This window comes from Spinacia oleracea, chromosome 6 (assembly GCF_020520425.1).
Source record: "Spinacia oleracea cultivar Varoflay chromosome 6, BTI_SOV_V1, whole genome shotgun sequence".
NCBI classification, from domain to species: domain Eukaryota; kingdom Viridiplantae; phylum Streptophyta; class Magnoliopsida; order Caryophyllales; family Amaranthaceae; genus Spinacia; species Spinacia oleracea.
This window is the reverse complement of record NC_079492.1, coordinates 40,465,957-40,538,045: the sequence shown is the minus strand read 5'-3', so window position 1 is coordinate 40,538,045 and position 72,089 is coordinate 40,465,957. Positions and strand designations below refer to the sequence as shown.

Genomic DNA, 72,089 nt, shown 5'->3' with positions numbered 1-72,089 from the left:
TTTTGATTTACCTCGGGTGCGATAGGGTAGAACAGGAGTTCATCCTTGATGCTTAGGGAAAATGCCCGCACGTCGAGAGATAGTTGGAGCTATTTGTGAATTCAACGCATATTCATGTAGTGCTTGTGAATCTTTCCCATTTTCAATTATCTTATGTCCATTCAATTATTTGTTGTTGTTTGACCCTATTCCCTATTCCCTAATCTCGTTTACTTTTTATTTTTTAGTTTAATTTAATTAGTTTTATTCGATTAGTGATTTTCCAAAACTCCGTTCCGACCTAGCTTATCGATTAATTAGCATAAATTAGCGCACCTTAGTCCTTGTGGATTCCGACCCTTGCTACCGCTTTACTTGTATTTAGTGGTTAGTTTAGGTAATTTGTTTGATTAGGAGAGACTAGTAACGACCTAGTTTTTCCTCGATCAAAATGGCGATGTTGCTGGGGACTACGATTTGCATTAGCTTGTGTTAGTTAGATGAGTCTAGGTCATTGTGCATAGTTCTTTTTGTTTTTCTTATTTATTTGTTTTATTTTGAAAAATTAAAAAAATGGCAAGTTTCTCGTTTCCCCAATTTGAGCATGAACCGTTTTGGAGGTATTTTGAAAGAATTGAGGAATCTCTTGGAAGTGATCATAGGTTTTATTTATGGGAGTTATATTAAATGATTTATGATGGTCTTAATGGGCTTACTAGGGGAATGGTTGAGAATATGTTTCATGGTGAGTTTCGGGCTAAATCATTGGATGAAGCTTGGAATTTTTATAATTGGTTAGCTAGAGCCTATGATTGGGAAATGACCAATCATGGAACATGTGTTAAGGATTTTCATGTTTCTAATGTTGATTCTAATTTTTGCATGAATTCTCTTGAAATATCGCATGCTTTCAATAGTGAGCCAAATATGCATGATTCTAATCCCGTTTCCCTTTATTCTCATGTTGAGATAAGTTGCATTCTAATGTAAATATTTTTTATGCTTCTTATCAAAGTCCTTAAATTATTTGCAAGAATTTGCATGATCTCCCTCATATGCTTGATTGTGATTCTTCTTCCCTTGTTGATTTTCAAAATTCTATGCATTCGGAATCATCGAAACCTAACTTAGAGCTTCTCCTTGAGAATTGCATCAAAGAGTTTAATTTTAGGGCCAACCAAATAGCCGATCACATGACCTTTCTTGATGCTAGAATCAATGATATTCGGAAACTCATAGATCATTTTGCTATTATTGATGATGATTTAATGAATGTTGAAAATGAAAACCCATCGGGAAAGAGTAGTCTAAATCTTGTTGATTATTGTTTGCATAATGAAGATGAGGAGTATGACATTGAGGAAAGTGAGGAAGCCTCTTTTGGTGATTGGTTAGTTGATGGTGTGGAGAATAATGAGCCTTTGTTGATCGATTATCCAATTTTTTAATCTATCTCTTATTCCTAACTCAAGTAATCTTAATTTCACTCCCTTTACGCTATCTTTAGAGCACTCATCCTCTCGTATCCCCTCTTACTTGAGTGAATTATTTGGTCAATTTGAAATTAAGACATCTCATTTGGTGGTTGAGGATGTTTTTGAGGTGAATGATGGTGATTTGGAGGAAAATTCCTTGATTGAGGACCCTTTGGTCGAAAAAGGTTATGTTTTGAAGTCTTGTGATGCGGGAGAAGTTGTTTGTGGAGCCCTTGTTTCCACCCCTTCCCCTTATTTCCCATTTTCAAGAAAGCTTAGTCTAATTCCCTCATTTCCCAACTCATACCCTTTTTCTTTTCTCAAACCATCTCCATTAGATGATCATCTTGCCTCCATTGTTCTAAAAGTTCCCAATTCGATCATATTTAAGGAGATGAGTGAGATTGCCCCCCAAAAAGAGTTTGTTGTGGAGAATTTGCCGATTATTTCTTCTTTTTCTAATTCTTTTGGTTTTTCTTCTTCTTATTTTCTTATTTTCTCATTTTCCCTTTTGATCTCACTTCTTTTCGACATCCCTCTCCTTGTTGGAATAGAATGACACTAATCTTTGTGCATGTTTTTCTTTTAAGCATTGCATGTGCTTTATTCCTTGAAATATGTGCCGATGCATTTGACAAACTCTTGCGATCTTTGTCGGGTTATTTACTAGAAAGGTCATGCTTAAGACCTTAAATAAGCCTTTCTCGGGAAGTAACCCGTGTTTAATTTCTTTCACTTTATTTTTACTTAATTTTCATTTTTCTTAATCTTGATTTAGGTACCTAATTGGAATAAAGATACATTTGCGATATCATATGGAAAGCAAAACACGATGTTGGAGAAAGTTGACTACAAATGGAGAAATTGGATCATTTGCGGGTACATATACCCACCTACTACCCGGTAGTGCCCTTCCTCTCCCTCTTTTTATTACTCCATGGGTTGATTAAGCATATGAATTGATGGGGTGTGGAGTTGGATGGTTGAAATTGTTGATTTGGTTGCCTCCTTTTCTCTTTCTCTAACGTATTGTGATTTGCGGAAATATGCATATTGGTTGAATGTGTTTTTCTCCCCCCTTCCCTTCCCTTGAGTCTTTGCTTCAAGCATTGAGGACAATGCTTAATTCTAACTTGGGGGGATAGCTTTCACTAGCTTAGGGGAGTTTCTTTGTGTTTCTTTGTTTTCACATTTTTCAAAAAAAAAAAAAAATTAAAATCAAAAAATATTTTCTTTATTGTTTTATTTTTATATATCTTTTCTTTCAATTTTTTGATTAAATAATAACAAAAAAAATCGAAAAAAGCTTAGAAAATCCAAAACAAGTCTTCGCTTATTGAATAAAAGCACTAAAAATGATTTGCTCGTCCAAGGGAAGACTCTTGATGATGATTTGTGTGGATTCCTTGCTTTGGTCGTTTGGGTAGATGAATAGGAGTGTTTTCGTTGGATTTGTGCATGTGTGAGATATGGGGATTAGGGATATATTGATTAATCTTTGTTGCTTGATTTTCCACTTGAAAAGGCTTTTGAGAATTCTACTTGATAAATTTTGTGTTGAAAAGAGTCAACTTATTTCTCATTTCGAAGTTTTTGGGACCCTGTTTGAACCTTAAACCCCCTTTAGTGCACGATTTTCTCCCTTAATCGAGTTATCCTTAGAGTTAAATGGTTGTGAAATAAAAAGATTGTGATTTATGTTTTGAGTCCAATAAGGGGTGCCTTTGTGCCCACACGGCGAAAGCCTAAGTGTCAAGTTCGAGTCAATAAGTGGCGCCAATGAGCCCGCAAGGCATAATAAGCCATTAAAGTCAATGAAAAAGAAAAAAAAGTTCCAAAAAAAGAGTCAATAAGTGGTAAATACCACAAGTCTCTTGAGAAAGTGGGTTAGTCGAGATACACATAACTAATTGAATAACAAAAAAGTTAAGGTATAGAGACAAAAGTTAAATTTATGAGTCGAATAGTTATTATTTATTAACAAACTTATTATTAACTAAAACTCATAAAATCTTAACTTATTTATCTCATTGCTTAACTAATCAGTTTCATTGTTTAACTAATTTGTTCGGTGCTTAACTAATTGGTCCAGTTGCATAACTAATTGGTTTCAATGGTTAACAAATTAGTTAAAGTGTATAACTAATTGGTTCTAATGCATAAAAGTAGTCTAACTGTTAGACCGTCTTTCCTAAAAGTTTGTATTTATATTAAATGTATATAGGTAGTTATTTTTTATTTTTTCGGGGAGTTACTTAATATAGTATTTAAGGTTGCTATTTATAATTTTAAGGGTTTTTTGTTTAACGTTCTTTAAACAAAGGTCATTATTACGTACATTTGGGTTACTTTCCTATTATTCAGGAGTTACTTAACATGATATTTAGGGTTACTTAATATTAATTTTTTGAAAAATGTCATTATCATATAAATTTGGGTTACTTTCGTATTATTTAAATGTTACTCCCTCCGTCTCTTTTTTTCCTCTACGCTTGGTATTTTTCACGCGTTTTAACGAATAATTAATGTGCATTGAGATTCCTCTATTTTTTAATTTAAACAAGACAAATTACGTTTATTTATAATATTTTCACTTGTATCAAAAATATGATATTGGGAAAATGAGAAAGATTTAATGTCTCAGTGAAAAAGTGTGAGAAATTAAATGACCCAATGAATTTAATTGGTTTAAATAATCATTGGACACAAATTTTGATAGAATATTAAGACATTTATGCGATAATATAAAAGAAAATGTAAAGAACATTTTGAAACACCCAAAAAAGAAAACGTAAAGAACAAAAAGAGACGGAGTGAGTACTTAACATAACATTTAGGGTTACTAGCTATAATCTGAACGATTATTAAAATATATATGTATACAGGGTATATTTTTTTTCTTTAGAACTATTATCGTAAATTTGTGTTACTTTCACGTTATTCCGGAGTTACTTAATATTATATTTTAGGATACTAACTACTTGATTTCACAAAAAAAAGGTTACTAACTATTTCGTATCTTACAATTTTTTACTTTTTCTTGTTCTGCAAAATTAAAAGCATATAAGAAACAATAAGGTTACCAATAATTATGTTACTAATCTTAGTAACAAGGGTCACTGATCATAAATTTTTGAGTAATAAGGGTTATTATATGAAATATATAGGATTTACAGTTACTTAACAAAAATATTAGGGGTACTAAGTACTAACTAGAGTATCAAGAGTTACTACGTAGTACTTCTTTCGTTTTGAAATACTCTCTCCGTCCTGGAATACCCGAAACTCTTTTCTTATAAGGTCGTCCCGGATTACTTGCAACGTTTCAAAAAATGGAAACTTTTATTAATAATATATCAATTTCTCACTTATCCAAGGACCCACCTACATCCTTACTCCCTAAAAAAAATCAAAAAATTCCACTACCCCCACCCCTTACCCTTTTAAAAGTTTGACACATATCCCACTACCTATATGATGAGTCATATTTGTATAGGGTATTTTAGGCACATTTAGGTTGCATTATTAGGCATTTATATCATTTTAACTGCATTTATGATCACATTTGCATAAGTTATCATTGTCGTACTCTATTACGCCCCGTTTGTGTTTTCTTTGATGTTTCAGGAGATTTTACGGTTATTTGGATGCTTTCGTAGTGTTGATTTGCATGATGAAAGGATGAGATGTTGACTCGAGGATCATTACATGTCTCTAGGAATAATTTTGAGTCAACAACGAAGCTAAACACTATTTTTCTAAGCATCAAAATGGACAAACATTCACTCTTTTGATGATATCTCAAGTTCTACATGTCGGAATGAGACGATATTGATTGGGCTAGAATATAGGCTTCAAGAGCTTTCCAACGACAGGTCACACGTCCCTATAGGCATTGTAAAACAAGAGTTGTGATATAAACAAGGTGGCTCGACAATCCGATTCGCCCACGGCCCTCAACGTTGGCCCGACTCTTACCCTTGGGCGCGAAAACTAGCGACCCACCAGCGGGCCCGCTGGTTTCTGCGCCTATCTGATTTCCGCGTGGATTCGTTGCATTCGTTCTCGTGATCGTTCAATTAAATGATAATTTATGTAATTATTATTATTTCCTATTTTGTTTAGAATTTAGGAAGCATATAAATACTTCAAGGGAATTAATTTATTTCCCTTATGCATTTTTTTCCGAATTTTTTTATTCCCTTAGAACTCTTCTTTTTCATGTCATCTAGTTTTCTTTCTTTTCCATGGTTGAACCCTAGCTTTTTCAGTTTTCAATTCATCAATCTAGAGGTAATTCAAGAATTGTTTTTGCTTTAATTTATTATTATTGTTTTCGTTCCTTTATTTAATTTTTCCTTTGATTATGAAATTCATGCGTATTATTTCTATCATGTTTGTTAATTCAATTATGAGCGAGTAGTCATTTTCTAGGGCTAAGTAAGGGAAGCCATGTTTATACCATGATTGTTATGCATTAAAGTTTGCAAGTTTCTAGATTATGCTGGAGTAATTCCAATTGATTTGTTTTATTTGTTGATTCATGTTATTGGCCATTTTCATGGATTGAATATCTAGCTAATAGGAATTAGAATCGAAAGATCGTATTTTTAGAGGCTTAGTACTATTGGCAATTCTGATTATGTTAGCGATCGTACTGCATATGTTGAATTGAAAGTGTTGAGACCCGACCGTAGGATTAGCATGTACTTTAATTACTTGGCTTAGTTTATTCATTTTCGAATTTATTTGTGTTCTTGGATTGGTATAAGCATGGTGAACCGAATAGACGCCCTAGACCTTTTAATTCATTGATAAATTCACATTTACATTATTGCTTTCGCTTCATTAGTTAATAATATTCAAAATCAACTTTTGTTTACTAAAATAGTTTATTTAATTGGGCAAAAACTAATAGAACTTGTCTCCCTGTGGGATCGACCCGTATTTGCTAAGTATCTGCTAACAACAGACACCGTGCACTTGCGGTATCACTTTTTAACTCATCAAGTTTTTGGCGCTGTTGCCGGGGAGACGGTTTTATTTTTCTTTTTAGCTTTTATTTTTGGTGAGGCTACATTGTATATATTTTTTTCGTTCGTGTATATAATTTCCCTTTTTTCTTTAATATAAAATGGCTTCTATTTGTTTTCCTCAATTTGAGAATGAAGTGTTTTGGAGATATTATTATAGGCATGGAGTGTTTCTTGGTCCAAATCATATTTTTGAACAATTGGAACTATGTGTGGTGATTTATGAGGGATTGAATGAAGATAAAAGATTGGTGTTGGATTCCATGAGTAGTTATATATTTGTGGAGAAGACTCCAGAAGAGTGTTGGGATTTGATCGAGCAATTAGCTAGAGATACATATGAGTGGGAGATGACAATGCTTGTTGAACCTACTCTGCAAAAATTTCTCTTTTCCTATTCCTCAAACTCACACCCCTCCCCCGTATTATTGTTCTTGTTGTCATTGTCATGACCATGATACTTCTCTTTGTCCCTATAACGAGTCTGTTAGTACTGTCAACCCTTTCCTTCGATTTGATATGCAAAATTTCCAACTCGAACCATCTTATTGTGACATGAAAATCCTTTATAATGATGATGATGATGATGGTGGATTTGTTGAGAATGTTAGTTCGTTAGAGGAAGGTTATCATTTGACTTTTGGTACTGATGAGGAAAAGTTTGACATAACGGAGACTTTGGAGGATGAAGAATCGCTAATGGTTGTAGAATCGTTGGTCGAGAAACCATTGGCTGCGAAACTTTTGGTTAAAGATTTTAGTGACAAGTTTATTCACGAGGGTGGAATTGTAGGTAAAAACATTAATGTTGAGCCTATATCTCCTCCCGCCTATGTCCCGTTCTCGAGGAAGCTTGATCTTGTTCCTTCATCCCACATGTTAAGTCTTTCGTACTTTATCAATAGGTCTCCATTCCATGATACATTTGACCTTGCCGACCTTGAAGCTCATTCTAAAACGTTTACATTGCCCGAGGAGCAATTAGAGGAAAGTTGTAAATATTCTCCTTTTTGTTTTTCTTTTGATTTTTCTTCTACTTCTGATTCCTTTTCTTTTGATTTTATTTTTTTTTGCTTATTTATCTAATACCCTATTTGCGAGGATGAATGTGGTTTTACTCAAGCCATACGTAGTGCTCAATGACATGTTTGCAGGTAAGGTTGTCAGGATCGGGATCCTACTTTGGATCGATGAAGGGGGGTAGGATCGGACCGGTAGAATCGGATCGTAGGATCGTAAGATCCTACTAAATAGTAAAAATAATGGTTATATTATTAAAATGAAATGTACAATCATGTATTCATGTAATCTTAATACTTAAATATCAATTTTTGCTCACATAAGATTAATACTTGTGTAGATACAAGAGCAATTAATAAGATATGCGCAAGGTTGTTGAAATTATATGAATTTCTGTACTTTTAAGTGAATAAGATACTTTTTTATAACCAATTTATTGATAGAAAAGTATGATATTTCTAATGATATGTGATTATGAACTATTTAGTAATAAATTTTTTGTTACGGAGTATCTTGAAATATTGTATGTTGGATCGGATCGTTGGATCGGATCGTAGAATCGTAGGATCGTATTAAGATCCCACCACTCAAATTTCTTATCGAGGTAGGATCGTAAGATCCTACACACATTAAGATCCTACCTAAGATCCGGATCGGTGGCTTGTTTTTGGATCGTAGAATCGTAGGATGGTAAGATCCGAATCGGGAGTTTAACAACCATGTTTGCAGGGGCATTTGATAAATTACTCAAGGCGTTGGATTCTTCTGATTAACAATTTGAGTGGAGTCAAGCTAATGACTTAAAACGAGCGCTTATCGGGAGGCAACCCGATTCCTAACTTTCCCTCATTTCAATTTTCTTCATTTATTTCCATTTTAATTTAGTATTTTATTTCTATTTGCTGAATTTATTGAAAAAAAAAATTTAAAAACAACAAAAGCACAAAAATATTTTCCTTTGAGTTCACTTGAATTCATAATTTTATTTTATTTTTAGATTAGTTTTCGTTAATCGTATTTATTTATTTATTTATTTTGCGTTTAATTTTACTAATGAATTTTTTTCCCTTTGAGTTCGCTTGGATTCATTTTTTATTTCATTTTTAGATTAATTTTTCTTTAATCGTATTTAATTATCTATTTATTTATTTATTTATTTTGTGTGTTTAGTTTCACTAACAATTCTAACTTTTGAGTTTAGTGGTGTTTGAATTATTATTTTTTCAGAATTGTAGGTGCAAGATCAAGTTAATTCCGGAAATCCGATGCATCGACAAGTTTTTCCAAGCCACATAATGCAGCGACGAGTTGCACTCGCGCATTCCAGCGCTAGCCCAGCGAGCTAGCTTGCCGCATCTCTTTCTCGCGCTTTCCAGCGCTCTCCCAGCAAGCCCGCTGGCCCTTTTGTCCTCCACAAATGTTGTTTCTGCCTTGCCCGCTGGCGAACCTGAAGGAAATAATGCCCTTGGTCCAAGTATGCATTCAATGTTAAGTCTAATAAATGCGGTTCAGTATTAATTAACAAGTTAATAATTCAGTGAGATCAAGTGAGCTGAATGCCTAGCTAGAGGCCGTTTCAGTTCAAGTGGAATTAATGATATTAATCCACAGCTTACTCTTGACTGAACCCGTAGGGTCACACAAATAGTACGTAAACGGATCAAGTATTTAATGGCATTAAATACTCCATCTATGGATATTCGGAATCGACGGATCTTGGTTTCAGTGGGAGCTGAGATCGTCACAGGCAAGAAATGAATACTCCGGAAACGATGATATTGCCGGAAACGGAAATATGGATCGTATCGGAAATATAAATATTATCCAAGTCGTAGATGTTGCCGGAAACGGAAACATGGTACGTATCGGAAAATATTATCGGAAATGGAAATATTGCCGGAATCGGAAATATTGCCGGAAACGGAAATATTGTCAGAATCGGAAATATTATCGGAATCGGAAAATAATTCCGGAAACGGAAATATTAAATATTTGTTCGAAACGGAAATTGATTCCGGAATCGGAAATGTTGAATATTGTTCGTATCGGAAATGAATTCCGGAATCGGGAAATTAATCGGAAGCGTATCGTATGAATTAGCATCGGACGAGGCCTGCGAGACGAAGGCCCAGCACGAAGCCGGGCCATCGCCCAGCAAGCCAGCGCGCCACAAACGCACCAGCCAAGGCTGCGCCAGGCCCACCGCAAGGCAGGCCCAGCGCGCGCCAAGGCTACGGCAGCGTGTGGGCTTGCGGCAGTGGGCTGCGAGCTCGCGGGCTGCGCGCGCGCGCATAGCGCCCCTCGTGGGCTGCTGTGAGTGCGTGTGTGTTTGTGTGCTACTCGAATCCTAAAGCTACCGGGATTTGTCATATGATTAAATCTAATCCTAAAAGATTTAGTTTATTTAATTAGAGTCCTAGTAGGATTATAATTAAATAAATTAGTATCCTAATAGGATTCCAAATCCTTTTCCATAACTCTATAAATAGGTGCCTAGGGTCACATATTCACATCGAGCATTCAAGTATTCAAAGTGAGTTTTTGAGAGCAAAATTCAGTCATACAATTGCCTATAAAGTGCCGAAAATTTAGAGTACCTTAAGGGCGATTCTAGTTGGTCAATCTTAAGGCGGATCCGGACGTGCTGTGGACTATCTACGGAGGGACAACACTTGGAGTCCTAAAGACTTGTTCTTGTTCGGTTCGGGCGCAGCTAGGGAAGGCACGCAACAAAGAGTATGCATCTAAACTATGCTAAATGATTATGTGTAAATAATATGTATTCCTGGCTTAATGGTTTTTTCCGCATGATTTATGAATTGTCATATGTATCATAACCTAACAGTGGTATCAAGAGCCTCTTATTATTTTCATAATCTAAATTGCATGAACATGGTTAAATATTACAAATTTGCAAGAATTAAAAGGGGTGATTAATTTTCGTAATTGTTAATTAATTGCAAATTGCGTTTATTTAATTATACGTACGCAGGTTTTCGGCAGTTTCTTCGTTACTCATCCAAATCGAGTGATTTTTGTGTCAATTCCGCACGTAAAAGGCATTCTAAAATTTTGACAAAAATAATTTTTTTCTGCCGAACCCAGAATTCTCAAATTCGAAGCCTAACTATGACTTTTCGGAGGTTTTAGTTTTTCGAATGCAAAATTTCGTAAATTTAAGATGTTAAATTAAATATTTGCAATTCTTGTTGATAAATCTTGAATTTTTGATTGACCTACTGTATATGTTTGACAAGTTTGAATGCCTAGCCTTGTTAATTATGCAATCTAATTTGTAATTATGATTAATTTGTTGAAAATTAGAATAATTTAGAATTAATTTGATTTTCATAATTAATTATAATTTAATTAGATACCTATGATTAAAAACCACCATAAAAATTGTAAATTTATGTTAAATTTTAAATTTTTATGACCTAGACTTGAATCCATGTTAATCGGAAATCAATTGAATAATAAATTTTCGATTTTTTCGCCCTAAAATTATGAAATTAATATTATTTATTAATTTGTCATTAATTTTAAATATAAATTTTTAAATTTTATGCGATTCGCTCATATAACTTACACGCACAAAGCAATGGACGCTACGTGTTATCCTTAAGGGGTGTTGTATAGTGCGGGCATGTGACGACGAGCAAGGGAGCTCGTCGCCCATGCGGCACGAATGCAATGAGCAAGGCCATGGTGCACGAGCACAAGGCAGCATCCCTGCCTTGTGTCGTGGGCTGTGTGCAATGAACGAATGGGCGAGGGCGAAAGCAAGGCACAGCAGTCGCGTGTGGGCAGCAAGCGAGCTGCGCCACAGCGCACACTGCCTCGCGCAAGCGTGCGGAGCCTCGCGCGCAGCGAGCGCAAGCTCGCGTGCCACGAGTGCTACGCCCAGCGTCGATGCCTCGCGCAGCGAGCGATGGCTCGCAGGATCGAGCGCTGGCAAGCGCGCGCAGCGAGCGCTGGCTCGCATGAAGCGAGCGTTGGCGAGCGAGCGCAGCGAGCGATGGCTCGCGTGCATCGAATGCTGGCGCGCGCAGCGAGCACCAGCTCGCGTGATGCCTTGCGAAGGAAAGCAGCAGCAGCGATGCGACGCAGCGCATGGGCTGCGCGCACATGGCCATCATGAATTAATTTGATCGTTTTGAAATTTTAATTTGAAATTTTCAGTTTACGTAATTTTAATTAATTTTAAAATTAATAATTTAAATTATTTTCTTGGATTTTAATTTTGAATATTGTAATTATAATAAATTTTATTTATTCTAATTATTTTATTAAAATTAAAATCATGAATTAATTTAAATACGACTGAAATTAAATTAAACTTTTTGGATTCAATTATAAATTTATATGAGCTTTAGATTTTAATTAAATTTGTATGTTTCCGGTTAGACTAGAAATACATTTTTATGTTTAAAATTAGTAAAGCATATGAATTTATTGGTTTAAGTGGGAGCCCTTTTAGTCATAAACTCTTGATTAGGTCTACAAATCCTTAAGGTTAAAACAACTTGATTAGAATTAATAAGGAATGAATAATTGGTAGATTATTGGTGCCCTTGATTAATTGCTGCAAATGTTTACGTGTTGCATAATGTGTTTGACTAACCAGCTATGTGGGCCATTCATGATAATGAATGGGTGAATGGTATATATTGTATATGTACTGTTTTGCAGGTTATGAAGTGACTAGTATGGCCCAAATAGGATAGAAAATATGGTCTGCGTACCATTAATTTGAATGTAATTGGTCTAAAGTACCAAAGTTGTTTTTCAATTCAAATATGGTCTGCGTACCATCAAATAGTTGTAATTAGTTTTAATTATAGCTTATCCTATTTGAAGAAAATGGTGCCTCCCACAGAGATTTTCAAGACGGACTTTGAAGTTAAAGCTTCAAGATGAAGTCGGGCCATACTAGATCACATTTATCTTATGCATGTTTTAAGTTATTTATTGCTTTTAAATATGTCTTAAAATGCATGAGATCAAAAGCTTGATTATGTTGCATGATTAAGGATTTTAGTTCACTTAAAATCTAACCAACATAGTAAGAGCCTTAAGTTCCAAACTTAAAAAATTGAGTTAAAAGGTGCCATGCCAAAATATACACTTGCTTGGATATCCTTTACATCAATCTAGTAATAGTTTTCGCTCAGCGAGGTGTTACTTATTGGTCCTAAAGGGGCAAGGTACACAAATAATTGTGAGTACATGTTAGTTTTGGTGAAACTCAACGATATAAGTAAGGAGTCCTTTTATGTCGTGGCAAAATCGATAGGTTTACCTAATAAGTTCTTAGACGTACCTATCAACCAAGAATAGTTTCTAGACTATTAGCAAAAGGCTTTTGCTTACCTAAGATTTTTTAGGATTAAGTCGACAAACTGTGCTTAGTTCTTCAATGATTTTAGGATCTTGGAATCATTTTATTCACACCTGCCGGAACACATAACTTGAATAAAATGCTTAATAAACATTGAATTATGCATGTATGCTAGAATTTAAGTTTATTAAGAGAAACTGTGAATGGTTATTTATTTGTTTATTCTTTTCAATTGTAGTTTTAAATATGGCAAACAACAATTCATTCAACATTCGATCAATTCTCGAAAAGGAGAAGTTGAACGGGAAGAACTTCCTTGACTGGCAAAGGAACTTGCAAATAGTTCTTATGCAGGAAGAAAAGGAGTATGTCCTAGAAGAGGCGATGCCCGAAGCCGCAGGCGACGGGGTCACTCAGGCAGCCCTCAATCGTTGGATTGATGCCAACAAGGATGTGAAATGTCTAATGCTCGCCACCATGAGTGCGGATCTGCAGAAAACGTTCATCAACTCAGATGCTTTCACAATCATCAGTGAGTTGAAGAACATGTTCCAAGATCTGGCTCGAGTCGAAAGATTCGAGACTCATAGGCAAATTCTTGAGACCAAGCTTAAGAAAGGCGAGCCCGTAAGTCCACATGTTCTCAAAATTATTGGACTCATTGAGAATATGAGTCGGCTGGATCAGCAATTTTCTCAGGAAATGGCTATAGACACCATCCTCCATTCTCTTCATAGCGGGTATGATCAGTTCAAACTGAACTACAGTATGAATAGTCTGGACAAAACGCTCACTGAGCTTCACGGTATGCTGAAGACCGCTGAGAAGACGCTCAAAAGTGATAAGCAGGATGTGCTTATGGTGCGTGGGGGCAAGTTCAAGAAATCTGGAAAGAAGAGGAATGCTAAGAAAGGTGGGAACAAGGCCAGCCCAACTAAGCAAACTGGCGCCAAATCTGTAAAGAGGAAGGTCAGTCAACCCACTTCTGAATCCGAATGCTTCTACTGCAAGAAGAAGGGGCATTGGAAGAGAGATTGCTTGAAGCTAAAGGAAGATCAGAAGAACGGAACAGTCGTTCCATCTTCAGGTATTTTCGTTATAGACTGTATACTTGCTAATTCAACTTCTTGGGTATTAGATACAGGTTGTGGCTCACACTTATGTTCCAATCCACAGGGACTAAGAAGAAGTAGAAAGTTAAGCAAGGGTGAAGTCGACCTACGAGTGGGAAATGGAGCACGGATTGCTGCATTAGCTGTAGGAACTTATTATTTGTCGATGCCCTCCGGGCTAGTTTTGGAACTGGAAGAATGTTTCCATGTTCCAAGTCTTACTAAAAACATCATTTCAGTTTCTTGCTTAGATGCTAAGGGATTTTCCTTTTTAATAAAAGACAATAGTTGTTCGTTTTATTTTAAAGAGATGTTTTATGGATCTGCTAGATTAGTCAATGGACTTTATTTAGATCACGACAAACAAGTATATAACATAAATACCAAAAAGGCCAAAAAGGATGATTCAGATCTCACCTATCTGTGGCATTGTCGATTAGGCCATATAAACTTGAAACGCTTAGAAAGACTTCAAAAGGAAGGAATTCTAGAACCATTTGACTTAGAGGATTATGGTAAATGCGAATCATGTTTACTTGGCAAAATGACAAAGCAACCTTTCTCTAAAGTTGGAGAAAGAGCAAATGAACTATTGGGTTTAATCCATACAGATGTATGTGGACCAATGGGTACAAATGCTAGAGGTGGTTTCAGCTACTTTATCACTTTCACTGATGACTTCAGTAGATATGGTTATGTCTACCTAATGAAGCATAAGTCTGAATCCTTTGACAAATTCAAGGAATTTCAGAGTGAAGTAGAGAATCAATTAGGCAAGAAGATTAAGGCACTGCGGTCTGATAGAGGCGGTGAATATCTGAGCTATGAATTTGATGACCATCTGAAAGAATGTGGAATTCTATCAGAATTGACTCCTCCTGGAACACCACAATGGAACGGTGTGTCGGAACGGAGGAACAGAACCTTGCTAGACATGGTCAGGTCAATGATGGGTCAGGCCAAACTTCCATTAGAATTTTGGGGACATGCACTAAATACAGCTGCACTCACTATAAATAGAGCTCCGTCTAAAGATGTCAAAAAGACTCCATATGAATTATGGTTTGGAAAGCCTCCAAATTTGTCTTTTCTGAAGATTTGGGGATGTGAAGTATACGTCAAACGATTGATTTCAGACAAACTTCATCCAAAATCTGACAAATGTATCCTTGTGGGCTATCCAAAGGAAACAAAGGGGTATTACTTCTACAATACATCTGAGAACAAGGTGTTTGTTGCTCGAGATGGTGTCTTTTTGGAGAAAGATCACATTTCCAAAATGACAAGTGGGAGAAAAGTAGACCTCGAAGAAATTCGAGTCGAACAACAAACTCTAGAGAATGCTCAAGATGACATTCAGGATGAAACTCAGAGATCATTAGAAGAATCTGGTGAGAATCATGGTCAAACTAGAAATGTTACCCCACGTAGATCGCAAAGATATAGATCTCAACCGGAAAGGTACTTAGGTATTTTGACGAACGAGAGCTATGACGTTCTATTACTTGAAAGTGATGAACCTGCGACTTACAAACAAGCTATGACGAGCCCTAGCTCCAAGCAATGGCAAGAAGCCATGCAATCTGAATTAGACTCCATGTCTTAAAACCAAGTATGGGATTTGGTCGATTTGCCAGATGGCTACCAAGCCATTGGAAGCAAATAGGTTTTCAAACTGAAAAAGGACAAGGATGGGAAACTTGAAGTTTTCAAAGCTAGATTGGTTGCAAAAGGTTACAGGCAAGTCCACGGTGTGGATTACGATGAAACCTTTTCACCAGTTGCAATGCTAAAGTCTATTCGGATAATGTTAGCAATCACTGCATATTACGATTACGAAATATGGCAGATGGATGTCAAAACTGCTTTCTTAAACGGCGTTTTAACAGAAACTGTGTTTATGACACAGCCTGAAGGTTTTGAGGATCCAAAGAATGCTAAAAAGGTATGCAAGCTAAAGAAGTCAATCTACGGATTGAAGCAGGCATCCAGGAGCTGGAATATACGTTTTGATGAAGCAGTCAGTGACTTTGGTTTCATCAAGAACGCAGACGAATCTTGTGTATACAAGAAGGTCAGTGGGAGCAAAATTGCTTTCCTAGTATTATATGTCGACGACATATTACTTATCGGAAATGACATTCCTATGTTGAACTCTGTCAAGATTTGGCTTGGGAAATGTTTTTCGATGAAAGATCTAGGAGAAGCACAGTACATATTGGGCATCAAGATTTACTGAGATAGATCTAAAAGGATGATTGGACTTAGTCAAAGCACTTATATCAATAAGGTGCTTGATAGGTTCAAGATGGCGGACTCCAAGCGAGGCTACCTACCCATGTCTCATGGAATGACTCTAAGCAAGAATCAGTGCCCAAAAACACTTGATGAGCGTAGACGAATGAATGGGATTCCATATGCATCATTGATTGGTTCAATAATGTATGCTATGATATGTACACGCCCGGATGTTGCGTACGCACTCAGTGCTACGAGCAGATACCAGTCAGACCCAGGAGAGGCGCATTGGACTGCTGCCAAGAATATTCTGAAGTACCTGAAAAGGCACAAAGATGACTTCCTGGTCTATGGTGGAGATGATGAATTAATTGTTAAAGGCTATACAGACGCAAGTTTCCAAACCGACAAAGATGATTTCAGATCACAGTCTGGGTTTGTCTTCTGCCTCAACGGAGGAGCAGTAAGCTGGAAAAGTGCTAAGCAAAGCACCATTGCGGATTCTACAACTGAAGCGGAGTACATTGCTGCACATGAAGCAACAAAGGAAGCTATATGGCTAAGGAAGTTCATAGGTGAACTTGGTGTAGTCCCCTCCATTAAAGGACCAATAGCCCTGTATTGTGATAATAACGGAGCTATTGCACAGGCAAAGGAGCCTAGACACCACCAGAGAGTCAAGCATGTACTTCGTAGATTTCACCTTCTACGAGAGTTCGTTGAAAGAAAAGAAGTCGAGATAAACAAGATTGGAACTGATGACAACATATCAGATCCATTGACTAAACCTCTGCCGCAGGCAAAGCACAACTCGCACACTGCAGCTATGGGAATCAAGCATATTGGAGAATGGCTTTGATGACCCTGTTTAATGTTTTAAAGTTTTAGAGTTTAAATCTTTGTAAAACATTATTGGTTAATCATTCACAATAAATGAAAAGAATTCATTTTTCCATTTAATTTGTGGTTTATTAAATGTTGAGTCCCTTCAATTTGACGATATATTCAAGATAGACTGTCAGGACCAGTCCTGTGACTAAGAAATGTCTATCAAGTGAACTTGAATGTCAAAGGTTGAAAATGGTCCCTAGTCGGAGTTTTCTATAAAATTGGACGCATAGAAAACGTTAGACAACTAGAATGCAAGATGACTAGTAGTTCTGTTTCTTGAACTATGTGGACATGGCAATGTCATAATCATTTGCATAGATACTTACTTTGAGAAGACTAGTATCGGACAAGACCTATGAAACTTTACTGTAAGAGATGAAAATCTGTCATAAGTAAATTTCATTAAAATTATTAGACACTAAATCCTCAATACCTAATGATTTGAGATTACTTGTTTGAGAACTGGTTGCTTTGACGTTGACCAACCGTCGCACCGTAAAAGGAGGCTATAAAGGCAACGCTCAGGTAATCACCTATCAAACGAAGTCTAATCTCAAGATCGCAAGATTGGGATTGTCCTCCCATAAATCGGGATGAGATGCTTAAAAGTTGTACAAGGCCACTCGGAGAGCTAGAAACTGTGAAATGCATGGCCGTGCTCGGATGAATTATAGGCTATGATTATCTGTTTATTTGATCAGTTGAACTCTGAAACCGAGGAACACCTCTGGACATAATAAGGATGACAACTCTTACCTTATGTTCAAGAGCAAGCATCGAGCGACAAAGGAATTAGGAAATGCACACTTGTCCCTAAGGACAAGTGGGAGACTGAAGGAAATAATGCCCTTGGTCCAAGTATGCATTCAATGTTAAGTCTAATAAATGCGGTTCAGTATTAATTAACAAGTTAATAATTCAGTGAGATCAAGTGAGCTGAATGCCTAGCTAGAGGCCGCTTCAGTTCAAGTGGAATTAATGATATTAATCCACAGCTTACTCTTGACTGAACCCGTAGGGTCACACAAATAGTACGTAAACGGATCAAGTATTTAATGGCATTAAATACTCCATCTATGGATATTCGGAATCGACGGATCTTGGTTTCAGTGGGAGCTGAGATCGTCACAGGCAAGAAATGAATACTCCGGAAACGATGATATTGCCGGAAACGGAAATATGGATCGTATCGGAAATATAAATATTATCCAAGTCGTAGATGTTGCCGGAAACGGAAACATGGTACGTATCGGAAAATATTATCGGAAATGGAAATATTGCCGGAATCGGAAATATTGCCGGAAACGGAAATATTGTCAGAATCGGAAATATTATCGGAATCGGAAAATAATTCCGGAAACGGAAATATTAAATATTTGTTCGAAACGGAAATTGATTCCGGAATCGGAAATGTTGAATATTGTTCGTATCGGAAATGAATTCCGGAATCGGGAAGTTAATCGGAAGCGTATCGTATGAATTAGCATCGGACGAGGCCTGCCAGACGAAGGCCCAGCACGAAGCCGGGCCATCGTCCAGCAAGCCAGCGCGCCACAAACGCACCAGCCAAGGCTGCGCCAGGCCCACCGCAAGGCAGGCCCAGCGCGCGCCAAGGCTACGGCAGCGTGTGGGCTTGCGGCAGTGGGCTGCGAGCTCGCGGGCTGCGCGCGCGCGTATAGCGCCCCTCGTGGGCTGCTGTGAGTGCGTGTGTGTTTGTGTGCTACTCGAATCCTAAAGCTACCTGGATTTGTCATATGATTAAATCTAATCCTAAAAGATTTAGTTTATTTAATTAGAGTCCTAGTAGGATTATAATTAAATAAATTAGTATCCTAATAGGATTCCAAATCCTTTTCCATAACTCTATAAATAGGTGCCTAGGGTCACATATTTACATCGAGCATTCAAGTATTCAAAGTGAGTTTTTGGGAGCAAAATTCAGTCATACAATTGCCTATAAAGTGCCGAAAATTTAGAGTACCTTAAGGGCGATTCTAGTTAGTCAATCTTAAGGCGGATCCGGACGTGCTGTGGATTATCTACGGAGGGACGACACTTGGAGTCCTAAAGACTTTTTCTTGTTCGGTTCGGGCGCAGCTAGGGAAGGCACGCAACAAAGAGTATGCATCTAAACTATGCTAACTGATTATGTGTAAATAATATGTATTCCTGACTTAATGGTTTTTTCCGCATGATTTATGAATTGTCATATGTATCATAACCTAACAGAACCAGCATTCCCGCTGGTTTTTCCCATCTCCACATATTTAAAAAAAATAAAAAAAATAATTCTTTCAACCCACCCCTTCACCCACGACCCAGCCTTCTCCCTCCTTCGACTTCCCTCTCTCTCTCCACCGTCAACTCTTGCCGTCCACCAGAAACAACCGCCAGCACCACCTTCAAACCGGCGTTACGCCGGCGAACCACCTACCAGCCTCCCTTCTTTCACACACGACACTGCACCCCACGACGCCTGTCATCATACCTCCTGCCACCATCCCGCCACTTTCTTTCGCCCATCCAACCACCATCACCCGATCGGCATTTATGCCGGCGCCGCACGACACACCACCTCTCTCCTCTCGTTCACCTCGGCCATCACCTCACCAGCGCTACGCTGGCGTCGAACCGCTGCCTGAGACACGCCCAGCCAACACCAGCCCGCCAGCCTTCCCTCTCCCTCTCCCTCCTTCGAATTCTTTCCCTACAGCAACTCCTTGTTCGTCCTCCATCACAGTCGCCGGCCGCCTGTGCTACGGTGGTCGGCGCACCCTTGCACCCTCGCACCACCTTTCCCTTCTCTCCACCTCTCAAATCTCCCATATTCACCATTATTTTGTTTTTGAATTTAAAACCCTAACTTTTGAAATCAATTTGGGGATTTTTGGTTCTTTGTGGGCATTGACAAATTGTGTAGTATCAGTGCTCGTTTGCGGAATTCATGTGAGTTTGCAACCAAATTATGGTCTTTGTGGTGCGCAAAATATATTAAATTTTCAATTTTTCTAAAGTTTATTCACTTGACTCATATTTTGAAAAAAAATTGGAATTTTGATGTCAATATTGGTTGATGAATTTGATTGGTTGTCGTTGTTGGCGAATATTATCTGAATTGCTTGTTGAGATTGGTTAACGTTTGTTGATTGTTGAGTTCAAATTGTTAGCATTGGAAGATTATTGATTATTGCTTGAACTATTCGTTGGGATTGATCGTTGAATCTTGAAGTATGCACCGTCTTGGTTGATTGGAGTATTTTAAATCGTGGTCGTTGCATCATAAAAGCAACTAAACCAACTATATTTCACCCAAATCCACCACATCCATAGAGATTGGCTTCATGCGTGGTCAGTTTGAAGCTTCTGGCCACACCGCTTCTACTGTCAACAGTCCTACCGAGTCATACTCGGCAGACGGAGCTCATCACGAGTGAGCACTTTCCATCTCTCTTCCTTGTTTGACTTATTTTGTTGCTATTTGCACAATGAGGGCACTGTGTTTTGTTTAGCTTGGGGGAGGGATATCTATCTTTATTGCTTTCTAGTATAATTTTATCGCTTTTTTTAGGTGTTGTACGCTTTGTACCATCCATTAGGGGTGGGAGTTTACGTGCAACGAAAAAAAATGCATTGCTTTCATAGTGTTATTGTTCAAATTAGTTGCATTCTCTCTTGCATTCATATGTCTTTATACCCTGCATTGTGAAATTGACTTTCAAACTATGTTCGGGCTTTATTTGACTCTCTTGAGCTTCTTTTGAACTTAGTTATTATTCTGAAATTCAGTCGGTCATGCTATACATTGATAACTGCTTGGCATTGTGTGAACCAATTGAATGGTATGCGGTAAGATGTTGGTCTCGTGTCAAGAATAACTAGCCAATTATCTTGTAGGTCACCTTACTATGTGTTTATGTGATTGATGTGACTTGTTATCGTATGATTTTGGCTTGAGATTCATTAGTAGCTTAGTTGCAACTCACGCATGCCGCGTATGACAGAGGTCATTCTCTTAGGAAGCCTTCAGACGAATTTAGAAACATCAGTTCCTGCCTTTCATACCCATGTTGTAGCCTTGTCCGTTTATTCTTTTAACTCCACAAAATTAAGCCCTATTAGCCCCGTTGGTTACTTGTCCCGAGTCTAGCTTGGGGGAGCTTCGGTGTTCGTAATAGTTTCATTGATGTTTATTGATTGGCACACTAAGCCAATAGTTCGTGGTTCAAGGCTATGTTTGGATTTGTGGTTCGGAAATGGTGTATATTATTGTTGGCACCCAAGCTTGTAATAGTTAGCATTAGTATTTATTTTCGGTTTTTTCATGAAATGCCCCCGAGGTTTGCAAAAATGCACCAAATACCCTCGCGTCTTTTGAATCACATAATATACCCCTATTTTTCCCTAAGTTTGCACCAAATGCCCCTAAACCGACCTTCCGTTAGTCCTCCGTTAAGTCATGTTTATAATTCACAAAATGCCCCTATTTTTAAACTTATTGCACAACATACACCTATTTGTAAACAAAGTTGCACCAAATACCCAAATTGCTTTAAACGGAAGAATTTGAATCTAACGGCTACTTTTATTAAGCCTAGGGATCAAAATATAGCCGATATGTTCTTGCTGCTTATAGAAAATCTAGAACAACTTTGATTCTTATAGGAAATCCATATAATCCAAAATTCAAGAAACAAGTGACAAAAAACTTAAGCTCAACATAATCCCTAACTCAACGATTGGCCTTGGCAACTCTTTCAATCTCAGCTTTCTTCTTGATAGCATAACTGCAAATCATAAATAAAAATTAAAAAAATACTCAGCAACATACGCATTTGGTGACCACAGTGTGGCTCTGGACATCTTTCAAACAATGAAGGCAATATGTACATTTTAAGAATCATACTCCGTAGTTATCTCTGTGACAATTAAAGTTCTTCAAACCATGACCAAAATATGTACCACCCGTGTACATTTTAAGTTTTTAACAATCAAATCATGAGCATATCAAAAATTAAATAGCCAGCCTACACATCATCAAATGTATATTGTTGGTTCTTAAAAGTATTATTAAATCAAGCAGATAAGCTACACATGAAATCATGTAACAACTCATAAATGGTGGTTACAAGAAGAGTGAATTGTTGGATGAACCCTTGGCAGCATTAATGAGTTCATCAGCAAGCTAGGCACTCGACAATGGTCTTAATGTTCCTGAAATCACTCTCACGAGCTCCAGTTGTCAGAAGATAGATTGCCTGATTAACACGCCTAAATGGTGAGATATCAACAGCTTGACGCCTCACAGCACCAACAGAACCAATTCTGGTAGCATCTTCTCTTGGTCCACTGCATCACACAATATGGTTCAAGAAAACATTAGTGTTGCAAAAATGCATTTGTATTGCGAACTTGTGAACCAATACCTATCATTTCTTTCCTCGTTCTATACATGATAATTAGGTGCAAAGCCTCAACGGAAAGAACATAAAGAAGACACCAAAGGGGAAGGGTTTTGGGTACCTGTTGATGATGGCATCAACAACAACTTGGATGGGGTTCAAGTTAGTCAAAAGGTGGATAATTTCCATGGCATGCTTCACAATGCGAACAGCCATAAGCTTCTTTCCATTGTTGCGTCCGTGCATCATAAGAGAGTTGGTCAACCTCTCAACAATAGGGCACCGAGCCTTCCTAAAACGCTTCATTTGATAACTTCCAGCATTGTGAGGCACATATGTGGCGTGCTTAACATCAGTCACTCCAATGTAATCAGCCAAAGCCAAAGCCATGTCATGAACCTACATATCAAATGCCTATAAATCTATAATAAGACAACTGTATATGACTGGACTTTTCTTTTTCTTTTTTTGGAAGGGCAGTTTTTATCTTGCTGTTGTGAAGACAATCATACATGTATAAGTTCCATCCATCCACATTCAGCTATAAAATTGCACAAATTGGAGTCTCAAACAATACCAAAAACAAGTCCAAAATGTTGCAGCAGCATACATACACATACACAATAACACTCTACCAGAGAACACCACCACAAAATCTATGAAATTATGAAAAACTATACATAGATAGACAAGAGATATTACCAATCTAGACTTGAATTTTCCGACGAGCTCATTGTTCCTTCATGCGCTAAAAATCTCATAAGGCGATTTCTTCCCCTCAAAATCTTTTATTTTAGTCTTCTTCTCCCTCTGCCTTCCGATCCCACCTAAAACATGTAAACCTTATACTGTCATGGATATGGTCATATGGCTGATTCAAGGGATTAGATGGTAAACTTAACCAAATTCAAACAAACAATTATATTTTTTCAAAATTCAATTACGATTTTATTTGTTTTCATTATTTACAGTTCAATTTCTCGTGATTCATAAACTATTCAATTCCGGTGCGATCCGGGTTTTTTTGTCTTTACAATTCAATAAATAAATAAAACGAATTTATTTGAAACCACAATTCTCTATACAGTTATGCTAATTCATGCTATAAAAAACAAATTAGTTTGATTTTCATCCCAAGAAAACATAAAATTATACCTGGGATTGAAGATAACGTCCTCTGCCTCAAACAGTTCCGAGGTAAATTGCCGAATGAGGAATGGGATGTCTTGCTCCAAACAACAAACCCAAGAATCGCAACCAAACCACCGACTACCCTCCGATCAAAATCTGATCAATCCTTCGATCAAAACGCCGAAGAACGCACAAAAAAATCCGGCGACCTTTTGCAATTTGATGGCCATCGAACCGTAATACTTCAAAATCGTGAGTTAGGATCGCCGGCGACCAGTGATCGAAGATCGACCTCCGTCGACGACCAGAGAGTTATCGACCGCCGCCGGCGACTAGAGAGCAGGAGGAAGAACAAGGGAGAGGAGAGAGAAAGAGAATAAGTTTGAGATTTTTTTTTTGAATTTACGTCGAATAACATGTATTAAGGGTAAAATGGTAAAATGCAGCTAACGGAGGACTAACGTCTGTTAACTCCAAGTGCATTTCATGAACAGTATGGAAAAATAGGGGTATATTATGTGATTCAAAAGACGCGAGGGTATTTGGTGCATTTTTGCAAACCTCGGGGGCATTTCATGAAAAAACCGATTTATTTTTGTACTTTCGTTTACATCAATTTATTTCATCTCAAATTAGAAAAAAAGTAGAAAAAAATAGAAAAAAAAAATAGAAAAAAAGAGAAAAAAAAAAGAGAAAAATCAAGTAAAAATCAAAAATACGTTTTCGGTTTTGTATATAGTTTGAAGGCAAGGAAAGGGGATTGAAGAAAGATCATTGACATTATATTATGTTTTTCCCCTTGGTTATAACTTGGTTGATTGTTCGGGTTTCATGGTTCGATGGAGTTGGATTTTCGGCATTATCACGCAGACGCATATAGTTCACCTTTGCTCCCCAAGTTGGACCTTACTCACACTTTTTCCCAAATTATACCCTACCTTTTCTTTTTACCTAGCCCCATTACAAGCTTATTATAAAGACCTCTTGATCGGCATGTTTGTTTTGTGATTAAGTGAAAATTGTTTCTTGCTATTGTCATCTTACCCCATGTTGCATCATATATTTATATTCTACAAAGTATGCGGCGACGACTAGCTTGATTGAGAATAGTTTATGGCTAAGCTTGGTTGTTTCGATTGTGGATCATGATGCTTTGTGGTTCTATTTGTATCCGAGCTCAATTTCTGTCTCAATAACTTCGTTTTATTGTTTGCTCGAGAGTTGGTTTATTCTTACCATGGTTTTATGAAAGTCATGTGCGTCTTGTTTCTCTATCTTTGGTTTAGTGTTTCTTGGGGACAAGCAACAGTCTAGCTTGGGGGAATTTGATGAGTCATATTTGTATAGGGTATTTTAGGCACATTTAGGTTGCATTATTAGGCATTTATATCATTTTAGTTGCATTTATGATCACATTTGCATAAGTTATCATTGTCGTACTCTATTACGCACCGTTTGTGTTTTCTTTGATGTTTCAGGCGATTTTACGGTTATTTGGATGCTTTCGGAGTGTTATGAGTTGATTTGGATGATGAACGGATGGGATGTTGACTCGAGGATCATTACATGTCTCTAGGAATAATTTTGAGTCAACAACGAAGCTAAACACTATTTTTCTAAGCATCAAAACGGACAAGCTTTCACTCTTTTGATGATATCTCAAGTTCAACATGTCGAAATGAGACGATATTGATTGGGCTAGAAAACAGGCTTCAAGAGCTTTCCAACGACAGGTCACACGTCCCTATAGGCATTGTAAAACAAGAGTTATGATATAAATAAGGTGGCTCGACAATCCGATTCGCCCACGGCCCACAACGCTGGCATGGCTCTTCCCCTTGGGCGCGAAAACCAACGACCCACCAGCGGGCCCGCTGGTTTCTGCGCCTATCTGATTTCCGCGTGGATTCGTTGCATTCGTTCTCGTGATCGTTCAATTAAATGATAATTTATGTAATTATTATTATTTCCTATTTTGTTTAGAATTTAGGAAGCATATAAATACTTCAAGGGAATTAATTTATTTCCCTCATGCATTTTTTTCCGAATGTTTTTATTCCCTTAGAACTCTTCTTTTTCACGTCATCTAGTTTTCTTTCTTTTCCATTGTTGAAGCCTAGATTTTTTCAATTTTCAATTAATCAATCTAGAGGTAATTCAAGAATTGTTTTTGCTTTAATTTATTATTATTGTTTTCGTTCCTTAGTTTAATTTTTCCTTTGATTATGAAATTCATGCGTATTATTTCTGTCATGTTTGTTAATTCAATTATGAGCGAGTAGTCATTTTCTAGGGCTAAGTAAGGGAAACCATGTTTATACTATGATTGTTATGCATTAAAGTTTGCAAATTTCTAGATTATGCTTGAGTAATTCCAATTGATTTGTTTGAATTGTTGATTCATGTTATTGGCCATTTTCATGGATTGAATATCTAGCTAATAGGAATAGAATCGAAAGATCGTATTTTTAGAGGCTTAGTACTATTGGCAATTCTGATTATGTTAGCGATCGTACTGCATATGTTGAATTGAAAGTGTTAAGACCGACCGTAGGATTAGCATGTACTTTAATTACTCGGCTTAGTTTATTCATTTCCGAATTGATTGGTGTTCTTGGATTGGTATAAGCATGGTGAACCAAACAGACGCTCTAGACCTTTTAATTCATTGATAAATTCACATTTACATTATTGCTTTAGCTTCATTAGTTAATAATATTCAAAATCAACTTTCGTTTACTGAAATAGTTTATTTAACTAGGCAAAAACTAATAGAACTTGTCTCCCTGTGTGACCGACCCGTATTTTCTATGTATCTGCTAACAACAGAAACCGTGCACTTGCGGTATCACTTTTTAACTCATCACTATATTAAAAAAAATTCCTTACTACCAACTACCATCTAATTAAATACTAAACAATACATTAAACTCTAAGCCGGTCAAACTGTTTCGAGTATTCGGAGACGGAGGGGGTAATAGGAACACTTTGACCTTTGACAATATTCACAAATGTCAATTTGACTATCATTTGTGATTTATGGGTAAGAAAAAATATAGTCGTGTGAGATTTTGTTTGATTCGTCTCAATACGTACTTTCGGAATATCAACTTTTTAGAGCATCAATTATAGTAGACTCTTAGCCCACTCTTAAAGAGAGAGAAATTTTAAGAGTTAGCTCTTAATAAAAAAGAGCTAACTCTTAGCTACCTCTTATTTAGAGGTTGATTAAGACATCCTCTAAATAAGAGGTAACTCTTAGAAATAAGAGTGGGGTGAGGTGGGTGATTGTGGGAATATTATACAATTTTTTGACATTTTTGTTACAAAAAATAAAAATAAATACATGTAAAAGGTGTTTAAGAGAGAGTAACTAAGAGATAGTTATTTCTTGGATTTTTTGATAGGTAACTCTTATTAAGAGAGGGTGATGAGGTGGATGAAGAGAGAGATTAAGAGTGGGTAAATAAAAGTGACCCTTATAATTGATGCTCTTATAATTTTAAAGAATATAAAATTAGAAATATTAATGTCCTAACATTCACATTGACAAGCGTGAAAAGGTATTATCCTCATTATTTCGAAATAGATGGAGTACATACTAAAGAGTTATTTTTCATAAGGGATTATTTATCACATACATTTGACTATTTGAGGTTACTAATTTTTTTTTTAAATGAGTTACTTATCATACGAAATCAAATTAAGCAAATACATAGTCATATTTTTTCCGAAAAGTTAAATAACTCAGAAAAAGTATATCATAAAAAAGAGATACTAATTTATTCTACTATGGGTTACTATTCTTTTAGGTTAGAATTACTTTTTTTTATACAAGTATATCCCTTTTCCTCTGTTGTACGGTGCTTGTACCAACCGACGCCTAAGTGTTATAAATTCTTGAAGACCGAAACCGATCTTTAATCATATTTTTTTGGATTAACAAGCATAATATTAAATAACCATATTGTTCCATAATAGGAGTTGCCTATCACTCTATTAAAGGGTACTAATTTATTTTATTAAAGAACTTAAGTTGAGGCGAGGTACAGAGGTTACGCAAAGTGGAAAAACGCAAGGGAAGGAATTGGAATACGGAGTAAACGAGCATGAAGCCTTGATCAGCCTTATGACATCCCATGAATGAGCTTTGTTGGGTTCAAATTAAGGGAAGAATGAGAAATTAGTCCATGTAATGGGTATGCGTAAGATTATCAAATGATGGTGTGCCCAGTCACATACAAGACTTCAGGCAATAAATATTGTAAGGCGGAGATAAAGTTAACTTAAAATGCTAAGTTAGCCGATATAATGTAAAAGTTATGTAGTTCGTACTTTTTAGTGATATATTTTTTTCTTTTTCATAAAAAATATCCCTTTAAAATCACCAATAATGTTTAAATATAATTCCGTAACTCTTTGAAATGCTATCCATCAAATTCTTTTCAATAATATACTACGTAAAAGTTAATAAAAACATGTTAAAGTTACCATAGGGTAAAAGTTATACCGATATGATGTACAATAAATTTATTGTACATCGGGTGCGTGCAAGACCTTTTGTTGAGTTGGTTTAACTTCCTTTTCTTCACGGAGTACGTATTAACGTGTTAACACCCGTTCGCTTGCGGTAGCGACTAGAGGATACTCCTTTCTTCCCTTTTTATTTTGTACATATTCCGTTTTGGGTGTCACGTGGTTATTTCAATCAATCAAATTTATTAAAGCATTAAATATCTCACACTTTTCTATTTCACATTAAATCTCTCTTACATTTTCAATGTTAAAATTTAGATAAAATTAATTTTTTTTTATTAATAAACGTAATTAATTTGCATTGTTTAAATAATTTCACATTAATCTATACTATATATTAAAAGGCGTTTAAAAGAAAGTTTATGTGATACATGACGCTCTTTTTATGGGTGGTTTGCTCCATATAATCTTCATATATATTAAAAAAATGATCAAACATGGTTTGGATAAAGTTTGAACTCTTGACCTTTCGTTTAAACAATAAAACCTTTACCATTAAGCTATTACATATGTTCATGTTATCATTGCAAAAAAAAATATATAAGTAAATGTGAATGTCATTAATGTAGTAACCCGGGGCATCACCCGAACCCAAAAATTAGTTATTTATTAAAATGCGTGCATGATACTAAACATTTTAAAATAAAAAGGACAGAGGGAGTAACTTTTATTGGTTGAGCAGCCAGCTGATACAACTTAGCCGTACACTACCATGTAAGAGCTCTTTGGAAAATCGGTTGTTGGATATTATTAACGACTATTGTAACCAAAGCTCTAAAAGTTACTCCAAACACTCTTTTTATTTATTTATTTTTTTTTTTTTGAGGGAAAACACTCTTTTTATTTAATTTGTCTTAAAAGAGGGGATTTTTTTTTTTTTTTTAAATGAGCCATAAGCGCCTTACTAATTACAAAAGGGGGCGGAGAATTCGAAACTGATACCTATTGTACATAAATTCTCAATTTCAACTATTAGGCCAAGACCTTATAACCTAATCGATTAAACCACTTGCCAAACTTAACTTTATAGTCAGGACAATTCCGAGATAATTAATAAAAAATTGTGACCTTTAAAAGTAAATGGCCATAATTGGGACCGATAATATCAATTTTTCCAAAGAAAAATCAAGTTAATTAGCCACTTATCAAACAAGGCCTACTACAACTAGTTACCGGTCCTCCAACCCCCTCTCAAAACTCTAAACTTATTTCCAATTCTCATTAATTAGAAAATCAAAAAGAATAAATGATATACCACATAGATGAGATTCAATAATAGATCATGATCTCATTAAAGGACATTATCCTCGACCCACATCGCATATTCAAATTGCTTCAATCGTCATGGCAATTTAGGGTTGAAAGTGGCTCCATCTCGCAGCGTATTCCATCAGCAGGCTCCTCCGGCTTATTCGTTATGCTTCTTCTATCTATACGTTTTCAGTTTCCTTGATTTCCTCAGTCACTTCCTTTTTCCAAAGGGAGACCGCATTTGCTGGTTGGTGTTGTCAACGTTGTTGTTGATACTCCCTCCGTCCCGGAATACTCGACCCGGTTTGACCGGCACAGAGTTTAAGAGACTTGAATTGACTTATTTAATTTAATAGGTAGTAGTTGATAGTTGGGTATTATTTTAATGTAGTTAGTGGGAGGTGGGTTAAGAGGTGGGGTTGGGGGAGAGTAGGGGTTGAATTTTTAATTATTTTTTGTATGGAGTAGGGGGTAGGTGGGTTAATAGGGGTGGAGTAAGAAATAATATAATATTGTTAGAATATTTCCATTTTAAAAAACAGGTCAAGTATTAAGGGACGTCCCGATAAGGAAAACAGGTCAAGTATTCCAGGACGAAGGGAGTAACAAGCAGGTAAGTTCTAACAGGGATTGTCTCGAAAGCTTGAAGATAAGTTTTGTACCTATTAATTTCTTAGTCACGTTGTTCAAATAATGCGAGATGGTGGTGGCATGCCCTCCGTAGTTTTATAATGAATCTTTTGACAAAAAAAAAAAAATTGCATCTAAAGTTTTTAAAGATCAATCAATGCTTCTAGCCCTTAATTATTCATTAATTTAGTAGTCAACCATGCATATTGACTATTGAGTGCGACATAATTGCAATAACGGATGAGCTAAGTAAGTGAACATGATAGGAGCAACATCAATAACTTAGCAAACAGGCCACAACTCACATGCATCGAGTAATGCGGTCTGTTGTTTCATGTGCACGAACCTATGTTGTTGAGTTCTACTTCGTATTTAGTATTTACATACGACTATGTTACGTACTTTGTTTATCTTATCGACTTATCATTATCACAACAGACACCGACAACGAATAGTAATCATTTTTTTAAAACGGAGTATAAATTATTAAGTCAAGTACATGCATGGTACGTATAGCTATCTGAACTCTGAAGCATTGGTAAAGCATTATTAAATCCATTCCAATTAGCGGATTAAATTTTTAAGGGGCGTATTCTTTTTAATTTAGGAAAATTTGTAATTATTAATCCAATTTTTATCCGATTTTCTTTAATTAAGCAGTTATAATTTTTTTATTTTCCCCCCTCCTTTTCTTTATTTGCTGTTTTAATTTTCGTTCCTCTCTCCTCTGCGATTTTCTGCTTCATCTCTGCACTCCTTTCTATTATTTCTCTTCTCCACCATTGTTGATCTCTCATACCTCTCCATTCAAAGTTCATAAAAAATAATCAACAATTGTTATGGCTGGGGTAAAGCAATTGCCTGTTGGATCTGGATCTTCTTCAAATTCAAGGTTTTTTTCCCTAAATTTTCAACAATACCACAATAACCAACATCCTACAACATAAAAAAAAACTATATTATTGCAACATCTAGGGTTTTTACGAACTGACCATCAAGGAAGCCCAAAATTCAAAATTTACCAAAAAAGGAACAAAAACGCTAGGGTTCGTAAGTTCACCTTCAATTGTACGATTCTGGAGACGAAATTTGAATGAGTGTGGATGAAGTCACCTATTTCCACAAGAAAATCGCTGATGATGTCATGAACCGGTACAATTGCGGTTGAAGCAGTAGTAATGGAGGAGAGAGGAATTGAAACACGGTACAGAGAAGAGAAGGGTTAAGGGTTTTTTGAAGAAAAAAATGAAATCCTTGTTTAGGTGGCAAGTAATGAAGACGTGTCCAATATTTTAGGAGGGAAACCAACTTTAGGTTGTCAACGTTTTTAACGTTGACTTTGTAGCAGGTAACCGGTCATCCAGGCTTAACAATAGTAGTTGGTCATAAAGGTTGGATTATTTAGAAATATCGCATAGGTAGGCTTAATTAAAGAAAACCAGGCAAAGGTTGGATTAATAATTACAAATTTTCCTTTAATTTATAGGATTTTATATCATTTGACCTGAACTTATTTAAATTTACAAAATTTTAAATTATCTGAAGGTATCTGAATTGAATTCAGTGGCGGAGTCATATTTTTTTCTCGAGGTGTCGGCAGTGGCGTATCCAAGATTTTTAGAGGGTTGTGTATGGTGATTTTCTACATTACACAATATATACTAAAAAAAAATATATTGTCCTAAAATTAGTAAATATTCATATTACAATAAAATTCGTACAAAATTATTTCAATTATTCGATTTTTAGAGTGTTGTGTCTGGTGATCTTCCACAACACCAATATATATTATAAAAAAAAAATATCGTCGTAAACTTAGTAAATATTCATATTACCATCAAATACCTATAAAATTATCACAATTTTTCTCTACGTACGGGTCTCAGGTGCGTGGTGAAAAGAATAACTTAATTTAATAGAACAGATATTAAAAACTGATCTCTTTGATTGAATTGAATTTGGGTATGGATTGCTATTCAAAACTCTAAGTGACCGGTTGTTTCTAAATCCTGGTCTCTTAGGCTTATCCCATAGTTACAGTTATAGGGCTGGTTTTTTAAGTACACCTAAGAGACCAGTTCTAGATTATAATAGACCTCTTAGCTATCAGTTATAAGTTACTTTTTTTCAATTTTTCAATTTTTCAATTTTTCTTCACCACTGACTGAATTTATCTGGATCTATAGGACTTTATAAGACATTGTTTAACCTTTTAGGACCTTATATATAAGATCTCATAGGACCTTGTTAAACCGGCCTTATTAGACTTCACTTAAAGTATATTAGATCATTACTAAACGTTTAACGTACCATAAGAATGTTGATAATAATTGATTGCAAATATTAATAAACATAAATTAAAAAAATAATTATTATTTAGTTCTTATATTAATAATTATGTTTTCATGTTATTCTTAATAATATAATTTATTACCCAGTAATAGTTATCCAAACTTTATAAAATCCAACAAGTACGAATTCGATCGGTTTGTAAAAAATATTCGTGGTTAACTCTTTAATGAACCTCTTTATACTCCGTAATGTAACAGAACTTTATCACGGACAAAAAATAACATACCCTTTGATATTCCCTACGAGTATTTCACAACTCACACGTATAGTAACGTTATGATTACTAATAAGTACATGTTGATAATAATTGTTGTATGTCTCACCAAAAAGATCACCCATTGATTTGTGATGCACACGTAATTTTAAAGTGTTCATTAATAATTGTATTGATAATAATTAATAACATATTAATTAATACTTGCATATCATTGATAATTATTAACCACAAATTATTTTAATATAATAACATACACTACAAGAAATTGTACTATTAACGACGGGAAATCCCGTCGCGAAAGGCCAATAATCGTTGATTAACGACGGGATTTCCTGTCGCGAACCCGTCATAAAAGGAGGCCGTCGTTAATAGAAAATCCCGTCGTAAATCCGTCGTAAACCCGTCGTAAAATACATTTGCGACGGTTATTCCCGTCATTGTTTGGTTGTTAGCCCCGTCGCAAAAGGCTTTTGCGACGGGATTTTTGACCCGTCGGAATTAGGTTGTCGTTAAAGATACAAATTCTTGTAGTGATATTATGATTTATTTAATATAACAACGCAAATAATCATAATATTACATATTTTATTAGTTAAATTTTATAGGATCTTGTTAGAACCAATAAAACCTTATTGGAACTTATATGAACTTATTGGACCTTATAGGACCTTATTGGAACTTATAGGACCGTATTTAACTTATAGAAACTTATATGAACTTATATAGGAAGTTATCTGAACTTATTTGACCTGAAATTAAGGTCCTATAAGATTAAGAGAACAAGACCGACCTAATGGGGCATTTTGTTCACCATAAAAGGTTCCAGTTCCAATACGTTTAGATAAGTTCAGAGTTCATATAAGTTCCGATAAGTTTAAACCGTTTATATATGATGATTATGATCCATCCGGATCCAACATAACACAACCCCATTCCATATGAACCAGAGCATTAAAAACCTGAATCCATTTTAACTCGAACTCGTTTAACCATAACTCGTTTTAACCTGAACCCGTTTCAACCCGGACCTGTTACAACTTGAACGCGCTTAACTCGGACTCGTTTTAACCCAAACCCATTTCAACCTGGACCCGTTTAAAACCCGAACCCATTTAAACCTGGACCCGTTCAACACGAACCTGTTTCAATATTTTATTTATTATTATTATTTCTTATTTCTCATTGTTATTTTTATTATTATTTCTTATTTCTTATTTTTTTTATTATTATAAAGTAAAATTCTAACAAAGTCACTCAGAGTACAAAAAACTTATTTTTATTTTTATTTTTATTTATATTATTTATTATTATTTGTTATTATTATAATAAACAAAAAATAATAATAAAAATAAAAAGAATAAAAAGTTTACACATTATACTAATAATAATAATAATAATAATAATAATAATAATAATAATAATATAATATACATATATAAAGGAGGCATATTTGCTGAACTATTAGAGCGCCACCTAGGATTACTAATGGTTTCGGCCAATAAAAAATAAGAATTCTACTTTATTTATGAATTAAAAAAATAGAGTGCCACGTAGATAATTAATTAGGTGCCACGTAGATATTTAAATTAATTTATTAATTACTAATATATACAATTCCATCCAAAATCAAACGCTCTAATAATTAAAAAATAAATCTAAAATAAAATTCATCCAAAATCAAACACTAATCTAAAATAAAATTCAATCCAAAATCAAACATTAATCCAATATTAGAGCGCCACGTAGGAAATCTAATGGTTTCAGCCAATGAAAAATAAGACTTCAAAATTATTTATGAATTAAAAAGTCGAATGTCACGTAAATATTTTTATTAAATAATTATTAATATTTCTTATATACAATTTCATCCAAAATCAAACACTATAATAATTAAAAAAAAAATCTAAAATGAAATTCAATCCAAAATAAAAAAAAATTAATTTAATCTAATATATAAATATTGCAGTCAATATATGTAGGAGTTTTATTTTAACGTGACAATTTAATAGAAACCGTGCATCGCACGGGCTAAAGTCTAGTAATAATAATAATAAGAAGAAGAAATTTCAATAATAATAATGATAATAAGTTCACTTGATCTTTGTAGCTTGTTAAGCTTGTAACGTTTTAGTGTTTTTCCATAATAATAATAATAATAATAATAATAATAATAATAATAATAATAATAATAATAATAATAATAATAATAATAATAATAATAAGTTTCAATAAGGTCCAATAAGGTTTGAACAATTCAAATAAGTTTAGATAAGTTTCAAAGGTCAGGCCAGATACGTTGAATAGAAAGCAGCCTAAGTGTGGCGGGAAGGGGGAGGGGGTGAAGGACAAACGTTCTCGACTATCTCGCGAAATCCCCTTACCAGAAATTGAACCCGAAACCTCAAAATTGAAACATATAATTCTTATACTAGGTTAAACGTATGATCTGTTCTATTCACCTTATTTCAGGAAACATAAGTTCAGATAAGTGCAGTTAATCAGATAAGTTCTGATAAGATAAGTTCTGATAAGATAAGTTCAGGAAAAAATAAGGGTTGACCAAGTACGATTTATAACTAAAATAAGTTTTTATAAGTTCTAATATGTTCAGATAAGTTCAGTTAAGTTTAGATAAGTTCATATAAGTTCATATAAAATAAGTGAAAATAAGGTGAATAGAACAATGATATTACAATTCAGTAAAAATGTCGATCAATATATAAACAACACAAAAATTAATAGCTTTTTATGTATTGATGTTGCTACAATTTGACAAGTTAATTATACTATTGTTTCTACAAGGTAACACGTACGGTTGATATGTGTGTATAACTCGTGGCCTTTGAAGTGAAAATTAGGAATCTCCAAACCAGTACAGACTAAACAGTTGTTTACTCCGAACTGAACAGTTGTTTATATAATGAAAGATAATACGAGAGAAAGAACATTTTATATTTTTATAGTCAAAAAATTATGACAAATGACTGTTGTGAGATACAACTCAAATCATATTTTTTGTTGTGAATAGGAATCAAGATCCATTTTTCGCCAGTCAAACCCATATTTTCGGCGTTGACCAGCACGTGACCCATAAAAAGGATTTATTTTTAAAAAAAAACCCCTCCACTATTTCCCTCCCTTAACTACAAGAAACATAAAAAAAAAATCCCCTTTTCTCTCTCCATTTTGGGTACTTAAGCCACCCAATTAAAAAGATCAAGAAAGGCATCTCTCTGTCCTGGCCAGAAAGCTTTCGGGTTAGCTTGGTACAATGCCTCTTCCAAGAATCCAGCAAGAGCATCCAGCGACGCACTCTCGCCCAAGGCGCCTGCATACAAAATCCAAGATCAATTCCCCAGTACAAGATTACAAACAGTCTCAAAGAAATGCAACAGTACTTACAGCGGCATAATGCTCAGGTGCAACATCATATGACTTCCGGTGCAGAGGAGAAGCAAAAGGGATGGTCTCCACCACCTCTTCCCCGTCCGAGTTCTCATAACGGAGGATCCTATCAGCATGGGGAATATCCTCAGGATCAACCTCCTCCTCCTACATACAATCATACAATCATACAATCATCCAATCAATACAAGAATACAAGAATACAAGAATGCAAGGTTCAAAGCTCACCGGCAGTACGAAGCGTACTGGTGGAGCAAGCCTCCTCAGGAAGTCGTCATAGCTACCCTTCCTGTGTACAAAATCCCTCCAAGAGCGGCAAACAACATCGCCCCTAGCCTTCACATAGAGCCGGGCCAACTCTTCATCCAACGCCAGCATGGACCCTGGTGGGTCGTTGGGGATAAGTCTCTCCCCCGAATGGTGCTGAGGGGACACTCTCTCTCCTAGGTAGCACATATGGCGGTACACACCTGGAAGCAAAACCCGCCGCCCAGACAGGAAATGGGCACGTGCAGCCGAGGCAGGTATAAGCGCGTTGGCAAAAGGACGCAATACCACCTACAAAACAGACAACTCAGGCAATAACACAAATACAAATACAAAAAGGGCACAACAGTACAAGAAAATTACCTCGTTAGCAGGTATGACTCTCCAAGCTTTGCGAGAGGCCGCTAGAGGCACACTGCTGCGCACCGCTCCTATCCAAGAGGCAGCATACGAGTAAGCCGCATCTCTAGTACGATCCGGCGCCAAAGTCGGAAAGTGCTCGTATATCCAAATCTTTCAAGAAGCAAGCAAAACATTAGTCAAGTTCAAATACAAGCATACAAGTACAAAGTACAAGGTACAAGGAGTCTTAAATACCTCCAGCACACTCCACAAAGCAGCCATGCTCGGGTCACTCCCCACCGCAGTCCGGGAAGCCCGCTTCATCTCATACAAAAGGTGGCTATATGCCAAGCCACCCCAGTTATAGCTCGAAACATCTCTCAAGTCCCCCAGAACAGACAGGAACCGGATGTGCACCCGACTGTTCCTACTCGGGACCATCACCCTGCTCACCAAGGCTAGGAGGAAAAGCCTAACCCTCTGCTCCGCGGACACACCCACACCGCAGATAGCCTCCACGATTACAGTCACAAAAGCATGAGCATCATCATCTGACAAGTCAAAAACAGGGCCAAGCAAGTCCCTGGCAGCGGCAGAGCGCCACGTCAGCTCCGGATCGAAGGTCACATTCCTCTCAGAAAAAGGAAGAACTGTGATCATAGAAAACTCAAGGGGGGTAATGGTGATCTCCCCCCATGCCATGTGGAAGGTGTTGGTGGTATCCCATGCACCACCGCTCCAACAAAGCTAACAGTCGGGGCTTGATCCCTGTTCTTCTCGAAGAGCCTCCCATAGCACGCCAGAAGTCGGCCAGGCCCGTCTGCGACCAAATTGCCATGGCCTCCTCATCAGCGCGAAGAGCTTTAAAAGCCCTCTGAACCTCCACCAAGGACCAGAAAGTACGAAATGGATTTCCATCGGCCTACAGGTGAACGAGTTAATTCCAAACCTATACAAATACAAGATACAAATTCAAAGCACAATACAAGACTCACCATGCCAGCGCGAGGCCGCTGAGACAAGTGCCACTCCGGCCGAAACACCAGGTCGGAAGGGCTCCAACCAGCACCACTAAAGGCAGGCGCATCCCGGGGAACCATACCCCCGTTGGGCGCATTTATTACAGTCGCTTCATCATCGGACACATCCTCCTCATCAGCTCGAACTATCTACGATTCGGCGAGCTTCCTCCGAGTGTGACGAGGCATACTAAATCAAGTGGAGTACAAGGTATCAAAATTCTAAACTGGGGGCTATCCTATACTAGCCTAAACAAAGTCAAAAATTCAAGACGAATCCCCAGTGGACCTCTAGTTCAAGGTACAAGTTCAACACCAACGCCTAGGCTACTCATGCCAAAGCAGGTATACAAGTTCAACACCAACGCCTTGGCTATCCATGCCAAAGCAGGTATACAATTTCCACAACAACGCCTAGGCTATCCATGCCGAAGCCGATACAAAAAATATACAAAACTACAAGTTCCAACACTTCAAGTTCAAGTGGCTATCAAACAGTCATCTACAAGATTCAAAAAGCTTAAGCATACAAGCATCATTTCAAAGTACGAGAAAATCAAAACTACATGCAATACTAGAGTTATTTCATAAGTAAAAACATGAAATACTTACATGGACAAGGCAAGAACAAGATCAAGGGAAGAGCCTCATCGACCTTTGAGAGAAAAGAGCAAATAATTCAAGAGAATGTGCCTCAAAATGGCACGGAAAGGGGAGCTTTTATAGCTCAGCCCCGCGCCAAGCGCTGCACCAGCGCCTAGCGGTGCCCCCTGCATGCGCGAATCTTCAGCGCGCGGTCTCCCGTGCTGATTGCACGTCCTTTGCTGCTACGGTCTTCCGCACCAAGCATCAAACATCGCATCAAGCCATCCATCGAAAATACGGGTATACACCTATATCTCCAAGTATAAACAGATGCATATTTCAAGAATACGAAGTCCAAAAAATACAACGACTTAGGCGTTCAACTCCCAACGGACCCAAGCTCCGGGAAAGTCAGTCGAAATTTCAAATTTTAAGGGCCAGTAAAAAGCTCTTATCCCCAGAAAAGCACATCCCCAACGGATTAACTCCGGGTATTCAAAAATTCAAGATTCAAAAAATTCAATATTCAAAATTTTCGATGCCAAGCTCCGTCCTGAACCGAAGGCGGAAAAATACAAGTACAAACCGGAGTCATCACCAACCGCATCGAGGTAGACTCTATCCTTTTTTCTAACGCCTGTTTTATGCAGGTACAGGCGTACAAAGAGTGGTCTTGATTACAGAACATCTTTATCATTCTCCGTCCCTTTCGAGATACTTTGACTTGCGTTTTCCTAACCGAACGCTCAGTCAAAGTGGGGGCTTCTGTAGACACCTAATTTGTGTCTCCCCTTTGGGATGATGACGATACCATTATCCTTGTTAGGTGATTGGAGTAAGTCCAGGCGGAAATCCCAATTGCTAAGAATATTTCCAAATTCAAGATCCAAAATCCAACCCCCGAGACCGTTCCCTTTTCGGTTCTCGGTACAAAATACAAATTTCCAAAATCAATTTCAAAATCCAAGTACAATCTCATATAGTAGACCATCCCATTGGTTTTACTAAGCATTTTTCCAATCAAAATCATATAAGGCAAGTCAAATTCGGGCGCCGACCCACAAAACCGAGCATGCCGGGCCTAGTCCCGTAAAAACGGAATTCAAAAACCCGAGAAAGGCTTGTTTTTAGACGCTAAACGATGCCTTAACCTCCAAGCAAATACAAAACGCCAAACCTAATACTATTCGTACAACAGGTACAACGCTACAAGACGAAACAAGGACGGATTCCCCGTCCTTGCTTTGGCGGCATTCAAGCCACGTTACCAGCGCCCAACGCTGGTCCAGCGCCCTGCGCTGACGTGTGATGGTGCCTTGCACCCATTCCTTCTATAAATACCCCTCATTTTCAGCATAATGGGAAGGAGGACAATAATACAACGTCGTAATTTCGACATTACGCCTCAAAATACAATTCAAAAACTCCTCAAAAACACATACAAAATTCCTAAAATCAAAAGCAATTGGGAGCTCTTGCCTAAATCTAACTAGGTAAATCCGAATCCCATTCTAATCAACTATGTTGCTTTGATTTCTAAATGATTAGCAAGTTGGTGTTTTTAATCATTAAAAAAAACACCACTTTCAACAATCATACATGTTTTCCAAAAATACAAACTTTTTCAAAATGCAAAATACAAAATTTTCAAGATTCAAGGATGTCCAAGCTGTTTACAATCACCTCTTGGACTAGAATCATCTTCAAACATGGGGTAATCAAAGATGACACCTTTTAAAATTTAAAGGTTTAGTCTTTTGAGATTCAAAACTCCATTTTCAATATATAAGTTCAAGTTTTCAATTTTCAAGATCCCACCATGTTTAGGGTTGTTCATGGTTACTTCCCTAAACTAGGATCATTTCAAGTTCAAATTTCAATCATTTCAAGGCCAAACTTCAATTACTTCAAGTTTAAAACTTCAATATTCAAGCTTTCAAGTTCAAGTTTAATATGCAAAATCTATGACATTTGGGTTGAGCAACCTCTCCCAAGTTGAGATTTTTGGCTTTGAATTCGTGTCAGGCGCACTTATTTTTAAGGAGCCGCTTGGCGTTCGAATCTCATGTGCCCAAGTACAAATTTCAATTATGCACCTTTCAATATTGCAATTTCAATATCGCACCTTTCAATACCGCAATTTCAATATCGCACTTTCAATACCGCACTTTCAATACCGCAATTTCAATATCGCAATTTCAATACCGCAATTTCAATACCGCACTTTCAATTCCGCATCTTTACTTGCCTAGTCCCTTTCTAGGCAATGTGGACCTACTCCCTAGTCCTTTTCTAGGGAGTCTTGTATTTACTAATTCCGCACTTTATTTAGTATTGTGATGTTGCTTTATTGCTTTCATCACCAACATGCGAAATACAACAAAATTCAAAGGTTACATCACGCTTAACAAAGATATTTTTGGACAAATCGGCCTTAGGTTCCTTAAATCAATCTTTAAAGCAAAAGTGACCACCATACAATTAGAGATTCAATTTGCTATAAATGAAAACCCACATAGTCTAATCTAGGGTTTATTTTCGAAAACAATGTTGTGCCAACGTATTTGAATATTTCTAAAGCTCGCAGAATAAGCATTTTTGTTCCCGTGCCCGGATCTCACCCATCCGTTTCAAGGATTCAAGGCCTTATCCAAAATAGAGTCACTTGCGGTCTTTCCAAACGAGACTTTAAAAAATGTTTGGTGGCGACTCCTTCGAGGTACAAAAATTCTACGGTTTTCTAAATAACCGCCCCTCTTGTAGAACGGGAAACAAGTTTTGACACAAAAAATCCCCTACAATGATACCAAGGAAGTTTGATTGCTAGGTCACTTCTCTTTAAACATAAATTTATCGGTAGAAATGGAATCGTAAATTCCTTTCATTTGCTCCTTGTTTTCCTATTTCTTGTACCCTTTCTTATAGTCTTAAGAATTGACTTCTCTAGTGTTGACTTTTATACTTTGTTAGACATGTCCAATGTCACTCCAATAAAGTTATTACCATTTAATTTATGTTGAATATTCTGTTTCAACTAGATGATCTTTTCATAAGCTTCAAAAGTTCTCTAAGCATCGATCTATTCGAATGTCTAGGGAATAGATTCATTCGGGAATTAAATGGATAAAAGATATTAGGTTGTTAACCATTGGTAAAGCTGAGCGTTTAAAATCAATGCTTTATGATCTCAAAACTACATTGTATTTTGAATTCACAAGCACCAATTGGTTTGCCATTCGACTTTGATACTCGAAAACAACCATAAAAGTTGCCAAAAGAAACGTACATTTTAAATTGCTCACTTTCTCTCAGTTCCGTGAATCGTTCTTGGATTCATTACCAATAGAGGAAATTTACTGTTACCTTCATAAAAGGATTTACTGCAGTGCAAGATATTTAATTATAAACAATAATAAAAACATACATTGAAGCATGCAAAGTCTAAACATTCATCATGATCGAGTAATAACTTGAAAATTAAGGCAATCATGCAATTTAAACAAGTCATTGGCATTTTATTCGAATTTATTGTTCCGACAGGTGTGAATAAAATGAATCCAAGATCCTTAAATCATTAAAGAATTAAGCACATTATGTATTTAGACTCAATTCTAAAATATTTTAGGTAAGCAAATCATTTGCTAATAGTCTAAAAACTACTCTTGGTTGATAGGTACGTCTAAGAACTTATTAGGTAAACCTATCTCATTTGCCACGACATAAAAGGACTCCTTACTTATATCGTTGAGTTTCACCAAAACTAACATGCACTCACAATTTTTTGTGTACCTTACCCCTTTAGGATCAATAAGTAACACCTCGTTATGGCGGAAAACTATTACTAACATTGATGTAAAGGTTATCCAAGTAAGTGTTATTTTGGCATGGCACCTTTTAACTCAATTTTAAAGTTTGGAACTTAAGGCTCTTACTATGTTGGTTAGATTTTTAGTGAACTAAAATCCTTAATCATGCAGCATAATCAAGCCACAATCTCATGCATAATTAAGACATATTTAAAACATGCATAAGATATAAATGTGATCTAGTATGGCCCGACTTCATCTTGAAGCTTCAACTTCAAACTCCGTCTTGAAAATGGATTGGAAACTCCGTCTTGAATTTCACCATGGGAGGCGCCATTTTCTTCAAATAGGATAAGCTATAATTGAAACTAATTACAACTATTTGATGGTACGCATACCATATTTAAAATAAAAACTTTGGTGCATTAGACCAATTTTACATTCAAATTAATGGTACGCATACCATATTTTCTATCCTATTTGGGCCATACTAGTCACTTTCCATAACTTGTAAAACAGTACAATACAATATACCATTCACCCATTCATTTATCAATGAATGACCCACGTAGCAAGTTAGTAGAACATATAATGCATCACATAAATATTTGCAACAATTAATCAAGGGTTCCAATAATCTACCAATTATTCAATCCTTATTAATTCTAATCGAGTTGTTTTAACATTAAAGGAATGTAGACCTAATCAAGAGTTTAATGACTAAAAGCTCCCACTAAAACCAAGAACTTTACATGCTTTACAAACTTTAAACATAAAATTGTATTTCCTAGTCCAACCAGAAACTTACAAATTTAATTAAAATTTAAAGCTCATATAAAATAATATTTAAATCCTTTAATTTTATTTTCAGTTGATTAAAATTATTTAATTTAAATTTTATCAAGGTTTTAATTTTAGTAAAATAATTAGTATAAATAAATTTATAGTAATTAAATTAATCAAAATTAAATTCTGAGAAAAAATTAAATTACAAATTTCAATTTAATAAAAACGTTTTCAACCGAAATATTAAAACGAACCAACGGGCTAAGACAAAGCCACAAGCTTGCGCCCATGCCTCGTCGAAGCCTTGTGGTAGCAGCGCCCATGGGCCGCGTGCACGAGTGCAGCGCCCATGGCCTGCCACTGCGATGGTCGTACCACAAGCATCGAGCAGGCCAGGCGTAGAACGCAGCAAGTTGACCAAGCCACGCACTATGCGCAGCAAGCATCGCTCGCTGGGACGAGCCAGCGCGCACTGGGCGGGCCAGTGCTTGCTGGAGCGTACCAGCGCTCGTCGCTTGCGCGCAAGGCCTGTGTGCTCGTTGCCTTCGTCTCGCCACTCGCTGACATGCACACCGCACACACCGCACAGGAGGGCAGCCCCCCCACGCGCGTGTGCCCGTGCCTTTCTCGCTGCCTAGTACCGCATGGGGGACGAGCTCCCTTGCTCGTCGTCGCATACCCGCACCATGCAACACCCCTTAAGGGTAACACTTAGCTTCCATTGCTTCGTGCATGCAAGTTTCGTGAACGATTTTCATAAAAATCAAAACTTTTATAATTTAAATTTATTGACAAATTAGTAGCTCATATTAATTTCATAAATTTAGGCGAAAAATCGAAAATTTATTATTCAAATTAATTTACGATTATATTTATTTTCATGGATTCAAATCTAGGTCATAAAATTTATAACTCTTCATTTTTGATAGGCTGTCGTACACCCGTCAAAAATAAAATCCTAACGAATCCTCCTAACAATGTAGTAGGGTAAGTAGGGTCGAATCCACAGAGAGATGGCTATTTAAATCTAGCTTTTAAGGTATGGCGAAACTAACAATGTCACGAAATTTAGGTTTGAATGTTTAAACTAAAATAAATAGAAAAATAAACTAAAAGATCTAGGGCAACGGTTCACCATGTTCATAGTTCAGAATCAATCAAAACATCATCAACAATTCACATATTCAAATTATCTAGAGCACAAGTTAATCCTACGGTCGGGTCTTAACACTCTCAATTCAACATATGCAGTACGATCGCTAACATAATCATAATTGCTAGTTGTAGGTAAGCCTCTAAAATTCGATCTTTCGATTCTAAACCTTATTAGCATGATTTAATCAAACAATTGATCAGATTGCAAAGATTAACAATATAAACCTAATCAACTAGAAACATCAATGAATAATCAAACAATCAACAATAATAATAAAGATTCATAATATAAACATGGATTCCCAAACCCTAGAAAGAGAACTACTCAATCATGAAACGAACAATGAAAATCAAATCTAAGAATGAAAACATAATTAAAAGCAATAAATAAAATAAAAAGGAAAATCAATAATACCTTAAAGAATTACATTAATGGAGTTTGTAGAAAAACTATGTTTCATGAAAAAGAAAAGAGAGAAAAAAGAACGTGAATTAGAAATCTCGGAGAATTAAAACCTAAAGGAAATAAAGCATAAGGGATAAAAGCATTCCCTTGAAGTATTTATATGCTTTCTAAATTCTAAACAAAATAGGAAAAGATAACAATTACATAAGCTAAGATTTAATTGGACGATCACGAAGACCAAAACATGCGCGGGAATCACTTGGGCGCAGAAACCAGCGGGCCCGCTGGTTGGTCGCTGGTTTTCGCGCCCAAGGAGGAGAGTTGGGCCTGCGTTTTGGGCCGTGAGCGAATCGGATAGTTGAGCCATCTTGTTTATGTCATAACTCTTCTTCTACAATGCCTATAAGGACGTGTGACCTGTCGTTGGAGAGCTCTTGAAGCCTACTTTCTAGGCCAATAAAAATCGCTTCATTCCGACCTGTAGAACTTGAGATATCATGAAAAGAGTGAACGCTTGTCCGTTTTGATGCTTAGAAAAGTAGCGTTTAGCTTCGTTGTTGACTTAAAATTATCCCTAGATACATGCAATGATCCTCGAGTCAACATTCCATCTGTTCATCATCCAAATCAACTCATAACACTCCGAAAGCATCCAAATGACCGTAAAATCACCTGAAACATTAAGAAAACACAAACGGGGCGTAATAGAGTACGACAACGATAACTTATGCAAATGTGATCCTAAATGCAACTAAAATGATATAAATAACTAATAATGCAACCTAAATGCGCCTAAAATACCCTATACAAATATGACTCATCAATTTTCAACAAATTTTATGGTGGTTTTTAATCATAGGGTCCTAATTAAATTGCTAATTAATTATGAAAGTCAAAACAAATTCTAAATTATTCGAGTTTCAACAAATTAATTACAATTACAAATTAGGTTGTGTAATTAACAAGATTAGGCTTTAAAATTGTTAAACATATACAGTAGGTCAATCATATATTCAAGATTTACATACAAGATTCACAAATATTTAATTTAACATCATAAAAATTATAAATTTTGCGTTCGAAAAGCTAAAACCTCCAAAAAGTCATAGTTAGGCTTCGAATTTGGGAATTCTGGATTCGGCGACAAATCTTTGATTTTTGTCAAAATTTTAAAACGTCGTTTACATGCGAAATTCACTAAAAAATTATACGATCCATTATTGACAAAATTGCCGAAAAATCCTGCGAACATATAATCAAATAATCGCACGAATTTGCAATTAATTACATACAACGAAATTAATCACCCCTTTAATTCATTGAAAAATTATAAAATTTAACCATGTTAACTATAATTGATTATGGAATTAATTAGAGGCTCGTGATACCACTGTAAGGTTATGAAAAATATTAAACACATATTTCATGCGGAAAAACCATAAAGCCAGGAATCCAAATTAATTGCCACATAGTCAATTAGCATAATTTAGGATACATACATGTGACACGTGCCTTCCCTAGCTGCTCCCGAACCGAACAAGAACAAGTTTAGAACTCCAAATGTCGCCCCTCCGTAGATAGTCTACAGCACGTTCGGATCCGCCTTAGATTCAACCAACTAGGATATTCTCTAAGGTATTATGTTTTATTCGAAAGCTTAATAATATATTTTTGGCGATTTATTAAATTCGTACGTGAACTTAAACTATATGAATATTTATTGATTGTGGTGTATAAATTTTAAATATGAACCACGTATTTATAGGGAGGAAATATCGGACTTAGATTTCCACTAGGATATAATTAACTAATTTTATCAGAATTCTAGTTAAATTAATCCATTAGCATTTCATGATTAATGAAACATAAAAACATTTAATTCTTCTGGAATTAGGAAAACGATTAATCAAGCAATCCTAAACGACCAAGGATTCGGTCGTACGTAGCATTGCACCCACACACACACACACGTAGCCCACATGGGCGTGGTGTGCGGCTCAGCCAAAGGCAGGCGCTGGCAGCACGCGGACCATCTGTGGGCGCTGTTGTTGGGCCTTGCCTAGCTCGCTTGCAGCGTGCTGGGCTTTGCCTTGCTTGATGCTTGCGGGCTTTGCTGGCCTTGCTGCGCGCGGGCTTCGCTAGGCGCGGGCCTGGCTTCGTGTTGGGCCTTGCGTCTAGCAAGCTCGTCTGACGTACGTTTCGTATGTCGCGCTTCCGATTAGTTTTCCGATTCCGGAATTCATTTCCAATTCGAACAATATTTAATATTTCCGATTCCTGAATTTATTTCCGACTCGAACAAATATTTAATATTTCTGATTCCTGAATTTATTTCCGATTCCGACAATATTTCCGATTCCGGTAATATTTCTGTTTCCGGCAATATTTCTATTTCCGATAATATTTTCCGATACGTACCATGTTTCCGTTTCCGGCAACATCTACGACTTGGATAATATTTATATTTCCTTTATGATCCATATTTCCGTTTCCGGCAATATCATCATTTCCGGAGTATTCATATTTTGCCTTTTGACGATTTCAGCTCCCACTGGAACCGAAATCCGTCGATTCTGAATATTCATAAATAGAGTATTTAATTCACTTAAAAACTTGATCCGTTCACGTACTATTTGTAGCGGACTACAGTTGAACATAATAACATGTGCGGAACAATCCCCAAAGCCAGGAAACATGTATAAAGCATAGATTAAGCAAACTTACATTCGAAGCGTGTTTTCCACAATAATATGTCAAAGAACACGAACAAAGAACTCCACTTGTCGTTCCTCTACTGGGTTCACCGACACGTTGGGCCTTGCACGCTTACGTGCTTAGCTGGACGGGCCGGCAACTCCGATGCCCTTCGTATTCGCGATTTAATATATTTCCGATATTATTTATCGTTTCGTATTCGAAAAAACACCGTCGTACGATACGATTTATTCGTATCGCCCAGCTTACGAATATTCGCGATACGATATACGATTCTGACAAAGGTCGTATCGTATAATACGTTTCCAACTAATTCCCGAAAAGCTATTAAATGAATTTCCTATTCATTTAATCCGGTGATCTGTTACGTGTCATTGGTGTGACCTTGTAGGTTTAGTCAAGAGTAAGTTGTGAGTTCAATATCCATTAGAACTCACTGATCGGAAGCTTTGCTCTAGCTAGCTGTTCCGATCACTTGATCTCACTGAATTAATTGTTCGCAATTAATCTGAACCTTGGTATTAGACTTAATGCACCTTGGGTGAAGGACATATTTCCTTCAATCTCCCACTTGTCATTCAGACAAGGGTGCATCCACATTCCTTTGTCACTTAGTGTTACTTACTGAACATAAGGTAAGATCCAAGCCATCCTTATTAGGTCCAGAAGTGTTTCTCGGATTACAGAGTTCAACTGTGAAACTTTTGCAGAAGGTTAAGCCTAACCATTCTGAGCACGGCCATGCATTTTACAGTATCTAACTCTCCGAGAGGCCTTGTTACACAACAACACCATATCCTATCAAAGATAGGAGGACAATCTATTCTTGCAATCTATGAACACTCACTTTGATTCATAGTACGCCCAATAACTGCTTTTATAGCTTCCTTTTACGGTGCGACGTTTAGCTAGTATCAAAGCGAACTAATTCTCAAACGAGCAGACATAATCGCTCATGTTTTGAGGAACGGTTTCTAATCACCATTAATGAGAACTACCTATGACATGACTTTAATCTCTTAAAGTGTTCTCATGGTCAATCCGATACAAGATCCAATAAGTATCTATGCAAAAGATTCTGACATCCAGTCACTCTAGTTCAAGAAACAGAACTAAGTAATCTACTTGCAATCTAATCTTCATTAGTCATTGGTCGTCCACCTTTCAATGACTTGGATTAGGGATCCTTTGTGACTTCAATATTCAAGTTCACTTATGGGTGTTTCTTTGTCAAAGAATCCAACTTGACATCCCATTTGAATGATTTGAATCACATGGACTTATCATTTAATTCTAAACCACAATTAAATGAATATGAAATAAATAAATTTCATAAATATGAAATGGTTAAACCAATTGTTTTAAACATAGATCTAACAGATGTTCTAAAACAATACTTAGAAAATCAAAGCCATTCTCCAACATGCTTGATTCCCATGGTTGCTACATGTGCGTTGTGTTTCACTTGTGGCAACGGTTCAGTCAATGGATCCGCGACGTTGTCGTCAGTTCCAACCTTGCAAATCTCGATTTCCTTTCTTTCAACGATCTCTCGAAGTATATGAAATCGCCGCAGTACGTGCTTGGACTTCTGGTGGCTCCTAGGCTCCTTTGCCTGGGCAATGGCTCCGCTATTGTCGCAATACAAAGCCACTGGTCCTTTAATGGAGGGGACAACACCAAGTTCTTCGATGAACTTCCGAATCCAAACAGCTTCCTTTGCTGCTTCTGAGGCAGCAATGTACTCGGCTTCAGTTGTAGAATCCGCAATAGTGCTTTGCTTAGCACTTTTCCAGCTTACTGCTCCGCCGTTGAGGCAGAACACAAACCCAGACTATGATCTGAAATCATCTCTGTCGGTTTGAAAGCTTGCGTCCGTATAGCCCTTAACAATCAACTCATCTGTACCACCATAAACCAGAAACTGATCCTTAGTCCTTTTCATGTACTTTAGGATGATCTTGGCAGCAGTCTAATGCGCCTCACCTGGTTCTGACTGGTACCTGCTCGTTGCACTGAGTGCGAACGAAACATCCGGTCTTGTACAAATCATAGCATACATGATGGATCCAATAGCCGAAGCGTATGGAATTCCACTCATCTTTCTACGCTTATCAGATGTTTTGGGACACTGATTCTTGCTTAGATATATGCCATGTGACATGGGTAGATGGCCTCTCTTGGCTTCCATCATATTGAACCTAGCTAGCACTTTATCAACGTAAGTGCTTTGGCTTAGTCCAATCATCCTCTTAGATCTATCCCTATAGATCTTGATGCCCAATATGTACTGTGCCTCTCCTAAGTCCTTCATTGAGAAACACTTCCCGAGCCAAGTCTTTACAGACTCCAACATAGGAATGTCGTTTCCAATAAGCAGTATGTCGTCAACATACAAGACTAGGAATGCAATTTTACTCCCACTGACCTTCTTGTATACACAAGATTCGTCCTGATTCTTGATGAAGCCAAACTTATTGACTGCTTCATCAAATCGTTTATTCCAACTCCTTGATGCCTGCTTTAGTCCGTAGATGGACTTCTTAAGCTTGCATACCTTTCCTTGGTTCTTTTGATCGACAAAACCCTCCGGCTGTGTCATGAACACAGTCTCTTCAAGAACACCGTTCAAGAAGGCAGTTTTGACATCCATTTGCCATATTTCATAGTCATGAAACGCGGCAATCGCAAGGATTATCCGAATAGACTTAAGCATCGCGACTGGAGAAAAGGTTTCATCGTAGTCCACGCCGTGAACTTACCTGTAACCTTTTGCTACCAATCTAGCCTTGTATATGTATACAATTCCATCTTTGTCTTTCTTCAATTTGAAGACCCATTTGCATCCGATAGGTGTGAACCCATCCGGCAAATCAACCAAATCCCAGACTTGATTTTCAGACATGGAGTCTATTTCAGAGGACGCCTATCCATCTGTCCGGCTGAAAAATAGTTCTATTTGACCTACGAGGGGCAACAACGTTTTGAGGAACTACTCCCACTGGCTCTTCTAAAGACCTTGGAGGTTCATCAACCTGAACTGCTTCTAAAGAGTTCTGAGTTCGTTGTTTCTCTCGAATCTCTTCGAGGTCTATTATTCTCCCACTTGTCAATTTGGAAATATGATTTCTTTCCAAATAGACACCGTCACGAGCAACGAAAACCTTGTTGTCTGAGTTGTTGTAGAAGTAATACCCTATAGTTTCTTTTGGATACCCAACGAAGAAACATTTGTCAGATTTAGGTTGTAGCTTGTCCGAAATTAATCGCTTGACATATGCTTCGCAACCCCAAATCTTCAGAAAAGACAACTTTGAAAGTTTCCCAGTCCATAATTCGTATGGAGTCTTTTCAACAGCTTTTGACGGAGCACGATTCAGTGTGAGTGCTGCAGTTTGCAACGCATGTCCCCAGAACTGTAAAGGAAGTTCGGCCTGACCCATCATTGACCTGACCATATCGAGTAAGGTCCTGTTTCTCCGTTCCGACACTCCATTCCATTGAGGTGTCCCCGGAGCAGTCAATTCAGAAAGAATACCACATTCTTTTAGATGGTCATCAAACTCGTGGCTAAGATATTCACCTCCTCGATCCGATCTTAGAGCTTTGATTTTCTTGCCATGTTGATTCTCTACTTCATTTTGAAATTCTCTGAATTTCTCAAACGATTCAGACTTGTGCTTCATTAAGTAAATATAGCCATATCTACTGAAGTCGTCCGTAAACGTTATGAAATAGCTGAACTCACCTCTAGCTTTCGTACTCATAGGCCCACATACGTCCGTATGTATTAGCCCTAGTAGTTCGCTTGTTATTTCTCCCACCTTTGAGAAAGGTTGCTTTGTCATTTTGCCAAGTAAACAAGATTCACATTGATCAATCTTCTCTAAGTCGAATGATTCTAGAATTCCTTTTCGTTGAAGTAATTCCATGCACTTTATGTTTATATGGCCTAATCGACAATGCCACAGAAATGTGAGATCCGAATCACCAGTGTTAGCCTTTTTAGTATTTATGTTATAAATGTGTTTGCTCGTATCTAGCACATATAGACCGTTTTCTTGTTATGTTGAACCATAAAACATTCAATTCAAAGAAAAAGAACAACTATTGTCTTTAAATTGAAAACTAAAACCTTTAGAATCCAAACTTGAAACGAAAATGATGTTTCTGGTGATACTAGGAACGTAGTAACAGTTTTCTAGTTCCAAAACAAACCGACTAGGCAAAGAAATAAAATAGGATCCTACGGCTAATGCAGCAATCCGTGCTCCATTTCCCACGCGTAGATCCATCTCGCCTTTATCAAGCTTTCTACTTCTCCTTAGTCCCTGCGAATTGGAACATAAGTGTGAGCCACAACCAGTATCTAATACCCAAGAAGTAGAATTAGCAAGATTACAATGTATAACATACATACCTGAAGGAGAAGCAACGTTTCCGTCCTTCTTCTCTTCCTTTAGTTTGAGGCAATCTCGCTTGTAATGACCAATTTCACTACAATTGAAGCATTGCGATGTGGAAGGAGAAGCATTCCTCTTCATCTTGCTCTTGGAAGGCGCCAGATGCCCTCCGGGAGTGGACGAAGATGCAGCCTTGCTTTTCTTCCCCTTGCCTACTTTCTTGAATTTAGTGCACCTCACATTCAAAGGGTCTTGATTGAACTTAAGGATCTTCTCGAATTTCACGAGCAATTCTACAAGTTCACATAATGTGCTCTCTTTCGGATGAAAGAGATAGTGCATCTTAAAACCCTCATAATCCTTATGAAGAGAATTCAGCACTAGTGCAATAGCTACCGACTCTTTGATGGAACCACCAAGTATCTAAAAATAATCCAGAAATCATATCCACATGAGACAGAATCGATGTGTTCTTGTCCATCTTGACAGAGTAGATGCGCATTTGTGCCTCCAGAAGTTCGATTTCTAGGCACGATTTGCGTGGGGTTATGAGCTTGAGATCGCTCATCGAATTAGCCAATTCGTCAACCCCATTGCCACCAGTTTGGCACAAGGGTCGAAAATCCGCACACTTATCCTCGAGGCTACTTAGGAGAGCTTGAGGTTCAAAAGTAATGAACCTCCCTCTCCAACTCTCAGGGATAGACTTAAGGATGAACTCCGTGACAAGGTACTTGTGAAGTGCCCAACTTCTGTACCTTTCAGGAGTCATGCCTCGCGCATCATAGCTAGGGAAAGGTTGTTCAATGACATAGTGTATGCCATTAACTTTCAAAACTTCGACAAGTTTCTTTTTCCATTCAAGAAAATTAGTCAAGTCTAACTCGACATCCAGAATTTCAGCTGATATGATTGTTGTTATGTTTGCGACCATTTTGATTACTACAATCGAAAAGAATTTGCAATAAATAACCATTCATACAATTCAATATCTTTGAAATAAAAGCAAAACATGCAATCATTAAAGCTATTAAAACATTTCATTCATGCAAAAGCAAAAACATGGTCCAAAATGAATGAAACGATTCCAAGACCCCAATAGTCCTAAATCCTTAAGCAGCTTTAGCATGTCTTAAGTAGTTTAAGATTTTAGGTAAGAAAAACCTATTGCTAGTAATCTCCAAATTACTCTTGGTTAATAAATTAATGCCATAATTTATCCCATTTCCACAACATAATGTCATTGTTGTTTGAGTTGTAACCACAATCAACGTGCTCCTTTAGGACGCCTTACCACCTAAGTCAACTAAAATAGCACCTCGCTTTAGCGTAAACCTACTATCTTAGATCCCTAAATTTTTGTAAGTGTTGATTTGAAAGGAAATTTTTAAACTCAATATTACTTGGACCTAGTTGTTTCTATGTTGGTTCCATTATTTAGTGCACTTAGAACTAATCGATTCATAGGAAACAACCTGTTCATGCAAAGCATTCATACATTCATACATTCACGCATAATATAAATATCGGAAATTTCATGAAATGCCCCCGAATGTTGCCATAATTCACCAAACGCCCATCAAGTTTCAATAATTCATAAAATACCCCTCACAAATGACTTAATACCCCAGATACCCCATCATGACGTCATCATCCCTAATTAATTCAATTAACATCTAATTAACCCACCCATTTACCAATTTTCCCCAATTAACCCATTTTTTCCCCTAATTAACCCATCTTCGATCTTCCTCTCCCTTCTTCTCCACCACCTCTTCTTCCTCTCCCTTCTTCCTCTACCACCTCGCCATTGTCTTCTCCTCCGTTGTAAATCACGTTGAACTAGACCCCCGCAAGTCGCCGTCGAGTCAACCTGCCGCATCCCTGCCAATAGTGGCGGAACGACGTTGAATTGCTTCACGCGAACACCAATCGCAGTTCAACAATGGCGGCGAAGCAACCTCCACCACCATTAAAGCTAAGCTCAAGAAGCAGCCACAAAGAATGCTCCAACACCCAACGATTTGCTTCAAAAAATCAGATTCGTCCCCTTCAATTCAGATGGTTGGGGCCCTTTGGAAACCACCACAACCACCGCCGCAACCCCATCTCTGCCTCTTACCACCGCCGCTTCCACCAACGTCCCCACCAATGTCCCCTTGGCCCCCTTTTCTTGCTCCGGCAAGCTCGGCCGAATCGCCGATTGGACTTAGAACCTGAATAACCCCAACAACCGACGACACAACCCTAACAACTCCGTCTTTGATTTCTCCGGCGACGATTCCTTCCCCGCCACACTCGCAGTCGACGAAGACGTACGCCTCTTTCTGATCTTAAAATATCGGGTCTGTGTTGAATTTTTGCTTTCCATTTTCCCTAAATTGATGAACTAGCCATTCAATTCAATTTGATCAAACTCTGGTGGAATCATTGAGGTGGGTGGTGGGTTAATGGAAGAAGGAAGAGGAGAGAGAAAAGAAAAGAAATGGGTGGGTTAATGGGTGGGTTCATGGGGAATTAGATGAGTAATTAGGGATTATAGGGGTTAATTAGGGATTAGGTGGGTAATTAGATCGTAATTGGTTAATTATGAGGATGATGACGTCATGAAGGGGTATTTGGGGTATAAAGTCATTTGTGAGGGGTATTTTATGAATTATTGAAACTTGATGGGCGTTTGGTGAATTATGGCAAAACTCGGGGGTATTTCATGCAATTTCCGTATAAATATTGAAGTGCATAAATAAATGGTGATCTAGTATGGCCCAAAACTTCTTGTCTTGAAGCATCCATTCTTCATCACCTCCTTGTTAGCTTGGCATCGTCTTGAATCTTCGTTCAAATGCTAACTTAAAGTTCTAAACTTAGAAATACTTGAAAATAATAAATTACATCAAAATTTCCATGGTGCGCAGACCATATTTAAAACTTTACATTCAAAGATAGAATGGTACGCAGACCGTATTTAACTATCCTAAATTGGCCATACTAGTCACTTGGAGTACCTGCATTACATAAAATATATATTCTATGCATTCACCCATTCGTATGCTAAAACGAATGGCCCATATAAATATGCAAGTATTTACGTGAATTAATTAAAATTCACGTTCACATAAACGCGTCCTAAAAGATTAATCAATTTCCAAATTATTAATCCTTAGACTTTGTTCTAATTAAAATTGAATTTAATTAAAATAATTGCGACCTACGTAAATAATTAAAATAATTATTTCATTTTAATTTCATTTAGTGGCTCCCACTCAAACCAATAATTATTCCGGATAATTAATTATGAAATATTAAATTAAAACTCGCCCAAGCAAATAAAATATTAAATATCCCGTTAGCCCAAATTAATGCAAAATATACGAAGCCCAACGAAATAAACAATTTTCAACGAAAAAAGTCCGATTATGTAGTCGGGCTAGGCTTGCGCCCAGCCCCATGCCTTGCGTGAGGCCCAAGAGGCGCACGAGCAAGGCTCGCACACCCCAGGCCCCTCGCGCGCGCGCGTCCCCGCAGCATCGCTGCCCCTGCGTGCGTGTTGTGCGTTCGTGTGTGTGCTGGACGTCGCATGGCTCGCGCCTTGCTTCGTCGCAGCCCCGCAAGCATACCGCCTGCCCTTTCCTCGCCCAGCGCGCACGAGGCACGCAGCGTACCTGCTGCTGCCCGTGTCGCATGCGGCTCGGCCTAAGCACAGCAGCCCGTATGGCTCGACGAGCCATACGTCCACCATACTTGTGTTCGTGCTTGGTTCGTGATACGGACCAACTTGATTAAAATTAAATTTAATTTCACGAACTTGCTTTAATTTTATTTTTCAAAAAGTTACGATTTTTATTTTCGAAAAACAACGATTTTTGACGATTTAATAAATTCCAACGACAATCCAATTTCGTAAAATTATTAAATCAAGGGCTAACAATATTCAAACTGTTATGAACGAATGAATCAACATCAAAGTTTGAACTTTTAATTAACAAATTCCGAAGCTTTAAATCGTTCATAAACAATTAAATTTCAGATTTTTAATAATTTGGTTTAAGTGCGATTAAAATTAACGAAACCATTCAAAATTTTAATCCAATAATTTTTAAAATTAGCCACTGACCGATGAAATTATATCCCCTTTCCCAATTAACCGAATTATTAAACCAAAATTAATTAAAATTCAATTAGGGTTTCAAATTTTACGAATTGGAGAAAGCCAAAATTAGGGTTTATTCTTATCGGAAAAATCTGAAATTTTTACCATAGATGAAGAAAATACCCAGCAAAATTGTGTCAAAATGTCAAGCAATTCCGAGTAGTATAGGTCGACCTTTTAATTGAATTACTGTTCGACACTTTTAATTTTTAATGTAAAATTAACAAAAACGCCCAAAAAACGAGACTTCGAGGCCTGTTTTTGCAATTCCGTTCTCATGAATTGATCTTAGAAAATCGTTTTCAATCAAATTAGGGTTTTAAAACCCGAAAAAACAAACATTTTTGATTTCGGACCTGATTATTACGCAATTCATCCAATAATTCGTAAAAATTCCGAAAAATCAATAAAATCCCAAATTTTCGACAGATGCAAAAACAATAATAACCTCATGCTAATTCATGCTTTGAATACATATGGCTCATGATACCACTGTAGGGGAATACAGTTGAACATAATAACATGTGCGGAACAATCCCCAAAGCCAGGAAACATGTATAAAGCAAGATTAAGCAAACTTACATTTGAAGCGTGTTTTCCACAATAATATGTCAATGAACACGAACAAAGAACTCCACTTGTCGTTCCTTTACTTGGTTCACCGACACGTTCAGATCCGTCTTGATTATCGTAGCTTAGACAATCGATCAAGATACTTTACTTTTGGGAAGAACTCACTTTGGAGGCACAGAGAGAATTAGGGTTCTCTGTGTCTCTAGGGTTTTTTTTGAGTAATATGAATTGTGTGTTGGAAAATACAATTTTCCTATTGTATTAAATGATGTAACCGGCCAAGAACCAAAGGCCTTGACCGGCCACATCACCCAAGCACTCGGACCGCACGCCCCGCCCAGCGACACACACTGCAGGCCGAAGCCCACAGCGCGCGCGCGCCGAGCAGCTGGGCCGTGGGCCTTGCTCGCTCGCGCTGCGTTGCTTGCTGTGCGTGCTGTTGCGTGCTCGCGCCCAATGGGCTGGCCTTGCTCGCCTTTGCTCGCGAGCTTGCTGGCTCGTTGGGCCTTGCACGCTTACATGCTTGGCTTGACGGGCCGGCAACTCCGATGCCCTTCGTATTTGCGATTTAATATATTTCCGATATATTATTTATCGTTTCGTATTCGACGAATAACCGTCGTACGATACGATTTATTCGTGTCGCCCAGCTTACGAATATTCGCGATACGATATACGATTCCGACAAAGGTCGTATGGTATAATACGTTTCCAAGTAATACCCGAAAAGCTATTAAATGAATTTCCTATTCATTTAATCCGGTGATCTGTTACGTGTCATTGGTGTGACCTTGTAGGTTCAATCAAGAGTAAGTTGTGAGTTCAATATCCATTAGAACTCACTGATCGGAAGCATTGCTCCAGCTAGCTGTTCCGATCACTTGATCTCACTGAATTAATTGTTCGCAATTAATCTGAACCTTGGTATTAGACTTAATGCACCTTGGGTGAAGGACATATTTCCTTCACTATTTCTGTGACCCTACGGGTTCAGTCAAGAGCAAGCTGTGGATTAATATTATTAATTCCACTCGAGCTGAAGCGGCCTCTAGCTAGGTATTCAGCTCAGTTGATCTAACGAAATTATTAACTTGTTTAATTAATTAATACTGAACCGCATTTATTAGACTTAGCATTGAATGCATACTTGGACCAAGGGCATTATTTCCTTCAGGTCAATCTTCGTCTTCATGTTCATAATTTGGGCAAGTTTCCTTGGTACTACATTCGTAGTACTGTAGTGATAATGCCAGTACCAGTTCACGAAACAACAAACCCCTCGATGTATATTTGCCAGATCTTCAAGGACGGGCAAGTACGCCGGACCGGTCGAGTTATCCAGAGCTTCATCACCCTTTGCGGATTGATAACCATTTTCTGAGATTCTGTAGATGTGAGCAAATCTTCTTTGATGTCATCCTCTTGCACATTATAACCTAGATCCCTTTCAGCAAATGAATCGTAGTACTTCGTGGTAGTAAGGTCAAACTCGTCTCCTTCCGAAGGTCCTAAACGTCTGAAGTAACACACAGTTTTAGGATGATAAATCAACCGCCATCATTGGGATGAAATTTGGCCTAAATCATACTGGGACACTATTTTTCGTGGCATATTGTTTTACTAGAGAGTGAAAGGGAATAGAGAGGGAATTTTTAATTACAGTTTAAAGAGTGAAAGGGAATACGTTTTTAAAAAGTGGTTGTAAAGTATTGACTTGTAAAGGGTAGCTTTACAATTAATTGTAAAGGGAATTGACGAGAGGTGCCCCTTAGTATTAATTACACGAATTGCAACTAGTTAGTTCTTACGACTTACTTATTACGAAAAGTGTTTACTTTAAATTTATTTGACGATACGAGCCGAGACACCCCTTAGTATTAATTCCACGACCTACTTAGTCCTTACCATTTATTACGAATAAAAAAGTGTGACTAGCATTAGATTTACATTTATTTGACGAGACGAGACACCCCCTAGTATTAATTACACGACCTACTTAGTCCTTACCATTTATTACGAATAAGAAAGTGTGACTAGAATTAGCTTTACATTTATTTGACGAGATGAGACACCCCCTTAATATTAATTACACGACTTGCACCTAGTTAGTTCTTACGACTTACTTATTACGAATAAGTGACTACTTTAAATTTATTTGACGAGACGACCTAAAACACCCCTTTAGTATTAATTACACGACACACACCTACTTAGTCCTTACCATTTAATACGAATAAGAAAGTGTGACTGCTTTAGCCTTACATTTATTTGACAAGACGAGAAACCCCTTTAGTATTAGTTGCACACTAGACATTTCTTACGACTTATTACGAAAGTGTGACTTACCTTTGACCTAGTCCTAAGCTTACCTTTACAACCGTCATAAAACTCATAAAACTAGATCTAAAACAAGATCTAAGCAAGTCATATAATCTATTACTACACAACCCTAGTCAACCCTAGTAATAGAATATGTCACAACTAGACCGTTTGATCATTTCATATCTATCTACTTATATTCTTATTTGATATTTTGAGACAAAGTGTAAACAGAGATTAATGAGTTGTAAGGAAGTGTGACTAACTCTACATTTATTTGACGAGACGAGACACCTAGTATTAATTACACGACTACCACCTAGATAAGTGTGACTAACTTTAAATTTATTTGACCAGACGAGTTAAGAGACCCCTTAATATTAATTACACGACTATGACTAACTTTAAATTTATTTGATGAGACGAGCAAAGACACCCCTTAGTATTAATTACACGACAAGAAAATTACCCAAAGCTAACTAGTAACATATGTTGATTACACGAAAACCTTGTGAATTAGTACACGTGATTAAATTAATAACTACACGAAGCACAATTACGGAATTAGTAGAATTAAGACTCTATATAACTAACCTATATTTAACCTATAGTTGGTTTGTCAACAACCTTGTTGCACAACAAGACCCTATCTCATATTCATGAAACAGCTCACAGCAAGACCGTCATAAACAGGTCTAAAACAAAAGCTAAAGCCGTCCTAAACAAGACCCTATACACCGTCATAAAATTTAACTTTGATATAATTTTTATCTCTTGGTTTGTCACTAAAGAGTGTAGACTAATGAGCCATAAAGAAGAGTAAGTTCACATTTATTTGACGAGACGAGACACCTTGTTATTAATACGTGTGACTAACTTTACTCTCTTTCCCAAACTCCCCATGCGCCTCTCTATGATGCGCCAAGTCCTACTTTGTCAACAAACTAAACTTAAATACACAACAAGACTTAAATACACAACAAGACCATCTCTTATTACTTCAAAAATCCTATTTATCTCTAGTTATAGGGTTTGATGTCATGAATTATCTATAGTTATAGACCACCACTTTACTTAATTTATGTACTATATCCCATCATAAATAAATGAAGTTAACTACTTGAGTTATCTTTATAAGTACTTTTAAGTTGGGGAATATTCAAATAATATCTTCTTCTTTTTCATATTAATCATATTCACACGTACTCTTCTTATTAATCATATTCACGTACTCTTCTTATTCTTAATCATATTCATGTACTCTTCTTGTTCTTAATCATATTCACGTACTCTTCTTGTTACTCATTGTTATCATAACAATAACATCCCTCACTAGAAATACCAAGGCTACAAAGTTATACATGAGTTTCCGGAAGAAGATCGAAACACCAAACTAATGAAGAAAGTGAGGGCACTCAAGAATGATGGGCAACATGACATAGACGGAATAATTCGTGACATGTTCTTGTACAAGCGAAGCCAAAGAATGATGTTCTCACACCAACTAGCAACAATTGCGCGTCGTGATCTTGCTGCGGTCCAAGGTAAATTTTTCCACCCTGATTACCCATTTCTAACGCCATTAAAACTAGGTAAAGTCTGACACTTCCGCAAATAGGCATATTGTTTTATGTTTTACTTGTTTTATGTCCGTCAACGTTGTTACACTACAACAAACCTTAAAAGATTGTTCGACGTACCCTTTATACCGTAGGTATATGCGCCGTATGTTTGAGTTGTTTATGCCGTTAGTGGAGTGGGTTGCCATGGTTGACAACCTACTCAAACAAGATGGGTGTAGTGACGGAAAGTGGCCATGGGGACTATTATTGCTTGGACGACAGTCCTCAGTCAAAAAAGATGTAGAAATCACTGTTAAATGGCTCTCCCCACTTATGTCGTTTGACCCATATCACTTGGTCGATCATGAAGGTGGGTACAGGTGGTTCGTGAAATTGATGCTCACTAAAAACGGGTACAGTGAAAAGGATAATCTAAATCTGGTACGAGACATCCCATTTCGTGTAGATGACTACCCCGTGGGTTACGTGTACGCGATTGAAGATGTGAGGCGTCGTTATCAACATAAATACGAATCAGACTCCACGAAAGGAATGTTGACTAGTGATGAAAGTGATGATAAAGGTGTAGAAGGCGATGGGGACGAAGACAGTGTATGGGACGATGATGGTGTATCAAACTCCACATAAGGAATGTCTGAAGGAAATAATGCCCTTGGTCCAAGTATGCATTTAATGCTAAGTCTAATAAATGCGATTCAGTATTAATTAACAAGTTAATAATTCAGTAAGATCAAGTGAACTGAATGCCTAGCTAGAGGCCGCTTCAGTTCAAGTGGAATTAATAATATTAATCCACAACTTACTCTTGACTGAACCCGTAGGGTCACACAAATTGTACGTGCACGGATCAAGTATTAAAGTGAATATATTATTCATTATGTACTCCATTTATGATCATTTGGAAACGACGGATCTCGGTTTCATTGGAAGCTGAAATCGTCAAAAGGCAAAATAAAGAATACTCCAGAAATGATGATATTGTCGGAAACGAAAATATGGTTCATGGCGGAAATATAAACATTATCCAAGTCGTAGATGTTGCCGAAAACGGAAACATGGTTCTTATCGGAAAGTATTATCGGAAATAGAAATATTGCCGGAAACGGAAATATTTCCGGAATCGGAAATATTGTCGGAAAAGGAAATTATTTCCGGAATCGGAAATATTAACGGAAACGTAAATATTGTGCGAAACGGAAATGGATTCCGGAATCTGCAAACGAATCAGAATCTCGACGAGCGACAAGCTAGCAAGCAAGCCGGCCGATCGCTCGACAAGCGAAGGCCGAGCGGATAGCACTGAGCACGAATCCTAGCCCCCCAGCGCCCAACCGATGGGCCAGCGACACAGTGGGCCGCACCAAGCAAGGCAGCAGTGACACATTGGGCCACGCCAAGCAAGCAAGGCAGCAGCACACAGTGGGACGCGCCAAGCAAGCAAGGTAGCAGCAGCTCCGTGGGCCGCGCCGAGCAAGCAAGGCAGCAGCACCAATGCAAGCCCGCCAAGGCAAGGCTGCAGCGCGTTGGGCCTTCGGCCAGCTGCGGCTGGGCCGAGGCAGCACGCACACCAACGTGGCCCGTTGTGGCTGCGTTAGGTTGTTTCGTCTTGGGCGCCAAGAAAGGTCTGATTGCTTAATTCCCAAGTAACCTTGGATTAAGTATTCCTAGTCCTATTGGAATTCAAATAATTAAGAGTTTAATTAATGTTGCAATTCTAATTGAATAAGAATTTCAGTCCTAGTAGTGTTCGTAATTATATTCCTAGTAAGACTCAAATTCCTTATGTTCTACCCTATAAATATGAGGCTAGGCCCTCATAATTATAGACATCAATTACATTGAAAATCATATTCTTTATTCCATTGTGTTCAAGGGAGAACATAATACAAGCCTAACCCGAATACATAAAACCTTAAGTAAAATCCTAGTTGGTTGAACCTGAGGCGGATCCGAACGTGCTGTGGACTTTCTACGGAGGGGCAACGTTTGGGGCTCTAACGACTTGTTCTTGTTCGGTTCCGGAGCATCTAGGGAAGGCCCGCATCATATTGTATGTAACCTAAATTATGCTAATTGACTATGTGGCAATTAATTTGGATTTTGGCTTTATGGTTTTTACGCATGAATTATATTATTGTATTATTCATAACCTAACAGTGGTATCACGAGCCTCTAATTAATTCCATAATCAATTATAGTTAACATGGATTAAATTTTATAAATTTGCAATGAATTAAAGGGGTGATTAATTTCGTGAATGTAATTGATTGCAAATTCGTGCGATTATTTGATTATATGTTCGCAGGATTTTTCGGCAGTTTTGTCAATAATGGTCGAAATATTATGTTTTTTATAGTGAATTTCGCATGTAAACGATGTTTTAAAATTTTGAAAAAAATCAAAGATTTGATGCCGAACCCAAAATTCCCAAGTTCGAAGCCTAACTATGACATTTCAGAGGTTTTAGTTTTTCGAATGCAAAATTTGTAATTTTTATGATGTTAAATTAAATATTTGCGGATCTTGTATGTAAATCTTAAATCTATGACTGACCTACTGTATACGTTTAACAATTTTAAGGTCTAATTTTGTTAATTATACAACCTAATTTGTAATTATAATTAATTTGTTGAATTTCAAATAATTTAGAATATGTTTTGATTTTCATAATTAATTGATAATTTAATTAGGATCCTATGATTAAAAACAACCATAAAATTTGTTAAAATTGAAATATTTTAAAATTTTATGACCTAGATTTTAATCCCGAAGAAAATATGTAATTGGAAAATAATTTGAATAATAAATTTTCGATTTTTTCGCCTAAATTTAGTGAAATTAATATGAATTATTAATTTGTCGTTAAATTTGAATATAAAAGTTTTGATTTTTATAAATCGTTCATAAACTTGCATGCACGAAGCAATAGAAGGTAAGTGTTACCCTTAAGGGGTGTTGTAATAGTACCGGCGTGCGACGACGAGCAAGGGAGCTCGCCGCCCACGCGGTGCTTGGCGACGAGCATGCACGAACGTGTACGCAAGGCCTCGTCTTGCGCTGTGCACGTTGCGTGCAGTGAGCGATGAGGCGAAGGGCAAAGAGGCATGGCTGGAAAAGCAAGAGCAAGCGAGAACTGCTTGCGCCAGCCCCTGCGATGGATGTGCTCTCGACCAGCAACAAGAAGGCCATGGGCGCTGCACCTGTGCACGCGACCCATGGGCGCTGATGTGTTGCTTGCTTGGGCGAGGTGTGGGCTTCGGCCTACGGCCTTGCCTTGGCACGTTGGGTCGTTCGTTTAATTTTCGGTTGAGCGTCGATTTTAATTAAATTTCGTAATTTTAATTTTTCTCGGAATTTAATTTTGATTAATTTAATTATTATAAATTATTTTATACTAATTATTTTAATAAAATTAAAACCTTGGTAAAATTATAATAAACTAATTTTAATCAACTGAATATAATAAAAGGGATTTAAAATTATTTTTATGTGAGCTATAAATTTTAATTAAATTTGTATGTTTCCGGTTGGACAGGAAATACAATTTTAAGTTTAAAATTTGTATATAATGTAAATTCTTGGTTTTAGTGGGATCTTTTAGTCATTAAACTCTTGATTAGGTCTTTATTCCTTTAAGGTTAAAACAACTCGATTAGAAATAATAAGGTTGAATAATTTGTAGATTGTTGGAACCTTTGATTAGTTGCTGCAAATGTTTATGTGATGCATGATTTTTTCTACTAACTTCTATGTGGGCCATTCATTGATAAATGAATGGATGAATGATATATTGTATATGTACTGTTTTGCAGGTTATGAAAGTGACTTGTATGGCCCAAATAGGATAGTAAATATGGTCTGCGTACCATTAATTTGAATGTAAATTTGATCTTATGCACCAAAGTTTTTTTATTTAAATATGGTCTGCGTACCATCAAATAGTTGTAATTAGTTTTTATTATAGCATATCCTATTTGAAGAAAATGACGCCTCCCATGGTGAAATTCAAGAAAAATTTCCAATCCATTTTCAAGACGGAGTTTGAAGTTGAAGCTTCAAGATGAAGTCGGGCCATACTAGATCACATTTAAATCTTATGCATGTTTTAAGTTATTTATTGCTTTAAATATGTCTTAATAATGCATGAGATTGTGGCTTGATTATGTTGCATGATTGAGGATTTTAGTTCACTTAAAATCTAACCAACATAGCAAGAGCCCTAAGTTCCAAACTTTGAAAATTGAGTTAAAAGGTGTCATTCCAAAATAACGCTTACTTGGATAACCCTTACATCAATCCAAGTAATAGTTTTCCGCCATAGCGAGATGTTACTTGTTGATTCTAAAGGGGTAAGGTACACAAATATTTGTGAGTACATGTTAGTTTTGGTAAAACTCAACGATATAAGTAAGGAAACCTTTTATGCCGTGGCAAATGGGATAGGTTTACCTAATAAATTCTTAGACGTACCTATCAACCAAGAGTAGTTTCTAGACTATTAGCAACGGATTTGCTTACCTAAAATATTTTAGAATTGAGTCAAAATACATAATGTGCTTAATTCTTCAATGATTTAAGGATCTTGGATTCATTTTATTCACACCTGGCGGAACACAAAAACTCGAATAAAATGCCTATGACTTGTTTAAATTGCATGATTCCTTTAATTTTCAAGTTATTACTCATGATAAATATTTTGACTTTAAATGCTTCAATGTATGTTTTAATTATTGTTTATAATTAAATATCTTGCACTGTAGTAAATCCTTTTAGAAAGTAACAGTAAATTTCCTCGATTGGTAGTGAATCCAAGAACGATTCACGGAAATGAGAGAACATGAGCAATTTAAAATGTACGTTTCTTATGGAGACTTTTATAGTTGTTTTCAAGTATCAAAGTCGAATGGAAAACAGATTGCTGCTTGAGAATTCAAAATATAATGTAGTTTTGTTATCATAAAGCATTGAGTTTAAAACCCAGCTTTTCCAATGGTTAACAACTTAATATCTTTGTCCATTTAATTCTCGAATGAGTCTAGTCCCTAGACATTCGAATAGAACAATGCTTAGAGAACTTTAAAAGCTTCTGGTAAGATCATCTAGTTGAAACAAAATATTCAACATAAATAAAATGGTAAGAACTTTGTTGAAGTGACATTTGGACATGTTTAACAAAGTATTAAGGTCAATACTAGAGAAGTAAATTCTTAAGACTATAAGAAAGGGTACAAGAAATAGGAAAACAAAGGAACAAATGAAAGGAATTTACGATTCCGTTTCTACCTATAAGTTTTTGGTTTAAAGAGAAGTGACCTAGCAATCAAACTTCCTTGGTATCATATACCGCTTGAGGTTCTTACTTAAGTAAAAACTCAAACAAAGGAATCTAGGCTACACTAATGACCTATAAGTGGGAAATGAAGCATGACAATGCTACATTAGTTGTAGGGTGATCTAGTTTGTTTTAAGTCCTTTCAAGGCTGGAACTTAATGGTTATTTTTTTCCATAATCAGCATACCTAAATTTCTGTTTACAAATACAGAAAGACTCACATTCAAGAAAAACAAAAACAATGTTTGTTTCTTTATTTGAATAAAATGGTAATTTACGGGTTGAGTCTATATGCTTGATTAAAACAAACAACTTTTTAACAATAAAGAACTTACTAGGTTCAAATCAATCTCTGGATTTGAGTTCCACATATCTGTGGCATTGTTACTTAGACCATATAAGCAAGTTAACATTCAAAATCTCTATTTTGATGGACTTTTGAAAGGTTATTTATTTCTAGATCATTCAAGAAAAACTAGTCTTACTTGTTCAAAGTAACAAAAATAATTGAACAATTGTTAGAAAACCTAGGCAATAGAGTTTAAAGCTAAAGAAATATTTTATGACTTTATTATATCACCTGGATTTGAGTGAATGTTGGTTTATTTACTCAATGCGATATAAGTTTGAATCTGTTTGGCTAGTTCAAAGATTCATAAGTATAAAATCCACTTGGAAAAAAATCATAAAGATCTAGGTTAGATCATGTTGATGATTACTTATACCAAGAATGATTATCGATGATTGTGCGTTGTAATTTCACAATCTAGCTCCATCAGATATGGTTTATCTAAATTGGAATGATCGGAGTCAATTAGTACTTGATTCGATCAATGATGAATCATAAAGATTTTCCTATAATGTCTAAACAAAATGCTCAACTACCACCAAAGTAAACCAAATTCGTCAAAGCTATTGAAAAGTAATTTCATAATATCTTTTCAATAATATATATCTAAAGAGTTGCTAAACTAAGTGGGAGCTTAGTGTTTGTTATTTGACAAACTAAGGCCCAAGTATAGATATATGTTTCATTGTGATTTATTCAAATGGGACCCAAGGGTATTGTTTCTACCACGAATTTTTGAGAACATAATGTTTATTTGCTCAAAATAATGTCCTTTTGGAGATTCGTTTCCAAAATGATAAGTGGGAGAAAATAGACCTCGAAAGTCTTCGAGGTAAACAACAAACATAAACAAACATTCCGGAGGCTTTTAGAAGTTCTTCTGAAAATCCGAATGCTTATTCTTTAAGGACTTTAGAAGTGGCTCTAAAGAATAGAAATCTCTTAGAAGACTTTACAAGTGCTTCAAGGAGAACATAATATTCAAAGGAGTTTCAAGTGTCTATTGATATTCTATTGTTTGATGTTCTATACCCATGTAGGCATAGAGTTCAGGTCACTGAAGCTATAAGATTCCTTTATTAGATAGTGAAGAAACCTACAACTTGCAGTCAAACTATTATCATGTAGATTAATGAGTTTGTGACTTGTTAGAAAGTTATAACGAAACCCAGATTCCCTAAAATGGTTAGAGGCTATATATATAGACTCAAATGTTTTGGATAGTTAAAGGCCATAAAACAGAATCAATGTTTTGATGACAAAATTGAAATTTTGTTGATTTGCAAGAATAGATTAACACGTACCGGTTGCAAATTGGTTTTAAGGATGAAAACTATCAAACATGGAAGTGTGTCTTCACCCAAAGCTAGATTAATTTCTAAAGGTATAAAGCAAATTCATGTTGTGGATTGTGTTGAAACCTCATGCAAAATCGTAATGCTCCCGTCTATAAATCAAGCAATGATTGCATATTGGTACGTATGGAAATTGGATGACAAAACGTATTCCTCAATCAAATGTTGGAAGAAACTAGGTACATGGTATGTCATAGGATTTGTGAATCCAAATAATGCTTAAAATGAATGCTAGGTTATGAAATTCGGGTGTGGATTTAAGCAAGCAATTGGGAATTGGAACTGTATGTTAGTGAAGCTAATAAGTATTGTAGTAGTACAAGATTCTTATAAATATATAAGAAGTTTAGTGGGAGTACTTAAAACTTAATTGGTCGTATGTATATCTCACACATATCTCTCTGTTGTGAAATAACATTCACATGCTAATAACTTAGCTTTGAAGTTATTCATCAATGATGGACCAAGGCGAAACTTAGTATATATTGGGTATTAAGATCTATTTACAAAGATCATATAATTAATATTGTTTTAAATTAAGTAATGGCATTTACTAAATCAAACACGAAAGATTCCATTGGAGATATTCGACCCATATGAATAAATCTAAGTAAAGTATGTATGAACTATGTATAAGCATTTACTAAGTTAAACATCAAAGGATCTAAATGAGATTCTTCACCTATATTACATGTCAAATAATTTAGCTGGATTTAGTATCTACTGAAACTAGATGATCTAAAGTTACATGAATAGAATTCAATTGAGAATTATTCTGCAAAAGAATTTATCATGTATGATATAATATAAGGATCGCCAAAAATGAATCATATGGCTTTAGGCATAACGAACATATACCAATCTCTATTTGTCTAAGTAAAGATCAAGTAGATTGAGATCAAGAAAACTTATGGTACTTGAAAAGGTACATAGGAATAGTTCTTGATTCAAGGAAATGAATATATGCTAAATATATATTGATGCTACACGCATAAACACTGGCAAAGGATCAAGAAATATCCCTTTGGAGTTAACCCTTGGCAAGAACGAGCTATATGCATCATGGTTTGAAATGGCAACATGGATTGAAGACCATGAGTTGTTGCGTGGGAAATTAAATATTAATTTCTATGTTCTAAGATACAGTTGGAAAGTCTTCCATATATCAGTGAACTGCTTGGATAAGAAAATCCATACAAAGCATCACTAGCAACCTATACAGTTGAAGTAAAAGTAATTATTGCCTAAGAAGCAATGAAATAGAGTTGTTTATGTTAAAAAGTTCTTCACTGAACTGGGGTAGATCACATGTCTGCTGGCTTGATGGTTCTTCATTGAAAAATGCGTAGAACCACTCTTGAAGAAAGAAAGACTAGATCACAAAATAAACATACTCAAAAGATCTAATCATCCTATCTCGAAAGGCATTCGATGAAAAGGATATTAAGATTGGAAAAGCATGATAACTAAACCTATGCTACAAGTGAAATACAACACTCGCATTGTGGCACTGGGTCAAACATAGTTTTGAATTCCATTAATTATTTTAAACATGGGTTCGAGGCCCATGGTTGTAAAACATTGGGGTTGAACATTTATCATATATGAAAAATATTTTCATGTTCCATTTAATCTTGGTTTAGTATTAAATGATGAGTACGTCATTTCAATTTGACAATATATTCAAGATAGACTGTCAGGACCAGTCCTGTGACTAAGAAATGTCTATCAAGTGAACTTGAATGTCAAAAGTTTAAAATGGTGTAGACACCTAAATCGTGTCTCCCCATTGGGATGATGACGATACCATTATCCTTGTTAGGTGGTTGGAACAACTCCGTGCGGAAGTACCAATTGCTAAGAACACATCCCAAAATTCAAGAGCCAAAGTCCAATCCCCGAGACCGTTCCCATTCCGGAACTCGGTACAAAATACAAATTCCAAATATCAATTCCAAAATCCAAGTAGAATCTTACCCAATGGACTATCCCATTGGTTTTACAAGGCCTTTTCCAGTCAAAATGACACTAAGCAATCCAAATTCGGGCGCCGACCCACAAAACCGAGCAAGCCGGGCCTCGTCTCATAAAACCGAATTCAAAAACCCGAAACGGCTTGTTTTTAGACGCAAACCAAGCCTTAATCATCAAGAAAACACTACGTAGAAACTTCGTACAATTCGTACAAAGGTACTCCATTACAAGCCAAAATACAAGGACGACATATTCGTCCTTGTTTGGCAGCTTCTGCGCCACGTCAGCAAAGCTTGGCGCTGGACGCTGGCGTCAGCTGACGTTTAGCTACAAATTTTCCTATTTAAACCCCCTAATTCTGAGAATTTAGGGAGGGCAAATTGAAAACACAACGTCGTAATACAAAAATTGTCACTCAAATCAAAATACAAAAACACTCCAAAAATCTCATACAATTTCAAAGTTCTAAGCAATTGGGAGCTCTAAAAGGAATTCTAGCCTAAACCTAACTAGGTCTTTCCGAATCCCAACCTAATCTACAATGTTTTCATGATTTCTATTTCAAAATGATTAGTAAAGTTGACACTTTTATTATTAAAAGTGTCACTTACAACAATCATAAACTTTTGCAAAATCCTCACTTTATGTGATTCAAGTTTCAAAATTTCAAGATTCAATGATGTTTAAGGTTGTTTGTAATCACTTCCTTAAACTAGAATCATCTTCAAAATATGGAGTAATCAAAGGTAAGGCCTTTCTAATGTTTAAAGGTTCAAGCTTTGAGATTCAAGACTCTATTTTTCAATATACAAGTTCAAGTTTCAAAATTTCAAGATTTAATGATGTTTAGGGTTGTTTGTAATCACTTTCCTAAACTAGGATCATTTCAAAATATGGAGTAATTAAAGATGAAGCCTTTTCAATATTAAAAGGTCCAATCTTTGAGATTCAAGACTCCATTTTTCAATATACAAGTTCAACATTTCAAGTTCAAACATTTCAAGTTCAACATTTCAAGTTCAATATTTCTATATTCAAAATCCAAGACACTTTAGGTCGAGCAACTTGACCTAAAGTAGAGATTTTTTGCTTTGAATCCGTGTAGGACGCACTTATTCTTAAGGAGTCGTTTGGCGTTCGGATCTCATGTGCTAATGTTCAAGTTCAATATCGCACTTCAATATTGCAATTTCAATAATGCCTTTCAATTACGCACTTTCAATTATGCAATTTTAATAACGCCTTATGCAATTTCAATTCCGCACTTCCAATTACGCAACTTTACTTGCCTAGTCCTTCTAGGCAATGTGGTTTCACCACCTAGTCCATTTCTAGGTGGTCTTGTACTTTACTAATTTTGCACTCATTTTCCATTGTAATGTTGCTCTACTTGTTTATTACTTTCATCACCTCACATGCTAAATACAAAATACAAGGTTACATCACGCTTAATAGAGATAATTTCTTGGACAAACCGATCTTAGGCTCCCTTAAATTAACTTTAAAGAAAAGTGACCATGATACAAAGTAGAAATTCTATTTGTTCTAAATTCAAACCCACATAGTCTAAAATAGGGTATTTTCGAAAATGTTGTGCCACTGATCTGCTTAAGTTCTGGACGCCAGCACTGGCGCCAGGCGCAGGTCCCCGCGCTAAACGCCACAACCTGCATTCAGCACAGTGGCTCACAATGGCTCGTTGCCCATTTTGCAAAAGTTTCCAATTGGGAGTCAGTCTGTTTTTTGAATTTTGAAGGACGCTCCCAAACCTTGAGAACGAATGTCGAAAAACGAGCTTTTCAAATACAATATTCGAATGCGATTTTCAATTTTAAATTTCTAGGAATTTCATGCATATTTCGAAAACCATATTTGTGCAAAACGAATTTCTACCTTGCCCAATACGGATGTGTTCTACATTTGGGCTAGCCCCGGGGGAAACGAAATGGTGATTCTCCATATGATTTTCGACCAAAGTGTGTGACAATTTCTGCGCCTACCGAAACTTGGCATTTGCTTGACATTCCCGATGTCAAGTATAGAGGTCATCTGTAGACACACACGTCCCTTAGGTGGATGTGCAAGTTGTCGCCGGATCCGCCTCTTAGTCGAGTACCTTTTGACACCCAAAGCCGACCACTTGCATCATACAAAACTTAGACCGACCTTTGGTTGAGAACTTTGCATGTCGCATTCATATTCATGTTAGTGTGACAACATGCTATTTGTGCATTGTGTGGGCGTCTTTGCACACGTGAATGGCTAACCTCGAGTTCTAGCTTTGCCAAAACCATTAGCTTCCAACTAGGAAACCAAACCCCTAGCAGCATAATTCAAACCTCATGCATCTAAAAATCGCCGATTTAAGGTATTTTAGGAGTGCCACTCCATTTGATTCAAAACCCTTAAACACGCCTCACGCACAAATGCCAAATTCAAATTCAATCCAACGGCGTCATAATGCCAGATATTCTAGTCCAAATTTCGAGTTCCAAATTCAAAATTCCATCCAACGGCGTCATAATGCCGGATTTTCTAGTTCAAGCATTCGATTTACAAGTTCAAAAATTCAATTTCAAGCATTCAAATCTTCAATTCCATCTTTCAAACCTCAAATTCAAGTTGCCAACTTCAATCTCAAAACCTCAAGTACAAATGTCCAAACTAATGTCGTCGTAATGCCGACTTTTCCATTCCATATTCCAAATCTCAAGTTCGAAATTCTAAATTCAATCTTTCAAATTTCAAGTCCTATACCCAAAAGCTACAAAATTCCAAATCCATGATGGCGTAATGCCGAAATTTTCCTCATTCAATTTCAAATTCAAACTTCTATTACCAAACACTTCAAAAATCCAAGTCCATGGCGACATGATGCCAGGCTTTCAAAATTCCAAATCCAATGTCTCAAATCCATGGCGGCGTAATGCCGGGATTTTCAAAATTCAAAGCCTCGTACC

At 36.8% G+C, this 72,089-nt stretch overlaps 1 pseudogene; it reads right to left on the bottom strand.

The window, feature by feature from the left end:
• Nucleotides 1-21,818: 21,818 nt before the first annotated feature.
• LOC110792104 (40S ribosomal protein S5-like) lies at nt 21,819-53,467 on the bottom strand (annotated as a pseudogene).
• Between the last annotated feature and the right edge of the window lie 18,622 nt (nt 53,468-72,089).